The following is a 52,276-nucleotide window of genomic DNA, read 5'->3' as shown; positions in this document are numbered from 1 at the left end:
TTGCAAAGATTGGAAAGATACCCAAGGCTGAAAAGTTAGAGTTGGTTAATACTGATGTATGGGGATTATCTCTAGTTCCATCTCTTGCAGGCTTACTATATTATGTCACCTTCATCGATGATTCTACAAGGAAGGGGTTACCTTCAGAAAATGGAAGGACATGGTGGAAAATGAGATTGGTTTGAAAGTCAAGCGGTTGAGGTCTGATAATGGAGGAGAGTACAGAAATAGTAGATTCAAAGAATTTTGCACAAACAATGGGATCAAGATGGAGACAACAGTTCCGATGACACCGCAGCAGAATGGCGTAGCAGAGCGCATGAATAGAACTCTGAATGAACGTACCAGAAGTATGAGGATATATGTCGGCTTGCCTAAATTGCTATGGACTGAAGCTATCAACACTGCAGCTTACCTGATCAACCGTGAGCCCTCAGTTCCCTTGGATGGTGGAATACCAAAGGAAGTTTGGAGCAGAAAAGAAATAAACCTTTCACACTTAAGAGTCTTTGGTTGTATTTCTTATGTACACATAAATTCTGCAGAAAGAAGTAAACTTGATGCCAGGTCCAACAAATGTGTCTTTGTTGGTTATGGTGGTGATGAGTTCGGTTACCGTTTTTGGGACTATGAAAATCGAAAGATCATCAGAAGCAGAGAAGTCATTTTTAATGAGAATGTGATGTACAAAGATAGGTCAACCATAGAATCAAGTAGCTCCAATACCGAAGCTTAAACAAAGGAATTTACTGAGTTTGAGGAGATTTCTGGAAATGATGTTTAGATCAGTCCTGAAGCAGTTCAAGAAGAACCATGCACACCAGAACTAAGATGTTCCTCCATAATTCCTAAACCAACCTAGTGTTATTCGCCTTCTTTGCACTACTTGTTGCTGACTGACAATTGTGAACCAGAGTACTATGATGAAGCAATGCAGGTAAAGGATTCAGTCAAGTGGGAGTCTTCCATGAAAGATGAGATGGACTCGATTATGTCAAATTAGACGTATGAATATGCTGAATTACCACCATGCAAGAAAGAGTTTCATAACAAGTGGGCTTACATGATCAAAGAAGAGCACGATGGGAGCAAATGCTACAAATCAAGATCGGTTGTCAAAGGTTTTCAACAAAAATAAGGTATTGACTACAATGAAATTTTCTATCTAATCGTGAAGCTATCTAAATCATACTGGTGTTGAAAATTGTAGCTGTAGAGAATCTACATCTTGAGCAGTTAGATGTAAATACAGCTTTTCTTCATGGTGATTTGGAGGAAGTAATCTATATGACGAAGCCATACGGCTTCATAAAGGCAGACAAGAAAAACCTGGTATGCAGGTTGAAGAAGAGCTTGTATGGTTTAAAACAAGCTCCTAGACAGTGGTACAAGAAGTTCGATAGCTTCATGGGTAGAAATGGTTTTACCAGATGCCAAGCAGATCATTGTTACTACATCAAGAAGTTCGACAACAACTTCATTATTTTATTGTTGTACGTTGATGACATGCTCGTTGCAAGCTCAAACATGCAAGAGATTATAAACTTGCAAGATCTGGGCATTGCAAAGCAGATTCTTGGGATGGGGATTAAGAGAGACACAAAGTCGGGGACTTTAATGTTATCACAGGCTGAGTACATCAACAAAGTACTCTTCAGGTTCAACATGCAAGATGTTAAACCAGTAAGTACACCTTTAGGTGTTCATTTTAGACTCTCCAAAGAACAGTCACCAAAGACGGAGGAAGAATATAATATCCCAAAATCGGGGCTAGTGGCTAAAATTAAAACTTTGAAGTCTGATTTTGAAAGATTTAAAAGTTCAGGGATTAAATTGGAATATTTAGTGGATGTTAGTTGGTAATTATTAAAGGAAATAAAGGGTAAAATAGTCATTTGACCAGAAAGATTTTTATCTTTCTTTTGAGGCTATAAAACACGTGGAAAGGGTGAGAAAGAAAAGAAAAGTCTGGAGCTTGGGTTATCTCCTTCCTCTTCTCTTCCCGTAAGCTCCATGGCAAAGGTAAGTTTAATTTTAGTTAGTTAATTCTTGAGTTTTAAGCTTAGTTTTGATTCTTGGGGTGCTAAGAAAGATTATTTAGAGATTAAAGTATGTTGAAACTTCAAAATGGATGAGTTAGAGAGGATTAAATATGAAGAGTTTTTAAGTGAATTATTGAAATAAAAGGAGTTAATAGATTTTGAAGTTGAATTTGACTTGTCAATGGTTAAATTAAGGAATATGAAGTGTTAAAGTGGATTTAGAACATGTTGAAAATTGAGTACGATTCTTGAATTTCATAAAGAAATGAATCATAAAATGGGATTGGAACTTAGTGAGGCCAATGTGAGTGCATATTAGATAGTTTATTATGTTTAATGGAAATAAAACTTGTGACAAGTCTATTTCCTATAGTAAAATGCATGAATTCATTAATATGAGCATATGTTTGATATGTTACATGTGTGTCATTGATTGTTGCATATGTTAATGATATGTGTGAATACATGTTTATATGATACATGTTAAGTGTCCATGATATATATACACATGATAATATGATATAAGTTAAATTATGTAATATGATACATAACTATAAGATAAGTAAAGGAATGTATATATGATAGAGATTATGTATGAGATATATGAGAAGAGGTAGATGTGATTAGGTGAAAAAGAATACAAACATATATTAAGCCATGTTATATGTGATAAATGAATGATATGAAAAGTGACATGAACTACGTGAAAAGAAGATACATGATTACATGTAAATGTGAAAGAAGTTATGAGCTTATATGAACATGTGATATGAATGTGTATATATGATACAAGTTATGCGACATAAGCTACGTGATATGTGACAGTGAACTACGTATTTATATGAATATGTGAAATGATATAATGCTAATGCCCATGTTATGTGTAAAAAGAGCTAAAGGTATAGTTGGCATACCAAGAGTCGAGGGATTATCAATGGTCCTTCGGGACATAGTGGTCCTTTGGGACATATACAATGGTCCTTCGAGACATATACAGTGGTCCTTCGGGACTTAGTGGTCCTACGGGACAAATTCTATGTGCCCCTAGTGGGAATTATAAGAGTTGTGGTGACAGCATAGTGCACAACCTCAATGTACTCGCATATCTATAGTTCTCACATATGTATATGGGCTAACAAAGAGATAACAATAAATATATATATATTACATGTAAAGTATATGCTTTTGTAATATGAATTGCATTATATGATTATATGATGATGTGTGTATTGCTTGGTTAAATGAATCATATGTGGCTTAAAGGAATAGACATACGAGTATATGATTATAAGACATAAATGATAAGAATATGGATAGTGGAATAAGGTTAGTAATAGAAATAGTGTGAGATATGTATATGTGTATATTACATTGTATGTAATGTTATATTGTTTTGGTGTGACATCATGAGATAATGTGTTCCTGCATGTTTAAATAATTAGAGTTCTTTTATAAATTTAATGTCTCACTAAGTCATAGACTTAGTGTGTGATTATTTCACACGTAGGTTACAGAAGCGAGAAGAGAAGCTAAGAAAAGCAAGACATGTCAGCATTCCCTTACAAAGTTTCAGATAAGAAAATAGATGATTTAAATGTATTTGGTTATTTTGAATATAGTTGACATGTACTAATGGATTGAGTTGAATATGCTTTGAATGGTTTGTAAAACAATTTGATAGTATTTATTACTGTAAAGTAATTATTTTCTCAAATGAGGAAATTAAGATTTTAGTGGATTTGTAAAGAACAGAGTTTTGAAAGGTCAATGTGACACCTCGGGCTCGGATCCGGGTCGGATATAGGTTGAGGGTGTTACAAAAAACGTGCACACATGGTGAATGTGTCGTATGCCTCAGCAATTGGAAGTCTGATGTATGCCATGGTTTGTACTAGACCAGATATTGCTCATGCAGTGGGAGTTGTTAGCAAGTACATGAATAATCCGGGCAAGGTACACTGGGAAGCAGTCAAATGGATCCTCAGATATCTGCGGAGTACTACAAACAAAACACTTTGCTTCAAAGGTAGATATACGATACTGATAGGCTATATAGATGCTGACTTAGCCGGAAATGTTGACATCAGAAGAAACACTACATGGTATGTCTATACTCTAGTAGGTACTACAGTGAGTTGGGTTTCTCAACTACTGAAGATAGTTGCTCTCTCCACAACTGAAGCAGAATATGTCGCTATTACGGAAGCTAGCAAGGAGATGGTTGGCTCCAAAGTTTATTGGAGAATTAGGCAAGAAACAAGAAAACAATGTCTTGTATTGCGACAATCAAAGTGCTATCCATCTAGCAAAGAATCTATTTTTTTTCATTCCAGGACGAAGCATATACAACTGTGATATCATTTTATTCGGTCTCTTCTGGAAGATGGGATTTTGAAACTTGAAAAGATTAGTGGAGCTCAAAATCTGGTAGACATGTTAACAAAGACGGTGACTACGGAAAAACTAAAGTTGTGTTTAGCTTCAGTTGGCATGCTAGAGTAACAAGACCAGAAATGTTGTTGCATCGATCGAGGTGTGAAGATAGATTAAAATCAGTCTTCAAGTGGGAGATTGTTGAAAGTCAATTAAGGGGTGTATTGAATTCGGTGGATTGGGCACCGAATTCGGTGCATTTAATTTTTGTTGAAAATGATAATAGAGAAATTGTATTTTAGTCCCTGTACTTTTAGGGTATTTACAAGATTAATCCTTAAGCTTCAACTATAAATATCTTAACCCATTTAGCTTCAAAATCATCCCAAATCATTTCTTTTTCCCAATACTAAAGAGTTTAGAGAGTTTTCTTGTGAGTTGTGAGTGTTTTGTAAATACCTGTAAATTTTCTCTCTTTATTAAAAGATCTGTAGCAGTCTAAAAACGTTAACATAATTGGCCGAACTCCGTTATCAATTTCGGGTATTATTTTTCCCTTTTATTTTGCATTCTCATTAATCTGGTTATAGAGAAATTACTCGTTTAATGCCCAACACAAACAACCAATCTGAACGGTGGACCACAATAGAATGGCGAGTCGACCAACAATCCAGTTTCAAGCCCATCGGACGGTGGACTATGGATATCGAACGATGAAGAAATCAAAAAGTCCAACATCTATTTGGGGAGATTGAGACGTTTCACAATGAAACAGAGGTTAAAATTGAGTTTAGGTGGTCGAAAATGTGTGGTTTGGAAAGTTTGGGCTTCATCGGCCTACGAATGCGACTGTTGGCGACTAAACGAATCAAAACTAATAATTTATGTACTAAACACATAGTTTACCCTTAAAAACCCAGTGCTTTACTTGGGTTTTATTTCTACCAGCGCAGTCAACTTATTAACGGCGTCTTTTAAGGCTTAACTCTCAAAGTTAGCAAGCGAGAAAGAAAGTGCCCGCGCGTGCATTTTTGGGAGCTTCTATTTTCAGTTTTCTCGTAAGAAAATAATTAATTAATTATTGGTTGATAACAAATTAATTAGTAATTAAAATTAATGTTTAAAATTTTAATATATTACTATTAAATTGTTATACTAATTATTTCATTATGTTATTCAAAGCTCATAATATTTAGATATGTATTACGTACAAACTTATAATCGGAGACAAAAATTTAAAAAAGGTATTATTGAATTAATAAATTGTATGGGATCAAAATGAATTTTACTATTATTTTTATTTAAAATTTTATTAAATTTTAGAAGGACTAAATCATAAATGTATCATGTTCCAGAGGGCCAAAGTATAATTTCGCCGTTATTAATTAAAAAATTTACATATTTTAAAAGGATAGAAAAATATGCAAAGGTGCATATACTATTTAAAATTTAATTCATGTACTTTATTTTAATTTAAAGATTAAGTTCATATACTATTTTTTATTTTAAAAAATTAATACCTCCCTTTAACTTCTATTAAATTTAACATTATGAGTTGGCCTGCCAACTTAAAGAAGGTAAAATACTTTTTCATCCCTTATGTTTAAAGATTTTGTCAATTTAATCTTTAAAGAAAAAATTAAAATTTAGAACCATACAATTTCAAATTGTCCATATTTATGCTATTATAACTTTTAAGGTTAAATTGACTAAAGTTATAAACGAAAATAAACAAAAAATTATTTTAATTTTAATTTTTTAATAATCTAGAGTAAATACAATATAAATTATTTTAATTTTTATTATTGTTTTTTAATAATATAGAGTGATTTCAATATAACATCCATTCAAAATTTTCTCAATTTATTAACAACACACAATCTTACAGACACAATTACTTGAATTCAAGTTATCTAAGGAGAATAACATTTCCTTTTACCACCAAGACTACTCAATGAGTTCAATTTATTATTATTATTATTAGATTAACAATTAACTATAAAAAATTATAAAGAGATGGAGACTTTTAAATAAAAATAAAAAAAAACCCGAAATTACAAAATTAAAGTAAAAAGATAAAATTTTAAATTTTATTACAATATAAAAATTTGACATATTTAATAGTTTTTAAATTCATGTTCTCAAATATGGAACCTTTAGATCTGAAAACAACAATCATGTGAAAGTATAGAATGAATGATGATTTCAAAATCCATACACTTCCTCTTGATCATAGTTGGGCCAAACTAGACATTGAAATGATTGAAGAAAACATGGTTGGGGCATACAAATTACAGAGAATGTCCCAAGAAAAGATACTACTATTCAAACTCACACTTCATTACTAATAATCTCACTGAAAATTGTATTTTACCTTGATTTTTTTTTTTTTTTTACAAATAGTTAACGTATTTACTTACCAATACCATGTTACATATGCCCAAAAAAGGGCTAAAGTAATGCTCAGCCAAAGAATCTTACCTTCCTCTTATACCGGGAGGTTCAGAAATTTAAACATCTTTCCGCATTGTTAATCCAATCCAAGAACAAGCTTGATGAAGATAAATCATATGCAGAGCCACTTGGAATAAGAAATAATGGGGAAAACAGAGGTGCAAGTGGGAGAAGAGAACCAGAGGGACGATCTCGAACTGGCGTCTCAATTGTCGAATGAGTTTGAAGGGATTTCACTGGCATTGAAACCTGGTTGAAGCAAGCAACAATCCAAAATCAGGGATGGAGCCAAAGGGCGGAAGACAGGTACCTAAAACATTTTATCCCGCCCCCCAACACATTCTTTATTTTGCTCTTTATTCGGATTCTTAATTTTACCTAAAGCATCCATGTCCAATATCTGTCTGACACATTCAACTATGAGCTATGATCCTCTAGATATATCTTAAACATAAAACTTGAGCATAACCATGTCGGTTACGTAATCATCTCTGACAGCCAAATTTAGATGACATAGAACAGACCTACATGTACATGCATTTGAAGTGGGGACACTTGAATTATTTTACTCGGTTGTGAGGGTCAAACATGAGTATATGTTCAATTTTTCCAAGATTTTCACGTATTTGGAGAACACTTAGAAGGATCAGATCCCAATATGAATGTCCAGATATGTGTTGGATAGGAGTACTTCAAGAAAATTGAAAAGTCAACAAATCAAGAAGAAAAACTTCTGAATAATCGATGTTTGGAGTGATTTATTACGGAATATTCAACAAAACACAGACAATATTCAAAGAATAGAAACACCAAATTAAATCAATTTATATTGCAATGAGATTGAGAACTGGGCATTAACTTTATTACTTTAAAACTATAATTGACAAGAAAAAAAGTAAATTCATTACATATCAGTCTGTATTGCTCATTAAATTTGTTTTCATGTCATGAATGATAGATGATGTACTTGCATATGATGTAATGCAAGGATTCAAATGGACTGAGTTCTTGTTTCATCAGTATTGCTGGCATGCTTTCACAAACTATTGCATAAAAATTGCTGATTTTTAGTTTCCAACTTCTCACGCATACTTCATTCAAAATACAATAAGCTAAATATAAATTTAAGTGCATAATTGATCTATTGGTTGTTACCTTTCATTCTCCTGTCCATTGTATTAATTCACTACGGTTTACTAATATCTTTGGGACTTGTTCCTCAGCTTCGGTATCATTAACAACACCCCGGCATCTTGGAAAACCACAGTAGCATGCCAAACGCTCGTCAATGGAAAAGAACCTTCAAGACAGAAGTCAGTGACGATTGTGGAACATAATTAATGAAAAAACTGATGCATAGGATTAGAGGAGAACCTATAATCATATGTCAGCTCCTCCCATCGTTTAATATCTCTCTTTGCAAAAATGATAATGTGCTCATCACCATGAACACTAATAACTCTCGAGTAGCAATTGGGCTGCACAAAGGGCAAAAGAGAAAAATCATTAACATCTTTTCTATGCATTTTGTTCAATAGAAACTGATAAGAGTTACAATGCCACATAAGCATTTTTAGAAGTATTTCTGCCTGGTCAACACAAACTACAATTCGTATCATACTAGAATAACTTGATTACATCAAAGGAACTTTTATACTCCCCCTGTCACGTTGTCTTTGACCCTATTCACTTCAGATAATCTCAAATTTATTCCATGTCCAAGATGCAAACAACATGCTTCTTCATTAACTATCTAAAGAAAACATTTTCATTCATTACCATCTCATAAATACACCATTTAGTGGACTCCTAATGACCATGTGAAGGTAAAAGTGGAATAAATTTAAACATGCATGACAAGAATAATAACTAAAAAGAACTACAGAAATATCAGATGTAGCCAGACAAATTGAGACAGAAGGGTATGAAGCAAATTAAATCACAAAGTTAGGGTTGAAACTTTTTCATCTTGTACCATTTCACACACTCATCTTTACCCATGCAAGTGGAAAAATGGAAAGAAAACAAAAATCTATGGCAAGAATTCTGATGCAAACATCTTATGAAGCCAAATGATTAGAAACAGAAGGGCACAAAGCATTCTATATCACCAAAAGCAAGGGTGAAAAGTACTTACTTCACATGAGTGATTGATTAGATGTGCTACGCTTCCTGCTCTAGTGGCATCAATCACTCTTTCATTATCAATTCGAAACAAATAGGTGCCAGCACCCTGAGAGATAAATTACTTAGCATCTTTCAAACTTTGATAATGAGCTCTCTAAGATTGCCCATAGGACAATAATCCAGACATGCAAATGTATGAGATAATGAAGAACGTACCACTAATGAGTTGTAAATGAAATGTTCCCTCCTATCAGCTATGGAAGGTCTAACAAGTTCGCCAGTATATTCAATCATCTACAGAGAATAAGCGTTACATTTCATGTACTCTAGAAAAAGGTCCAGAGAATCCTACAACGTATTAAAGCACATTAATTTACCATGTCTCCTGCCCTATGTGGATGCTTTGCAAAGATTCCAAACCCGTGAATTCCTGATTTCCCTACAGACAAATGCAATTCCAATTACCCAAGAAAAACTAGGACAAAAATGAATGCCACACAACAAAAAGGAACAAGTGACTATTTTAAACTTCCAGATTATTCTTTAAAGAGGAAAAACTAAACTACTAGCCATAGATTGCAGTGATTATGTCATTAAGCAGAATAAAATACTACACTAGTAAACATATACTCAAAAGCGTTGGAATGATCCTTCAAGGGTGGCACCCAATAGGTTTGGGGTTTGAATAGATCTACAATCACTGATTTTACTCACAAGGCAGCCTCCTTTTTACCTAAAAAGGGATGTTATTTGATTTCAATTTGTCAAGAATATCTAAATTAAATATTAGAATTGTTAACTAGATATTTTATTCTGTTAGTTATTAGATAGGATCAGTTTTAATTAGATAGAATCACTTTTTATTCTGTTAGTTATTAGATAGGATCAGTTTTAATTAGATAGAATCAGTTTTATTCTGTTGCTAATTTTATGTATCCTTTTATGTAAAGTTGTTACATTGTAAATTCTATTTAAGTCAGCCATATTCGACAGAAATAAAATATGAGTTATTCGGAACAAGTTTTTCCGACTTTATGGTATCAGAGCCAAAATGGCCAAACCCTATGATGATCCTCTGGTATCGACTCTATGAGTTCTACTCGCTCACCCTCAATCACCCTAAACACTGAATCCTTCCAAAACATATTCATCACTTCTCACAAGTTGAATGGAAATAATTTCTTACAGTGATCACAATCTGTAAAACAATTTATTCGTGGCCGTGGAAAATTCGGCTATCTCTTAGGTACCACTACGAAACCTGCCGAAGAAGATGAAGAATCTGAAAGATGGGAGGCAGAAAACTCGATGATTATGTCTTGGCTCATAAATTCCATGGACCCGAGTATAGGGAGAACTTATCTCTTCCTACCTACTGCTCATGACATTTGGAATGTTGTGAACGAGACCTATTCTGATCTCGGGAACGCAGGACAATGGTTTGAGCTAAAAACTCGGTTATGGAGGCTAAAACAAGGAGAAAAAACTGTCACTCAATACTACACCGACCTCAATACCTTGTGGCAAGAGGTTGACATGTTCAGCTACTACAAATGGAGTTATGCTAAGGACAGGGCTCTATTCCAGAAGATGGTGGAAAAAGAATGCGTCTTCGAATTCCTTGGCGGCCTTAACAAGGAATTGGATGAAGTCAGAAGGCGCATTCTTGGTCGTGAACCACTACCAAGCACAAGAGAAGTCTTCTCCGAAGTCAGACGAGAAGAGAGCCGACGGACAGTCATGCTTGGAGGCCACTCACCAAATCCCACAGAGTCTTCTGCCTTGTTCTCAGGTCAGCCACCACGTTGCAACGATCGTCGGAACGACAGAGATTGGCCAATCTGCGAGCAATGCAACAAGCCGGGACACACTAAAGCCAAGTGTTGGAAGCTACACGGGAAGACAGCCGAGAATTTTTCAGCCAATCGGAATTCTCGTAATGTAAAGAGATTCCATGCCTCATCTGAAGATGCTTCTGAAGAGCCGAAACCTGCCTCAGAACCGTCTGCCTTCAGCAAGAACAACTAGAGCAATTGTATCAACTAATGAGTTCCCATTCCATATCTAACACTCCTAACCCATCATCTTATATTGCCTCTTCATCATTAGCCCAAAAAGGTACATATCCTACAGCTTTCATAGTCGGTTCTAAATCAAACCCTTGGATCATAGATTCAGGGGCAACAGATCACATGACCGGTAGTTCCTCCATATTCTCATCTTATTTTCCTTTATCTGGTAATCTGAAAGTAAAAATTGTTGATGGTTCTCTAACCTCTATAGCTGGAAAAGGCTTTATCATTATTTTTTTGATAGAAGTTGGAGGTCTCATTAAAAACTCCCTTTGTATTCGTTCACATACTAAGAAGTATGTTAACGAACATTGGAAGGAAGAAAAGAGTACCTCAAAGTTTATTAATAAAAATACCCAATACAAAAGGTTACACATAATATCCTCCTATGGTGATATACACCATTACAACCACCATCTTAACCTCATATAACCTCAACCAAAGTCACAGTCGAATCACCTTGTTACTAATTACACCTCCAACAATAGGATTTAAACAACGCAACATAACATACAAAATTAAAGCAACACCTACAATCATATAAACTAAATCAAACCACAAATAGAAATACGAGATCTAATGAGATTCGTCTTCTTCAGGAGCCCAAGAGTTCGGCTTGAATGAAGACTCTATCTCATGCACCATGATCTTGAAGGAGTTGTCACCAACTTTCAATTCCAACGTGGCATCAATTCTCGCACCAGCCTTTGCGAGGACTTGAATTTTTTCCCGGTCAAAGGATGATGTGACTGACAGCTTTCATCGATTGCTAGTAACTGACCCCAACTATCAACAATGATCTTGAAAGTATCCCAATTCCATGCGTGAAACGGAACACCCTCGCATACTAGCCATACTCGGCGACACTCCAATATCAAACTCTCTGACCAAGCTTCCACTATGGAGAACCACTCTGCGAGAGTCTCTGATTAATCGTTCTTCACACTTCTCAATGAAGCAGTCTTCGAAAATCATTAATACCGCATTTCCAGCAGCTCTCATTAAGGAGGTCCTACATGATTAACTCAAAATGAGTTCCTTTATCAGAGGAAGGGCAATCTCATCTATGTTAATCGTATTATTCATGATTGCAAATGCATTGCTACAATAACATTTGTTGGATTTGAATTTCAAGACCCTTGTTTGGGGAAGATGATTGGCAATGCTAAGGAGGTTGATGGACTCTATCACTTGGTCACGGAAAATCCTTCAGATAAACAAGTTCAGAAACCAAGATGCTTTACTACCTTGTCTTGTGAGAATGAAATAATGTTGTGGCATTATAGGTTAGGCCATCCTAGTTTTAATTACTTGAAATATTTGTTTCCAAATCTTTTCAAAAAAAAAGGCAGTTTTTCTTTTCAGTGTGAAGTTTGTGAATTGGCAAAACATCATAGATCTATTTATCCATCTTTAAAGTATATGCCATCAAAACCTTTTTCTCTTGTGCATAGTGATATTTGGGGTCCTTAACGAGTAAAAACAGCCTCAGGATCTAGATGGTTCATCACATTCATTGATGATCACACTAGAGTCACGTGGATTTATTTACTAAAAGAAAAATCCAAGGCAACAAGTGTTTTCAAAAATTTTCACTCACTGATCTATACTCAGTTTCAAGCAAATATTCAAGTTCTTAGAACCGATAATGGCCGAGAATATTTTAATGCAATCTTAGGTGATTTTTTGAAACAAAAAAGAATTATTCATCATAGTTCTTGCGTTGATACTCCCCAACAAAATGGAGTTCCTGAAAGAAAAAATAGGCATTTATTAGAGGTGGCTAGGCTTTATTGTTTGCTATGAATGTTCCTAATCGTTTTTGGAATGAAGCACTCTTAACGTCTTATTTGATAAATCGAATGCCTACAAGAGTTCTTAATTATATCACTCCTTTGCAAGCTCTAAAGAATATGTTTCCTGAAAATAGATCTTTCACTGATTTATCACCTAAAATTTTTTATTGCATTGCTTTTGTTCATATACACGGCCAAAATAGAGGAAAACTTGATCCCCGAGCACATAAATGCATATTTCTAGGTTTTTCACCAACACAAAAAGGGTATAAATGCTTTGATCCTAAATCTGGGAAGTATTATGTGAGTATGGATGTCACGTTTTTTGAAAAACAACCTTTTTTTTGACAAAAACTCTCTTTCGGGGGAGAATGATTCTGAAATGAGTTTTTGGGAACAAACATCCTTGCCAAAATTGGTTGTAAATAGCTCAGTGGAACCAATTCATATTTCTGTAACTAATCCTAGGATTTCACAACCTATAAATTCACAATCTCGTGAGACTCAGGTAGAAACCAACTTGGAACCACCTACTGAACTTCGTGTTTATTCTAGAAGGATGACTCGACCAAGTAATGTTTCATTGGCCCCCAAGGTATGCCAACCATCGGACTCGACTATGGTCTAAGGTACGACTTCTCTTTCTTCTCCAAATTTAGAGCCTTCTACAGAATTCTTTGAACCCATAGCCTTGCGCAAAAGTGTCAGATCATGTACCACAAAACATCCAATATCCAATTTCATGTCTTATCATAAACTCTCTCCAGATTTCAAAGCTTTTTCCACCAGGATTATGGATGATGAACTACCTAAGTCGATACATGAAGCTCTAGAGGTTCCGAGATGGAGAGGCAGTTTTTGAGGAGTTAAAGGCCCTGAAGAAGAATGACACGTGGGATCTAACTCCTTTACCTGAGGGGAAACGATCTGTAGGCAGCAAGTGGGTGTTCACCATCAAATACCATGCAGATAGCTCGATCGAGAGATACAAAGCAAGACTCATGGCACGAGGCTTCACTCAGACATACGGCCTTGACTACGAGGAAACCTTCGCTCCTGTGGCCAAACTAAACACCGTACGTGTCCTACTCTCACTAGCCGCCAATCTGCATTGGACTCTCAGACAGTTTGATGTGAAGAATGCGTTCCTAAACGGTGAGCTAGTGAAAGAGGTGTTTATGGAAGTTCCTCCAGGCTTTGATGAATTGAAGGATAGCAGGGTCTGCAAGCTAAAGAAATCCATTTATGGATTGAAACAATCTCCGAGAGCCTGGTTCGAGATATTCACGAGAGCTGTGAAACAACATGGTTACACTCGGGCCCAGTCCATCATACTATGTTCTACAAACACAATAATGGTAAAATTGCTATTTTAATTGTGTATGTAGATGACATTGTTATGACAGGAGATGACACAGTAGAGTTGGAGTCGCTGAAGAACTTATCTAACCAGTTTGAAGTCAAGGATCTAGGACAACTCAAATATTTCCTTGGAATGGAGGTGGCTAGATCCTCAAAAGGTATAATTATCTCGCAAAGGAAATATGTCCTCAATATCTTGAAAGAGACCGGATTACTCGGATGTAAACCAGTGGCGACTCCTATTGATCCGAATCAAAAACTCGAAAAAGAAGATGGTGCTGAGCCTGTGGACAAGAATCGGTATCAGAAGCTGGTGGGGAAACTGATTTATTTGGCTCATACGAGACCATATATTGCATTTGATGTGAGCTTGGTTAGTCAGTTTATGCATTGTCCCTCAGAAAAACACTCCAAGGTTGTTTACCGGATTCTTCATTACTTGAAAGGGAGTCCAAGAAAAGGAATCATGTTTTCAATGAATGAAAGTCGAAGAGTGGAGATCTTCACTGATGCTGATTGGGGCGGAAGTTCTACAGACAAAAGATCTACCACCGGTTATTGCTCCTTTGTCTGGGGCAACTTAGTTACTTGGAGGAGCAAGAAACAACCAGTTGTCTCTAGAAGCAGTGAGGAGGCCGAGTTCAGAGCCATGGCGCAAGGAGTATGTGAGCCGTTATGGCTTAGGAGAATCTTGGAGGAGCTGAAGGTTGAAGGAGATAAACCGATGAAGTTGTATTGCGACAACAAATCGGCAATCAGTATTGCTCAGAATCCTGTACAGCATGACAGGACCAAACATGTCGAAATAGATCGACATTGCATCAAGGAGAGGCTGGAAAATGGCGATATCTGCATACCGTTTATTCCATCATCAGAGCAGCTTGCCGATGTTCTCACCAAGGGACTGTTTTCTACGATGTTCGAAGGATTTCTGTCCAAGCTGGGAATGATTGATATCTATTCTCCAGCTTGAAGGGGGGTGTCGAGAATATCTAAATTAAATATTAGGATTGTTAACTAGATATTTTATTCTGTTAGTTATTAGATAGGATCAGTTTTAATTAGATAGAATCAATTTTTATTCTGTTAGTTATTAGATAGAATCAGTTTTAATTAGATAGAATCAGTTTTATTCTGTCGCTAATTTTATGCATCCTTTTATGAAAAGTTGTTACATTGTAAACTCTATTTAAGTCAAATCATATTCGGCAGAAATAAAATATGATTTATTCGGAACAAGTTTTTCCGACTTTTCAATTCAATGGGACAACCTCTATCCCCTACCAAGCCTTTTTACTTACGTCTTCTTTACACGGAATAGCTTATATGCACTTCAAAATTTTCCCAACCTGGACAACATTTGTAGCCCAAATTAATTATATATTTCAACCTGTAATAGGTCCCATGAGAAAAGGCCCGGAAGAAATCATTGAATCCAACCGTGCAGTGCATTTACCGCAAGTTTCTATTGGTAACATCACAGATCATAATTCTAGGACATAAAGAATGTTGACTACCATTTTCCTATCACTATCAGCAATTTTTCAGAACACATTGAATAATAATAAAGTTTTACCAGCCCTGCTTCCTTAATACTGAGGAAGTTTTACGCCCCCCCCCCACACATGCACACACAAAAAATGAAAAAGAAAAATAGTAATCACTAACCAAATGCCAGTCTTTTTCGAATGGTTTGCCTCGTGTAATCATACTTCTCAGCCACAGAGAGGATGTTGTTAGGAGCATCTAGCTGGGGAGCTTTAAGCTTGTTAAGACTAAAAGAGAATTTGATACCATTGACTCTATTGTTAGGCACTGTGGTGCCTGACATTGCATGTTGGCAGAAGCCACCAACCAAGTAGGGTTGGTTCTCTACAAACAAGCGCTTTAGGGATGCAGCGGCAAGGGCTTCAGGTTCTTTTCGGCCTCTTCTTCCAAAATGGCTGTAAGGCTCTGCACCAAACAAAAATTTGGCTTATAGTATCCAGCCTTGGTCTAACAGTAAATTAAAACCACACTGAAGCCAAAATTGCTTCTCTATATAGGATGGGTAGGATAACCTTAAATTGAATGCAATTTACCATTTCTTTAGCCAATTGAGAGAAGGAAGGTAACTTCATAGGAGTAAAAATCCCATACGCAAGGAATTATGCAATCAAGAGTGGGATTCAACATTGGTGGGATTATGAATAAGCTAAAAACATCTCACTCGTACATGAACCAGAAGAAAGATAAAATAAAGGCAATTTACTCACCATCCTGCTCAAATCTATAAGCGATCTAAAAACTGCTAGCTAGCTTAGCCAATAATACGCCTTCATATTTTGTAGATCTAAGACACCGCACCAAGCGCCCTTAAAAAAGGAGAAACTTAAATAGCCACCCATAAAGCTATCATATAAAGAAACCATGAGCCAAATTCAGATGTACACAATTTGAAATAATATTACTATAAACACCATATGCATTACTTAAAATAAATTATTAAATTGAATGAGGTTGAAATAATCCACCAAAATTTTTAAAAAAAATGCTAAGACATAGAAAGCAAGAGACATCAAAGGAATCAAACTGCAAGGTAACGAGAATACCAAAAGTACAATCAATGAAGATAATGCAACAAGCAATAGCATACCGGTCCGAGCACAACCAGATGGATTAAGAGGTGGAGTGTAATCCGAACATTGACGTATTATTCTACCAACTTGTTCATCGGATGCTTCTATTTGATCATTAGATGGTTGCCTATGCTTCTTGCAAAAGGAAAGTAGACGAATACATTGATCTTCATCATCTTCATCTACTGAGAGGAGAAACAGTCTCTCCTCATCCTCAAGCTAAGAAACAATAATAAGGCAAATTGGAAGTATATGAACCACGTTCTCCATGAGTTACAAACACAATGATTACAATTACTCAAAACAACGGAAAAATATAACTGCAAAGAATTCCCTAAAGTAATTTCACAATAGACTGATATTACCTCAACACAGAGACCAGCAACACGTGCACAAAGTGGATGATATGCTATCCGACACATAGGATTTGAACACTGAATAATAAGCATTGTATGAAACAAATATAAGCACTGAAAGCACGAGGAAAGTTATGTATAGTAGAACACAAATTAAAAATGATTATTTTGACATACTGTTAAGGTTAAAACAAACATCAAGCTTAACCAAAATGTCCATTGATGCAGGAATTCTACATTCTACATTTTCTTGGACTCAACTATGGGTGTCAGGCATTGGACTCAACCATGAGTGATATCTGTTTCTTACCTAACCATCTTATACTAAAAGACCAACAAACATGCTTTAAAGGACCTAAACAAAAGATGTTGTGCATGGACTTGAAAGACATTCACCGAGAATGATATATTTCGGACACGTTGATCTGCTTACCCAATATGACTAATACAAATCAAGCCCATTTTTCAAGTTCCGGATTTTATGGTTGTTTTCAGGGGAACAAATTGGAAAAGATAGATTCATTCAGCATTAACATATAAAACTTCTATGGTACCCATAGCTTTAAAAAGTCTAAATTAGTGAGTACTTGCTATTTCCATTTTAAGCCAAAAGAATAGAAACAATCTTTACAAAATCCTTGAAGCCCAAAGCTTAATAAAGCGTGCTAGGGCAAATGTGTAATAAGAATAGCCTCACACCAGAAGGTTAAAGGAAAAATCCTTGTTTCTCACTGCACTTTAGTGTCTTCACAACACTAGTCATTAGGGGTAGTTTTCTATTTGTTAAGAAGTCAAGCAACATAGACAAAATGTAAACATGCTCAAACACATAAAAGGTCATTTTCTTTTTCTATCGGGAGTTGGATTCTAGATAACCATGACACTCTTAAAATTAACCACAGCAGAACTGAAACAACATATACTAAAAGTTCTCGTATCAATAAGCACCCTAAATGAACATCAGAAATTCCAATAGACATCAATATCACATAGAAACTAACATAATGTAGATGGGTAAGTTTCAACAAGAAACTACAGCAAAAAAACATTAAACAACAATGTGTCATAAGCTTACTTGAATACAAGCTCCATAAGATACACCACAGATGCTACATAGCAGCTTCCACCGGTCCTGTAATATGGAACGAAATGATCAGAGAGAAAAGAAAACTTACATTATTTAAAAGTCTGATTTGCATGGAAATCAAGGGTATATGGAATTTAGCTTTGAACTGAGGTCCAAGATCCACACCAGACAACATCAAAAAGCACTAAATAAGTCGTGTGAACAAATATATATTCAAAATTACAGTAAGAGAGGTACCTTGCTGATTCTATTTAGCCCATCAATGGGTTCCATTCTCTTGACATCAGATAGACATGTTTCTGGAACATAAATGTTTAGTCAGTACATTACGTATAAAATGTAAAGACAAGAAGAAAATGTAAATTACAAGGACACAGACCAGGTATCCATATGGCACAAGCCAGATGAGCCCAACGGCCATCAGTCGTAGGCTTCATTGCACCCCCTATAAGAGATTGATTCACAGATTCAGTGATGCATAACTCTTGGCTCTGAACAAGAACTTAAGAAAGCCAAATACCTATAACAGGGCAAAGGCAGCAAGGTGGAGGGGACTCGGGTGCCCCAGGGCGGCATAAGTTGCACAACCATAGAATACCATCAACAGGCTCAAGTTCACCATAGCATCTAGCATGCACCTGGACGATCATTAATTAAGATGGAGCAACTAGAAATTTCAAAAGACAAATGTGCACCCTCATGCATTAATCACGTAGGAGAATATTAATACAATGTTGTCAAGGCATGTGCTTGATTCTTGCTTCTTGCACCTTAGCACAGCACTAGACAACAAAAGCACCTCAGGTCCTTCAGGGGCGAAGCCCATTTGATCAGGAGCACTTTTCTGTAAAGTGATAGCATAACAAAAGCATGCCTAATTGAAGTTATCTTTAATTTCTTTGATCTTTCACTTTTTTCATTTGATATACCTTTTACTGGTAAGACGGGAATAGTATTAAATTCTCTGCTTCTCAAAAATTGAGCATTCAACAACAGAAATGGACCATAAGGAAAGCATATATATTGACCAGTAAAAAATTTGTATATTTCGTAAATAAAGTAGACCAGACAATTGCTTGACTGTGCTTTTCTTGCCAATGAAAGCATAGACCTTTGGAGGAAACAAGGGAGGAAAGGTGTGGTTTTTAAAGTTGATTTTCGTAGAGCATATGATTCGGTTGAATGGCCGATTCTCTTGAGACTATTGAATGTCATGGGTTTTGGACAAAAGTGGATTTCATGGATTGAACAATGTGTTTCTTCAACCTAAATTTCTATTTTAGTTAATGGATCTCCAACAGAAGAATTTCATATGGGTAAAGGGTTAGTCAAGGCTGTAGTCTATCCCCTTTGTTGTTTAATATAGTTGGGTTACTCTTACATTTAATGTTGATTAAGGCTGCTGATCTTGGTCTTTTTGAAGGGTTCAAAATTAGCAGGTCAAATAATCCTTTTCACTTGACTCATTTATAATTTGCAGATGATTTAATCTTATTCTGCAGAGATTCTCCTACTCATATTCTAAATATTAGGAAAGTGTTGAGGGTGATCAGTCTTATGTTAGGGTTTCATTTAAATTTGTCTAAGAGTAATTTTTTTTTATAGGAAAAGGAGGTCTCATTAAAAGCCTCCCTCATAGTTGCTTTTAAGAAGAGGCAACTAGCGAAAGGAGGAAAAGAGTACCTCAGTAGATTAATAAACCAAGATTACATAAGACTAAAGATTACAAATAAACACCCTAAATAAAATACCAAACATAACCACTAAAACACTAAAGACAATCAACCTATCCCCTCCTTAGCTAACTTTTCTGCCTCCCAATTACAAGCCTTAGGAACTAGCCTAACCATAATGTCCCTAGCAGAAATTAAATTCCCAATTTCCCCAATCAAAGAACTGAAAAACGAAGGGGCAGCAAAAGGCCTCAAAATCCAATCCACTACCGTTTTACAATCACTCTCAAGTATTAGTCTTCCCTTTAGCACCCATTCCGAATCAGCAAACAAATCAATGCCTTCTTTAATAGCTTTCAACTCAGCAAAAAAAGGAGGACTTGGTCCCACAGCCTTAGAAAAAGCGATCAAAGTAGAGCCAATCGAATCTTTCAACAATCCTCCAATTCCACCCTTCAAGCCATCACCTCTAACCGCCCCATCCACATTGAATTTGTAAAATTCAAGTGGAGGTGGAAACCAACAAGATCCTTCTTCTTTTTAGGAGAATTAAGTGCACTCTTGTGTGTAAGCCGAGGATCCCCTATTAATAAATCGACCTGGATATTAGCCTTAGGAAATTTAGCTAAAAACCATTTGGCAAGCCTAAATCTGCAAATGAAGAACAGAGTATGACTGTCAAAGTTTGAATTTTCAAACACCACTAAATTCCTAACCTTCCAAAGCGACCACATAACCACTCCCGGTATAAAATTCCAGATAGAAGAAGGCCTTATAAAAGACCAAGAGCAAAGTAAAGACAAGGGATCTCTTGACAGAACTGTAGAAACCTCCCATAACCTGTTGAACCTATTCCACAGCTCCCAAGCAACAGGACAAAATAAAGAGATGATGAATTGTTTCTTCTTCGTTTGACATAGAGGACATAGTAAATCTACAAGAGGAACACCTATTTTCTTCAACTCCACTCTAACAGCTAGTTTTAGATGAGATAGTTTCCATAGAAATGTTTCAACCTTTGGAGGAGCCAATCCAAACCATACCCATTTGTTCCACTGAAAATTCCCTCCAGAACTGCGTATAAGTGTTGATCTACAAGCCTTAACTGAGAACAAACCATCTCCATTTCCTGAAAAAGTCAGGAAATCATCAACTGAATCCATCAAAACAATATTATCAATCAATTTCATTTGAGAGATCTATTAATCCAATTCCCAGTCGCATAAATTCCTCTCTTAATCGAATGTTCCAAACCCAACAACTGTTTTCATAACTACCGAAGTCTGCAACTGATCTTGATTTATTAGTCGATAAAGCATAAATCCTAGGGAATTGTTCTTTTAAAGTAGAATTATTCACCCAAACGTCATTCCAGAATGCAATTGATTTACCATTCTCCACTTGAATCTTCGAATTATACCTCAAACAGTCCCCAATATCATCCTTTTTCGCATAGTTGTTCAAAATTCCTCTCCAAATCCATGAATCATGAGGGTTTGCAGCCTTAGTAATTGATAGGGTTAAATTACTGATATTATACTTGCAACATACCATCTTCTTCCATTGAGAGTGTTTTTCATTTGCAAACTTCCAACCCATTTCCCAAGTAACACTCTATTAACCATAGACAAATCCATAACTCCCAAGCCACCCTCCTCATAAGGTTGACAAACCGATTTCCAATTTACCCAATGAATCCGTTTCTTTATAGGACCATCCCCCAAAGGAAATTAGCCATCAAAGAATTTAGCTTATGATTAATCTTTGAAGGAATTTTGAATATAGAGGAAAAAAATCGACAAGGATGACAAAACTGCCTTCACCAACACTAATCTCCCTGCAATCGATAATGAAGTAGCTTTCCAACCTGCTAATTTGTTGTTAAACTTTTGAATTACTGATTCCCACAACAATTCTGAATTTCTGTTTGAACCAATGGGTAACCCAAGGTAAGTCATAGGAAAAGCCCCCACACCACAACCTGCAATAGAAGCCCAATCCTATAGAATCTCCTCATCTAAATTAACACCAAACAACTTACTCTTGGATAAGTTAAGATGGAGTCCTGACATTAAACTGAAAACCCTCAAAACTCTCCTTATATTAAGAATCTGAGTAGGAGAATCCCTGCAGAATAGTATTAAATCGTCTGCGAATTGCAAGTGAGTCAAATGGAACATATTATCGTCCCTACCAACACTGAACCCTTCAAACAAAGCACAATCAGCAGCCTGGTCAACATTAAATTCAGTAATTCCTCAACTATATTAAACAGCAGAGGAGACAAATTGCATCCTTGTCTCAACCCTTTGCCCATCTTAAATTCCTTAGTTGGAGAACCATTGACTAGGACAGAAATAGAGGCAAATGAAATGCAAAAATCAATCCAAGAAATCCACCAATCTCCAAATCCCATAATTTTCAGTAATCTCAACAAAATCGGCCATTCCACCGAGTCATAAGCTCTTCGAAAATCAACCTTGAAAACAACACTTTTCCTTCCTTTTTTCCTCCAAAAATCAATAGCTTCATTGGATAAAAAGGCACAGTTAAGCAACTGCCTTCCAGGAATAAATGCGAACTGTGTGGGACTTACAATATCCTTAATAACAGAAACAAGCCTTATAGCTAGGACTTTGGAAATTATTTTGTAGAGACTGCCAACTAGGCTGATCGGTCTGTTGTCCTCGATTCCTTCAGGATTTCAGATCTTGGGGATCAAAGTAATAAATGCATGATTAACCCCATGCTCCCAAGTCCTTCCATTGTAAAAATCTTCAACAAATTTCATAATAAAAGGCTTCAAGATTGGCCATAATTTCTTAAAGAAACCCATGGTATTAATGTGGAAGAGAACATCTTAAAAGAATGGGCGTGTGAAGCAGGATGTGGGGTGGGATCTTTTCCTATGACGTATCTCGGTTTACCACTTGGTGCAAAGAAAAATTCAGATTTTCTATGGGAGCCAGTAATCCAAAAGTTTAACAACATATTAGCAGGATGGAAAGCTTCTTCATTGTCGATGGCTGGAAGATTGGTGTTGGTGAAATCGATGCTATCCTCATTGCCTATTTTTTACCTATCTATTTTCAAAATTCCGTTCAAGGTATGTCAAAAGTTGAACTCATTTTTTTTTATAGGAAATAGGCCCCGTTAAAAACCCCCTTCTTAGTTATTGTGTTGAAAAAGCACAATAACCAAAGGCAAGGGAAAAGGGTGCCCATAGTTTATTACCAAACATAGGAAATACAACCAGACCGACACACACAAACAAAACCGACTTACACCACCCCTGAAACCCCAAACTCACCAAGCCACAACCTCAGCACTCACTAACCTATTCCAAATTTAGCTAAACAGTCAGCTTCCCATTAATACATCTGCTAATATGCCTAAGAGAAACACTAAACTGCAACACTGTCTTCTGAATTTCTTTGATCAAGTCAACATAGAGAACCGGGCACAAATCTGGGTTGTTGATCCATTTTAGAGCAAGAAAAGAATCACTTTCCAAGATTAAAAAACCTTTATCCCTCCAAACTGAATCAAAAAATAACTCTAACCCTGCTTTGATCGCAAAAATCTCTGCCTGAATCGGAGGGCACGGACCTGTTGCTCTCGAAAAGGAAGCCAGCTACATATTATCAACATCCTTTAGGATTCCTCCTATACCACTTCTTCTCCAATCAAAAGTTGAACTCATTGATGGCCAAATTTCTTTGGGGAGAAGGTCCAATAAAAAAACATATACATTGGGTAAATTGGAAAACGGTGTGTCAACCATATGAAGAGGGAGTCTTGGATCTAAGCTTGGTAAATAGTGTTGCTTGGGAAATGGGTTTGGAAATTCACTAATGAAAAAGAGTCTCAATGGAAAAAGTTTCTTTGCTGCAAAAGTAATGTAAGTAACTTGACTCTATCTATATGCAATGTTGCCTCTACTCAAGACTCATGGATCTGGAGAGGTATTCTGAAAAATTATGTGAAAAAAGATGAAATAGGGAACTGTTTGAGATCTAATTCGAAGATCCAAGTGGGTAATGGTAGATCAATTGCATTCTGGAATGATGTTTGGGTTAATGATTCGATGTTAAAAAGTCAATTCCCCAGATTTTTGCTTTATCTACTATCAAATGGGGGAAAGTGGCAGATTTCGGTAGCTTCGAAAATAATGGTTGGGTTTGGAATATTCAGTTAAGGAGGAATCTATGCGATTAGGAATTAGATCAATGGGTTGCCTTAATGTCTTTGATTGAGAATATAGTTCTGGATGATTCAGTGGATGACTTTCTTGCTTGGTCAGGGAAGGGTGATGGTCTGTTCTCAGTCAAGTCTAGCCGATTAACGCTATCTACCAAAACGGGAGGTAGTTTCGAGTGGAATAAGTGGGTTTGGTATGGTCTGGCCCCTTCTAGAGTTGAAGCATTTCTCTGGCAGATCTCTCATCAGAAATTGGCAGTTAGAGTGGAGTTAAAGAAAAGAGGAGTTCCCTTGGAAGATGTGCTTTGTCCTTTATGCCAGAAGCATGAAGAAACAATTCAACACCTTTTCATCTCATGCTCAGTTGCAAGGGAGTTGTGGAATAGATTCCTAAGGTGTTGGGATATTTCTTTAGTTTTGCCTTAAGACCCCTCTTCCCTGCTCTCTTCATGGTCTTTTCTAAGGCCTTATTCCTCTATTTGGAATTTTATCTCGGGAGTTATTTTCTAGTCATTATGGAAGGCTAGGAATTTGGTTGTGTTTGAAAATTGGAAGTTTGACAGTTCTTCTTTGTTCTTTATTTCCATATTTAGGCTGGCTAAATGATTTTTAGCTAAATAACCTCAGGTTACTATTCAGGTAGATTTACTAGGAGGGGATCCCTCGCTTGCAGACAAGATTCGTATTAAATCTTCTAAGGGAAAGAAGATTAAATGTTGGCTTCCACCACCACCTGATTTTTTTAAATTCAATGTCGATAGGGCGGTTAGAAGTGATGGATTGCAAGGTGAAATTGGAGGAATTTTGAAAGACTAATTGCTATACTTTAGCCACATTCTCTATTGTGTTGGGTCAGGTCCTCCTACTTTGGCTGAATTGAAAGCCATTAAAAAGGAATTGTTGTTTTCCTTTTTTCTGAATGGGCTTTGAAGGGAAGACTAATCATAGAGACGATTCTAAAACTACAGTGGACTGGATTTTGATACCATTCTCTGCTCCTACGTTTTTCAGTTCTATGGTCGAGGAAATTGGAGCACTAGTTTCTGCTAGGGAGATTATTGTCAGATTAATTCCTAGGAACTGTAATTGGGAGGCTGATAAGTTAGCTAAGGAGGGTATTGGTTGAATGTGTAGAGGTTTTTGTTGTAATGCTTGGTGTTTTATTTCGGGTAGTTTATTGTGTAAATGTACTCTTATGTATTTATAGTTTATCTATAAATTGAGGTACTCTTTTCCTCCTTCCGCTAGTTGCCTCTTCATAAGAGCCAACTATAATGGTGGTTTTTAATGAGGCCTCCTATTTCTATCAACAAAAAAAAGTAAACCAATCTCTAGCGTTTATTATATACCTAAAGCTTTTTGGATGTATGCATGTATGCATGTATGCATGTATGCATGTATGCATGTATGTATGTATGTATGTCCAAAAATATTTCACTTTATCACTCAAGTTAGCGCTTTCTTTGCACCTTGTTCCTGAGGCAATATACGGCTTCTAGGCCTAAAGTGTGCCCTTGACAACATTGGATTAATAAAGAATAAGCAATCAATTTCGATTGACAATTGAAATCACATACGTCCAAAAATATTTCACTTTATCACTCAAGTTAGCGCTTTCTTTGCGCCTTGTGCCTGAGGCAATATACGGATTCTAGTGCCTAAAGTGTGCCCTTGACAACATTGGATTAAAAAAGAATAAGCAATCAATTTCGACTGACAATTGATAGCATTCAATTTTACAGATGAAAAGTTGATGAATATCCAGTTGTCTGATCAATGATAACATAAATGGCATGTTATTCATATGAAACATGTAAAAGAGCATTACCATCATTCTGCATTTGTCACACTGGAGAAATAGATTGTTCTCATACTCCTAAAAGCAAAGCAACATCAGTCAGGTAACAAAGTCAAGAATCAAAATCATAAGAGGACAACAAGATTCAACCGATAACAAGGGTAAAGGTGCAGAAACAGAAACTTAGAAAAGCATGATCAAACTAGGCTTAGCGTCTCTGAAAGAGAGAGAAACAAAACAAAATACTGGTAAAGGATGTTAAAAAGAGAATAGAATAGATAAATAAATAAATAAGAACAAAAGAAAAATCAAAGAGTGACCAGGTAAATTGAGCCAGCACTTTTGTGTTATCATGTTTTCTATAATGAGTACTTTGACAGCAATTAGTTCCTATATATGCCAAAAAGAATTTCCAGGAATAATTTTAACAATAAATGGTTTTTCATGGCCGGTGCTATTAGGTGTCGCATCTTATGTCACTCTTGTTCTGATGTGGTTTGTTTAAAAACTTATTTAGATATTAGCAATCTTTTTCTATATAAAACTGATAGGTATCTTCTCACTTTCAAATTCCCATCATAAAATTAGAATTTGATAACAATATGGATTGTTTCACTGATTCACATTTACATATTTAAAGGGGAAAAAACTATATGCGCATATAATGAAAGTCAATATCCATTTGTTTATGGTTCCGAAGGAATATGACATGATCCACATTCACAAAATTGTCCAAGAACACTGACTCAAAGCATCCAATCTAAAACCCGACCACTGAGGGACAACGTAGAACAATTATTAGCATGTAAAACACCTTATATAGAAAGAAGATAGTGACAGTATCAGAACATATTAAATTGCTGTTTACCTCGTCCATGTGGCAGACACTACACTTATCTAGGTCTTTCCAGTCAACGCGAACAGGTCTATAACCAGCAGGCAGGTCTCGAAACCTTCCAGAGGCTAACTTGGATGCAGAGAACTTTAAAGAAAGTCTGGATTTTGACAACCCCTGTCAGTATGATAGGAACTCATTATAACCTACAAAAATAATAGAATCATGCAAGTACAGGTCTCAACACTTGCAGTCATATAACCAACAAAGAGAATAAATATCATAAGATGTCCTATTAAAACCAAAGCCATTACAAAAGCAGTTTGAAAGTTCTTGCAGATTGGGAAGTTAAAACACAAAAATCCTGCCTTAAATAAATATAGCATATATAGACCCTGACTCTGTTATTAGTTCAACAATTAAACGTCATCCATAAAGATAATAAATTCCTGCTTGGACCACTCAGCCGGTCATTTAGGCAGCAGGGCATAATAGAAGTAATAATTATCATATATAAGATTTCAGCCTCAAGTCAATAAGTCTAGCAAAATGGAACTATCAAGTTTTTTCTTTAAAAAAAATTCAAAGTTAAAGAATGAAAAGCACAAAATGGTGAGCATAAGTGAACATTTAATTATAAGGACGAATTTGAGGGTAACCATATATTGGTTTATGGAATTTGTTTAATAAAAACAGTGTACAAGATAATTGAGATTGATCCATAACAAAGTACTGAATAATAAGATTGAATTTTGTATACCACTAAGTGCAACCCTATGAAGTACAGACACTTCTGGCAGGGAAGAGTCCAAGTGTCGGACACATGTCCATCCCGGATATAGCAACACAGAAAAATACATGTCAGACACACAAGGACACGTCAAAAAATTACACTCCATCAAAACATGTTTAGGAGATGGCTTAACATGTTCAGACACACAAATAAGATTTATATTATTTTGCTTTTTCCTTCTAAAATACAAAACTAACAATTAGTAATTTATCCAATGATTTTTTTTTTTGAAGTTAATATATTTAAATTCAAAAGCTATTTGCATGTAAATGTTTAATTGATAAGTATTAGTTTTACACTTTTTATTGGCACCTGCTGCCTTATTCATGTCATTTTTTTTAATTCTCGTATACAGTGTCAGACCTGTATGATGTGTGTCCGTGCTTCCTAGGTGCAACTTCAAATCTAAGGAAAAATGAAGATACTACTGTACCTGTATTAATTTTATAACTTCAGGGTTGGAGAAACCAAACATATCAGAGCCAGATTCAAAGAATCTTCCTTTTGAAGCATTGGAATCAGAAGAATCATTATGCATCTTTCTTATCCTTCTATATATCTTATTCCAGCAAGCTGATGGGTCTGGTCCTTCAAACTGATACAAATACTCAATATAGATTAGGTGCTACACTCAATAATTTTGACAGTAAGAACCAATTTAAACAAAAGCAGTGATAGTAATATGAATTGCCAGTCCAGTAAGGAATATATGCAAACTATGAATCCAATAACTGATGAAAAATCTATTGTGGATAAAGATTAAGAATCAAGAAACCAAAAAAGGAATGCAATCATACTTCTACAATTTCCTAATATATATGTATTTAGATATTTCAATTACTACTTCATCCATTCTGATAACTGACACAACAAGCTCCAAGGTATTGGAATACCTGAGCAGCAGCGATATTCTCCCATCATACAAAACAAAACTCCTGAAACCTTTACAAACACCAAAGATTTGAATATTCTAGTGGAATCTATTACAGGAAATACATTTTTCCAACTGGTAATAAACTTTGTTTGACGTTTGGGTTCTGGGTTAAGTTAGCTTTAACGACCATTCACTTTCTTCTCATCATTTATTTATTTAATTTTTTACTCATCTAAACTACAAGTTTGCCAAAGACCTAGAACTCCCTTATATCCCCATATTCCCTGTAATGAGAGATAAGACCAATACCAGGAAGGAAGAACATATTTGAGCAATGAGCATCCTGAATCATGTGATATTCCCCATGATGAACACACAATGATAAAGTAAAGATGATGATCAAAGAAAAACGGCCTTAATATCACAAGATTAGCAACAAAATTCAAATTTATATCCAAATATTCTCTTCTTAGAACCTGAAGGAGTCCTTAACAAGTTTTATTAAGTTAATGGGCTTCATGTGGTTATTTGAAATCCTAACCACTCTTAAATGTTACTCCAGATTACAACACCAAACAAGAGATAACTCTAGTATCTCCTAGGCCTCACACACGTGAAAGTTCTAAGGAAGCATGGACAGCCTAAACCAAGAACAGATGGTGTACAATGACATCTAATTATTTTATTTGGATCTAACAGAACGTGGAAAACCATATTATTAGCAAGCCCAAAAACAGTGAAGTGATGCATCATGAACAAAATTAGACAACTGGAATGAGAAACTCATGAGAAAGTGCAAAATGTGCCATGATTAGCAAATGCACAAAACAAGGAGGCAGCATAATACAGTAACTTTAAAATCATTTCATCATGTTAAACAACTAACCTTCTCTCCATCACACGCCACTCTAAATAGAGGATGATTCTTTGACTGAGGATCTCTCAGCACTTCCATCCTATACAAGGTACAAATACTTGGATCTAACAGACACGGGAAAATCAAATGTCACGTGTTGCCAATAAAATAGGATAAGCACAAGAAATTGAAAAAATAAAATAGAAAGTATTATGCATAAAGTAAAAGACAAAATGCCTTGCCTTTTACTGAAATAGATTCCCTAACAACAGTGTACCCTTCAGGCCAGATTATCCCATCATCTTGGAAATATTCCGAGTCCTTGACAATTTTTCCTGTAACAATAGTCCCACAATCTATGAGTAATAATTAAACTTTCAATCTTTTAGAAAACGGTACTTGATAATCGGAAGTAAATCAAATCACCAGAAACTTCAACCCAGCTACATATCATTCTAACTGGACTGGCACTAACTCTAGAAAGAGTTTGGCCATCAGCAATTTACTAACTACTTCCACTAGCATAATTTCCAGCTTACCTCTGAAGCACACATACACCAAGCATCTGCTTTAACAGTACTTGACAATTTGCCAAAAGAAAAATCAAAATCCAAGAGGCAAAAGAGAATTGAAAAGTTGTGAATAGCCAAATATGCCTAACCATCTATGCATCAGATGCAAAATTGTATGACATCTCAACTTATACAAATAAAGCAATTCAAGGCCACCAGAAATTACCGAGGCTAATTATTTGCAAGTCTCCTATAACATAAGAAGAACCTCTAGGTCCACTAAGAGTTATCTGAATCCCCTGATTTTTTTTCATGTGATCTTCAATGGAATCTATATTTTCTTTATCTTCACAACTTGCATCACCTTCATCCTCGGTCCTTCCATTTTGTAGTTGTAACATTCTTCTTGGAAGCTTCTGTTCACACAAATAGCTGTTTGGAACAAAAGATAGAAGCACATGACTGTTAACTCTTGCACAAAATTGCAAGAGTGTAAAAAAACATGGTATTATACGTATCATTGTCATAGTTAAGGGAACTGTACAACTACAAAGACAGGAGGAGTTACATCAAAGAAGAATACAAAATTGATTCGGTAGCACCAAACTTAAGTAATACCAAAAGCATAAATGCCCATAAATCATTTAAACAAGATGTAATCACCTAAGAAAGTTGGAGAATAACAAATAGGTTAACAATCCCCACGGCTACATGCAAAAGCATAAAAGTCAAGAATGGGAAGCAAGGATGAGTAAGAGGCATATTGAATAACCTCAGAAGAACATTGTTTTCAATTCATTCACAATGTTAGTCCGAACTATGCTTTACATCGAAACAATTGATAGACATGTGTATTCCATTGGAATAAGAACGATGGATATATGCGAAGAGGGAAAACTTTCTTTATCACATTATTTTTCATAACTTGAACTAAATGAACCTTAGCAACTAAAAATAACTTACAATTTTGCTTCCTCCAAACCCATAGTAAAACGAGGTTTCTTGCACTTCCGGTGAAGTGATGAGAGAAGCCCTTTGAGAAAAGAGACCACCTGTTTCAATTTTATTCTGACAATTACAAAAGGAACTGATGAAATCAGCCCTCAAGATATAGAAGTCTAGCATCCATGTAAAACAAGAACCTTATTTCTCACAACATTAAAATACACACCTTGCAAAATCATGGGTGCCAAAAAATTGAACTGGAACTGATCTTCCACCAGAAATCTTACTCAAACCTTTACGATCACCAATAAGTGATTCATCTACCACAATTGCTGGCCACATTGCATGACCTGCAGCAATAACTCAAAAGATAATCTCATTGAAATATACATAAATATTGATAACTTACTTGAAAGAAAAATCATTCATCATTAAATGCATCAAGATATATTTATAGCACTAGACCCCGGAGACATACAAAGAGCACTTGTCAAATTCTGATAAACCTTGCAAGACCATTGTAGAAAAATTGAACAATTATTATTCTTCAACAAATGCAAAAGCTTCAACAACAAATGATAAAATTCATAGGTACACACAAAATCAACTTCTAAGAAAAACTATGTAACCATCAGAGACTAAGAAGGAAGGAGTCCTCAAAAATATTTCCCAACTTCCAGGTTCATCTCAAACAAATTACTCCAAAGTGTATCATAGCCAATAATCAATGACAGATTGACAACCCTTGACATATCATGTCATGACAGTAAAACACTTTCTATAGTAAGTTGTAATTGTCTCCGATTAACATAATAGGAATCAGATGAATTTAGTACAAACCAGTAAGTTTTGCCCATATAACATCCCCAGGTTCAAGTTCTTGACAATCATCTTGACTGGCAGCCAATGCAACCATCTCATCATAGTCATAGCAACCATTGTTTGTACTATCAACATTGAATCTCAGGTTCAGGCGCTCCATCTCTTCATGAGAAACATGAAACTTCAGTTTCTCATTAGAAAGCATCAAATCCTCCGTATCTCCATCTTCATATTCAACCTGCATTTGAACTTTTCAAATAATGAAGAAACCAGCCCATGAAATAAAGTATATTTTTACACTATTAAATGCCAAAACAATTTCTATAATCATAGAGTAAAATAGTATATATATATATATACACACAATGGCCATACATGATGTCTGTTAGTCTCCGAATTGTACCCAACAACTCGACCTGAATACCAATCAGCATCCAATGGCCAAAAAACCTGTAATCAAAAAAGATTTGAGTCAAGATGTATGAAAGTTCAATGTCTAGAAGTAGCAACTTCAAAGAGCCATTAAAATGCTTTCCTTGCATTGCAATCCAACGAATGCTTTTGGATCAACACCGTCAAAACTCAACCTAATCAATTTACAACATTTTCCAGTTAATATAACCAAAATATATAGACAATAATCTGTAGTTAAAAATGAGAAAGGAGGAAAATTCAAACAAACGCCTTCTGCATCAAGATTGCAGCCATTTAAACCCAATTTACCAAGACTCCTTTCAGCTATTTACTTTGACTTCAAATCCAGAAAATAATTTCATAAAGCAAAATCGATTGATTATAGATAAACCCCACACACATAGAAACCACGCCAATTCCAAACAAATTTCATACATATGTTTGCATTGCACCCCAAATGCCTTTTTTATATCTCCTATAGAAACAAGATTCAGTAGCAAATATTTAATCTAAATCAGCAATACATTAAATTAAGCCATCCTCGATATTTACTAAAAGCATATAAAAAACGAAATAAATTTAAAAAAGAACACTGACCTGACCCATCTCTTAGCAGTAGCGGAAACAATGAAACCCCGCAGAGAATTCAGAGTAGAAATATGATTCATTTTCTTAACAGAATTACTTTTCACGTTATTATTAACACTGCCATTATTTCTACAATCCCTCAAACGCGAGCGATCTGGCTGGCACAAAACACTCGGGTCAGCCCCCAAATTGGCCAACTCATTACTCCTAACCCTCCTCTTTTTCCTCAAAGTCTCATCAATTTCACCTTTGGCCACTGTCTTTTCGCCCTCTTCTTGGAGCAAAGGGTCGTAGGAGTCGCATTGGCAAGGGCGTTTATGGCGACGAGAGTAGACGTGCAGGACGGGGGGATTGTGGGGTTTGAGGAGGTGACCGTTGCCGACGATGAGTTTACGAGCTTTGATCTTCTTGGACATGACGTTGGATGAGTTAGTGGCGCTCACGCATAGAGAAGCGGCGGAGTAGACGCGGTCCAAGGAAACGTAGCGAATCGGAGTCTCGGCTTCTTCCTCGTCTCCTTTCTTGGGAAATGCCATGGATGGAAGGAGCTGTTGAGAGTTGGAAATGAGGGGTTCGGGGGGCAGAGGAAGAAGAATCAGAGCTTTTAGGGTTTTAAATGGGGATTTGGGGAATTTGGAGGGAGAAAAAATACTGGCTTCCTTTTTTCTATATTTGTTTGGCCCCAAAATTCTCGCTTTCCCGCCGAGCAAGTACAAGGCCAAGGGCACCTCTTCTATGTGTGAAATAATATGCAGAGTAAAAATATAAGGGTAAAGTACCTATATAGTCCCCCAACTATAGGGAACTTCTTTTACATCCTCTAACTCTGAAACATTACAACATAATCACCCCAATTAACCAAACTGATGTCACGGTTAATAAATTGAATAATAGTAATTGTAGTTTTTAAATTTTACACTTTATTTTACTTTAATCCTAATTTTAAACATTAACCTACAAAATTTCAATATTCTATCAATTTTTTAAAATTTCTTTTATCATTTTTTTGTAATTTTATCTCCATTTCTTATTGTTAGCTATGAAATCCCATTTGGTTTTGATCTGTTGTTCATTAAATTCAAAATCATGGTGAAAGCATATGGATTTCCCTTAAAAAATGGAATTTCTTTTTTCGTGAATGAATTAAAATATTTATAAATTTAAAGAAAAAAATTGTAAATTTTGGAACAGAGAAGCGTAAGTGGTCATATCTGGGAAGAGAAACAAAAGAAAATTCAAAGAAATGCTTCAAACCCTAAGAATTTATAAGTTTTGGAGTATGGACTAAAATGGAACAACTTCCAAATTCAGTGAGCAAATTTAGAAGTTGAAATGTTTCGAAAACTTGCTTGATATTCTAGGTAGGGCTATAAACGAGTAAAGTCCAGTTTGAGTATTGTGAAACTCGACTCAACTTAAAAAGTTTAAAGTTGAATTCGACCATAACAAGTTGAACTCAAAACATTCTCAATACTTATATTGCATTTAAAAAAACAACACATAAATGTTAATATTATTAATAATTTAATTTCAAAATTTTAAAAACTTAATATATTATCTTTTCAAGATATTCGATAGTTTTTCGAGTCCTATATCAAATAGCTCGTTTCGGCTCATTAAGAACACGAATCGAGTTCGAGCTCGAATTGAGTGTTGGTCGAACTTTCGACTAAATCAAACTCGAATAACTCGTAATTTGTGTCATATCATTCACAATCCTAATCATATTTAGGGCCCTAATACTCTACAATATCAATTGCACATAGAATGTTTCAAAACAGAGAGATACTAACAGCACTTCACAGCTACAATTACAAATGCCCCATAACATCTGTGCAAAGGCAGGCAATGTTTAGTACAATCCCAAAACGTGTCCAAAAAATGAGTGATGCAACTCTACCAAATTGTTCATTTCTCAATCTGTAACCTATTCTTTATACGGCATTCCGATCGTCCAAGGGCCGGCTGAACTCAGTTTCTGGTATCTAGGAAATTATTACTCATTCCCTAAAGCATTTTATGTGAATTTCTAGAGCTAGTGAAATAGTATCATTCCCCCTATCCCTATATATATGTAACATCAGAAAAAAGGCTTTTGCCTCATCCATTTTGTTGCAGACCATTTCTCTCCAGATAAAACTTCACATCCGCCGTGTATGCTATTTGGATCCGACTGTCCGTCTAGCCCCTAAAAGAAGCAAGCAATACAAACAACAAAGATAACAAAATCAGCTAAATCCTTCTAAATCTGGGCAGTACGTAAGAACGATACCTTTAGAGCTGAAACCAAATATATATATTAACACAATTCTCAATTCAATCTCAGAATGGCTAAGTTTATTGATAACATATTGAGACAAGATAGCGTTAAGTGTCGAGAAGTTAAACTGAAAAACATGAAACCTCAAGTGATATACTGTAAATTACTGATAGATCACAAGTTCAGGCACCACAGGTTTTACAATTAGCCAAATAGTAGATGAGCAAAGAAAAGTTCAATGCATACAGGCAGCAAACAGACATTTTGAATTTAGAAATAAGAGTAGGGAAAGGAACCATGCTCCAGAAAAGCACTGCATCTCCTTTGATTGGTTTTACAGACATCCCCTTCACAGTCTTCCCGCCACAGTTACAATCACCCGTACCAGCCTGAGATTTTAAATAACATGTTTGATAAACCAATGCAATGAAAGGTATTTTTGAAGAGAAGTTGACAAAGAAAAACAATCTACAGAACTTTAACAAAGAGGATTGAATTCAAGATCATACTAAATATTGGGTACAAGCAATTATAGACAATGAGAAATCATATGCAAGGCAAAGTATAAGGTTCGATTTATAAAATGGGCAAGCATCTTGAAGAAAATCCAAAGAGAATTGAAGTAGCTAAAGAGAAGAAACATATGAAAGACTAAATGATACACCTCTCTGGTAAGATTAACATCTAAATATTACAAGTTGAGAGATTAAATATGAGCTGCCACTAGAGAATCACCAGAGAAGTCGGGCAAATTTAATACTCGTCTCCGTTATTTTCAAAATGATCCATTAGCCAAATCAGATTAGAGTGTAATCAAACTGAAAAAGCATGTCGTCCAGTTGCAGTGTAAAATAGATTGTTTCAAATGTCGATATTTCTTTTCATTCATTATTCTAGACCCTACTTCCTCATTACTTGCCCAATCACTTTCCGTAAAGAGAACATTCTTCAATCAATAATATTAAAAGATGAGTGCGTGATAAAACCTTTTCATATGGAGTAATAGATTATAGTTGGAAGAAAAACCAATATTGTGCGGAGACAAGGAAAGAAATGAAGAATGACAGTCAGTTTGAATCCGGTCTTGTCACTGCACTATTACATCTTCATAATTGTCCAACTCCATGCCTTCCTCTGGAAAAACTGGGTTCTGTTTTTCTTTCATTGCTTTCGAGTAACTCATCCTCACTTCCAAAAACCATTTTTTCCATCATACACTAATTAAAACCCTAATTCTCATCCATCAAAGCTAATAAACTTTATTTGTAACTTTAAAACTTAAAAATCCCAGTTTCCAATGCTTACCCTTGACACCCATAGACAGATTTCAGAAACTTCTGTGCCAAATGCATCTACCAAATCATTTATGCAAGTCAAGAGAAGTGCCAAATGCATCTACCATATGTCATTTTACATGCAGTACAAGCACCATCTACTTAATATGATTAATCAAGCATCGACTTTTTTTCTTCTTTTTCTAAATAAAAAAAAAATTAGTTACCATAGGGAAATATGTTTCTCCCCCTTCAACACCATCACTTAGATACATCAGCATAGTTGCTATTCTTTGACCACCGCGCTTCAAGTTAAACTGCAATAAATAATGGTTGCAAAGAAATAGATCAAGATATCTCCATATAATAAGAACGGACATATCTGATAACCAATAAATTCACCATGTCAACTTAGGGAAAGGCGGATAACTTACAGTATCAGAAAAGTAATCATGGTGGGGCTTGTAAAACTGATCCTTTTCATACCTGTGCTGCACTAAATGTTAGCCTTGATAAAGAACATATTAGGTCTTTTTCTTTTGATAAATATTAAACAGATATTAAGGTCAGACACCCACCTTAAAACTTGGATAAGCTCCCCATTTTCAGCTGGTATTTGAGAAAAGATAGAAATCCGCTTTTCAATTGCCTTGAGTTCAAAGAAAAAGAAATGGAGGGAAGAAGCACTCAGTTCCTCTGGGTAAATGAAAACAATTGCAATGCTAGAACGGAAACATAATGCAGAAGAAAATTCATCCCAAGCTGCTTTAAACAGAAGAGCATCAGCGAGCAGTTTTAGAAATTATCCCTTAGCCCATCAAAGGAATTTGCAGAGCTAAGTAACAAGGAAATCATATAAGCCATGGCGGGGGATGTAGTGAACAATTAAGTCAAATAACCAGGGTATGCTCTCTCTACTAATTACCAGTCTGGTGGGCACAGGGTTTTAGACTTTAGATTAATGTGATCAGTTCATGGCATGTATCAGAAGTTGGTTTCTCCGCTATGGTCTCTCCTACAGGTGAGATTAGTCATGATGTCATTTTCATTAAATATGCAATTCTAGCAACACCTTCCTTCGACATTCCCATCAAACCAGCTATAATATGTATATGTATTGTTTTTTTTTTTTTTTTGATAGAAATTGGATAGGCCTCGTTAAAAACCCCCTTCTTGACCTCCATGTTACAACAATAACATGAAGGGCATGGGAAGGAGGAAAAGAGTGCCTAAAAATTCATTAATACCAGAATAATACATATCCATCCTAAGAAGTTCTGTTACAACATAAAACTTAAAAACCAAACACAGAACATAAAAACCAGCTCAATAATTGTGCAACCTAGCCAATAATCTAATATTCATCCTATTCCTTCTTTAGCTAGTTTATCCGCTTCACAATTAGCAGCTCTCAAAATATGCCTAACAATTACCCCTCTACTCTCCACTAATGCAGCAATGTCTTTCACCAACGGCTGGAACATAGGAGTACATACACTCGGATTTTTAATCCATTTCAGTGCATTAAGGGAATCTGATTCCAATATGACCCTTGGAAATGAAACCAAAGATTTCTCCTCAATATACATCATCCCTCTTTTTATAGCTAATAGCTCTGAAAGAATAGGAGGACCCCCCCAATCCTTTTGGAAAACGAACCCTGCTACAACCCTTGAGCATCCCTTAATAATCCACCAATGCCTCCTTTATCCCACTCCTTAGACATCGCACCATTAACATTTAATTTAACGTAACCCAAGGGAGGAGCAGTCCAACACGAGGAAGAAATAGAATCCTTCTTCATTCTTACCCCCAAATCAGCTATTTTAATATCACCCACTAGAGAATCAAAATTTATCTGCACATCATTGAATCTCGCGACAAACCATGATGCAATTCTAAAACGAACAAGGAAGAACAATAACGGGCCATCCACCTTTCCTTTCCCAAAAATAATATCATTTCTACACTTCCAAACCGTCTTAAGCACCGCCCTAGGGATGAACTTCCAAATGGTGGATTTCGGGATTAAATCATTCCAAACGATTATGAAATCCAACAAAGTCTGAGGTGGCACAAAAGATACATTCCAAGATGACAAGAATCTATACCACAGGCCGCTGACAACCTCACAACGAACAAATAGGTGAGAAACCGACTCCACACACTTACCACACAAAGGACATAACGAGTCTTCAATCCCTGAAACTCCTCACTTTATCAATTCCTCTCTAACTGCCACTCTCTGATGAGCAGCCTGCCAAACAAAAGTTTCGACTCGAGGAGGAGCAACCCCTGTCCATACAATATTGTCCCAAATACCATCATCTTCCTCATTACCAGCCCAATCAAAATAGCACTTCACACAAGATTTAGCTGAAAAACAACCCTCCCCATTCCCTGTCCAGACCCAACAGTCATCTTGCAAAGATGATAGGGAGGTAGAATTCAACAAGGACATAAGTTGCATCCACTGTTCAACCTCCCAGTCCACCAAATTCCTCCTTAATTTTATGTCCCAGAAGCACCCTGAAGAAGAATTTTCCATGAATTCTACAACTTTGCCCCCTTTATTCAGTGATAGAACAAAGATCCTTGGGAACCTAACTTTTAAAGGGAACGAACCCAACCAAGAATCATGCCAAAATTGCACTGTCTCTCCATTCCCCATCTTCAAACACAAATTCTTCCTTATACAGTCCCCAAAATCATCATTAGAAAAGAAATTATTAATTATTCCTTTCTAAATCCAAGATGCCCGATTAGACAAAGAATTCGTAATTAAGCATGTATTAAAGTCTAAATTATACACGCAACACACAACTTTTTTCCACCACAAATTCTTCTCTGATGCAAATTTCCATACCTATTTACCCAAAAGAGCTCCATTTAGAAGTGCCAAATTCGGAATTCCCAAACCCCCCCACCTCTTCGGCTTGCATACTAACTTCCAATTCAGCCAATGAATATTCCTCTTATCTGCCGAACCGCCCCAAAGGAAGGCTGCCATTATAGAATTCAATCTCTTAACCACACCAATTGGAATTCTAAAAAGGGAGAGAAAATAAGTCGGAAGAGAGCACAAAACTGACTTCACTAAAACTGCCCTACCAGCTAGAGATAAGGAATTAGCCTTCCAACCAGCCAATTTAGAATAAAATCTATGGACTATTGGTTCCCACAATACTGCAGAATTCCTCTTAGATCCCAAGGGTAATCCTAAATATTCTGTTGGAAAAAGTCCCACTGTGCAGCCAATTTCCACTGCCCAACTTGCTAACTCATCCGGATCCACGTTAATACCGAAGATTTTACTCTTAGATAAATTCAATTGCAAACCTGTCATCAATTCAAAAATTAACAGCACCCTTCTGACATTCTTCAAGTCTCGAACAGTAGCCTTGCTAAAGATAATGAGGTCATCCACAAATTGCAAATGTGATAGCATAAACAACCTCTCTTGATTTCCTAACTCAAAGCCCGAAAACAGCCCTATCTCCACTGCTTTAGCCAACATCAAATGAAGAAACTCTCCAACCAAATTAAACAACATTGGAGATAATGAACAGCCTTGTCGGAGACCTCTTGCTGTTTTAAATTTTTCTGTCGGTGACCCATTAACGAGAACTGAAATTGTGGCTGTTGAAACGCATTGATTAATCCACGAAGACCACTTATCCCCAAACCCTATTTTGCACATTATTTTCATCAATATAGCCCAATCCACAGAATCATAAGCTCTTTTAAAATCTACTTTAAATACGACCCCCTTCAACCCCTTTTTCCTCCAATAATCGATACCCTCATTTGCAATAAACGAGCAATCCATAATCTGTCTTCCCGGTATAAACGCAAATTGCGAAGAGCTAATAATTTCATTTATACAAAGGCTTAACCTTCTAGCTAGAACCTTAGAAAGAATTTTATATAATCCTCCAACAAGGCTAATTGGCCTAAAATCTTGTAGCTCCTCCGGATTCACCCTCTTTGGAATGAGAGAGATAAAAGAATGGTTTACCTCCGAGTCCCATACCTTCCCTCGATGAAATTCTCTAAAAAACAGCACCAAGTCTTCTTTCAAATTTCCCCAAAACTTCTTGAAAAACCCTAAATTCAGACCATCTGGGCCTGGTGCTTTATTGTTGTCCGAATGCGCAATTGCTTCCCAAATTTCTTCTTCAGAAAATGTATTTTCAAGAGCCCTGTTTTGATCTAATGAAAGTTTTAAAAACTCCAAATCCAATTCCTCCACAACAAAGGTATCGTTTTGGTTGAACACCCCTTGGAAACAATCCTTCACTGATTAATAGATGCATTGTGCATCAGCAAAATCTAAACGATCAAAACATCTAGGATGGGAATCAAAATCACTCTATTCGCTTCATGGGTTACCCTTATTTGAGAACGGACTGATGATATAGACATTTATGTTAGAGAAAAGTAACCTGAAAGCTAACCTGTACCATTGGATACTTTCTCTCTGTTGGACTAAGGAACATACCAGAGCTCGTCCTGACATTACTCTTAATTCCCTGAAAAACAGCAGTTGCATTGAGATCAATTCTTGCTAAGAAAAATAAGGTCCTAAAAACTAAAAGTTATAGGCCAGATGTAGGGTGTGTGTGTGTGTATATATATATATTGTGATAAAAATTACGATCATAACTGACTTAATTCAGTATCATTACTCAGAACATTAAAAACTTAAAAAACAACAACATAAGAAGTGGACGAGTATTTTTAAAATTTGGGTAATGTACACTTAAATGCATGACGCAGCTAAAGAAGGTAAACCAATTCACCTAATTGCCACACTTAAAGTTTTTTTTTATAGGAATGGAAGTCCTCATTAAAAACCCCCTTCTTGATTAAGGAGCTTGATAATAAGCTCCTTAATCAGCGGAAGGAGGAAAAGAGTGCCTTGAATTTTATTAATAATGAAAAGTAACATAAGATACAACCATTACACCAAAAACAGTACATAAAACTTAAAAACACCCCCTGCCATAAAAATCCTTCACAGTACATAAAACTTAAAAACACCCCCTGCCATAAAAGCCTTCACAGTAGACCAGAAAACCACCATTGACTCCTAACTATCAACCTATCCCACTCTTAGCTAGATTGTCTGCCTCCCCATTGCATGCTCTTGGAATCAACCTCACTGAATGTACCTTACCAGAGATGAGAGTCGAAATCTGATAAACTATAGACGATAAGAAAACATGAGACAAACCCGGGGCCTGAATCCATTTCACTGCAGACTTACAATCACTCTCAACAATCAACCTACCAATAGATTCCCAGCGTGATGACAACAATATTTCAATGCCTCTTTTAATAGCCTTCAACTCAACAAGTGGAGGAGTTCCTTGACCAACATTCTCTGAAAAAGTCAAGAGGGTGCAACAATTCCAATCTCTTAAAATACCTCCAATCCCACCACCCATGCCATCTCGCCTAACAGCACCATCAAAATTCATCTTAAGAGAATCTACTGGGGGGGGGCATCCATCGAATTACATGACATTCTTTGGGTTTTGATACAGAAAACCCATCTGCAAGACATGGATTACCAATCAGCACATCATCCTGTATCGATATCTTAGGGAACTTGGCTAGGAACCATTTAGAGAGCCTGAATCTGACAATGAAGAACAAAGACAACCTGTCAAGAGAAGATCCTTCAAAAACCATTGCATTCCTAACTTTCCAAATCGACCAAAAAATGACTCCCAGAATGAACTTCCAAATCACCGAGTTCTCCCTCAACTCACCCCAAGAGCACAAAAGAGAAGGAGGGTCTTTGGGTATAACGAATGATAAGTCCCAGAAACTAGCTATTTTAATCCATAATTCCCAAACAACGTGACAAGAAATGAATAAATGTTGCACTGATTCCTCCTGTTTCTTACAAAAGGGACACAGAATATCATCCCCTAGAGATAATCCTCTCTTAACCAACTCAGATTTAACTGCCATTTTCTGATGAGCAAGCTGCCACAGGAAAGCTTCCACTCTAGGTGGAGCAAATCCCATCCAAACCCCTTTACACCACGACACACTGCCCCCAAACACATTACCAAAAGTATTTCTGCAATATTTAACTGAAAACAGTCCATCCCCACTTGCAGACCAAGATAGGAAATCTTCCACCACCTCTGACAGTTGAATATCCTTCAGCTTAAACATCAAATCCATCCACTGATTCAATTCCCAATCACACAAATTCCTTCTTGTTTCAACATTCCACACCCAACCACTCGGTTCCAAGCTACCAAAATCTACCACCTTCTCCCCTTTAAAAGGGGAAAGCACGAAAATTCTAGGAAACAAAATTTTTAGAGGAACATCATCTGCCCATACATCATTCCAAAAAGAAATAGATTTTCCATTTCCCACTTGCAACTTCACATTTGATCTAAAACAAACCCCTTCCGAATCATTCTTCAAAAAATTATTTGCAATCCCTCTCCAAATCCAAGAAGATTGAGGAGAAGTAACCTCCCTAATAGACATTGTATTGCAACTAACCTTGTGTTTGCTACACAACACACCTTTCCATAGGGAATTTTTATCATTGGCAAATTTCCACACCCACTTACCCAGTAGAGCCCGATTAGTGAGGTTCAAATCTAGTACACCTAGACCACCACAGTTCAATGGCTTACAAACCGTACTCCAATTCACCCAGTGAATCTTCCTCTTTTCCTCCTTATCGCCCCATAGAAAATTAGCTAATAAGGAATTTAACTTCTTGCCAATTTTGCAAGGCATTTTAAACAACGATAAGAAAAAAATTGGTAAGGACGTTAATACCGATTTCAATAATATTGTCCTTCCAGCCAAGGACAAACAGGAAGCTTTCCACCCAGCAAGTTTGGAGCTGAAATTCTTAAAAACAGGATCCCATAAAGCCTCTGAATTTTTCTTAGCACCCAGGGGAAGACCCAAATAGTCTGTTGGAAAAGTACCAACTGTACAGCCCATTTGTACTGCCCAATCTGTTAATACATCATGCTCCATATTAACTCCAAACAGCTTACTCTTCACCAAATTTAGATGCAAACATGCCATAATAATAAAAATCCTCAACACCATTTTAACATTCTTGATCTGAGTTAGAGAGGCTTGACAAAAAATGATTAAATCATCGGCGAACTGCAAATGAGACAACCTAGCAGAATTTTCAGACTTCCCAATAACAAAACCTTCGAACAAACCCCTGTCGACTACTTTAGAAAGCATCAAGTGGAGCATCTCACCTACTATGTTAAACAGGAGTGGAGAGAGACTACAGCCTTGTCTTAAACCTTTGGCCATAAGAAACTCTTCCGAAGGAGACCCATTAACGAGTATCGATATGGAGGCTGTTGAAAGGCACTGAGAAATCCACAAGGACCATCTATTCCCAAAACCCATCTCTGCCATTGCTCTAAATAAAATTGGCCATTCCACAGAATTGTAAGCTCTACGAAAATCAAGCTTTAGAACAACCCCTTGCAACCCTTGTTTTCTCCAATAATCTATCCCTTCATTCGCAATAAAAGCACAATCCAATAGTTGTCTCCCCGGTACAAAAGCAATCTGGGACTGACTGATTATATCCCCAACACAACAACTCAATCTCTTAGATAAAACTTTAGAGAGGATCTTGTATAGACTGCCTACAAGGCTAATAGGTCTAAAGTCCTCCACACTGTCCGGATTAATCTTCTTCGGAATAAGTGTGATAAACGCATGATTCACCCCATGTTCCCATTTCCTGCCCAAGTAAAAATCCTGAAAAAACTTCATAACATGCTCCTTTAAACTAGGCCAACACTTCTTGAAAAAACCCATGGTGAAGCCATCCGGACCTGGTGCTTTAGAACTATCCGATATGGCTATCGCTTGCCATACTTCCTGTTCTAAGAACTGCTCCTCTAGTTTCTTAGACTGGTCCCCTGTCAGCTTTGCAAAATCCAGAGATAAATCTTCTACTTCCATCGTTGACTTGCAATTGTAGGCTCTCTTAAAATACTCCGCAATATGCAACTTGATCATTTTCGGATCTGAGACCACATAGCCATTAAAGTTCAAACTTGTGATTTCATTTCTTTTACTTCTGTTAATTGCAGACAAATGAAAAAATTTTGTATTTCTGTCCCCATCCTTAATCCATCTCGCCCTTGATTTTTGAAACCATATGCTTTCTTCAATCCTACAAAGATTCGATTTTAACTGCATCAACTGATCCCACTCCTGTTGAGAAAGAACACCGCTTTGTGCCTTAAATTCAATATCATTGATTTTCAATTCCAACTCTGAAAGAGTCAGAAATCCCATAGAACTTTCTGTCTGACCAGTTTATGATTGACTTCTTTGTTTCTTGTAAAAAACTGAAGATACCCCTTCTCTTCTTACCCTTCCTCAAATTATCTAAGGACGATTTAACGACATCCTCAAATCCTTCCTCCTCTAAGAGATAATTAAAAAATCTGAACGGTTTAGGGCCCCAATCAACAGATTTTTCCTCCAATAATACAGGGTTGTATAAGATAAGGACCTCGGTAATAGTTTGCACAATATTTGGAAAACACAACAGAAAACTCCTAGAAATTAAGAACCTATCAAGTCTGACCCATGTAGAAGTTTCTCTGTTATTACACCAAGTAAACCTTCCCCCTACCATTGGGAGATCAATTAAGTTCGTTTGATTCAGAAAATTTCTTAGGATGTCAATGGATAGCCAGTTTTGAGACTTTCCCAACTTCTCAGCCGGATCAAGATACACATTTAAATCACCCCCAATGCAGCTGCCACAGTTTGAGCAGCAACAAAATCCAACAGCTCCTGAAAAATTCCTCTTCAAAATCAATGGAAGGACCATAAACATTAATAATCACACACTCTTCACTTGCATTCTTAAACTTCCCAAAAACTACTATAAATCTGCCACTTAAGTGGCTATTGGAAACTTCGAAATCCTTATCATTCCACAAAACCAAAAGTCCACCTGCAGATCCCACTGCTGGAACGGAAGTACCTCCATTAAGAAACCTTCTCCGAACCTTCTCCTAAGAGCCTGAGAACAAATTTCTAGCTTTGTTTCTTGAATGAGAAGAATGCACGGCTTGTGCTTCTTGACCAAATTTGCAATTGCTCTTGATTTTTCTTTTTTACCCATACCCCTGACATGCCATGAAATGATCTTAATCTTCATCATAAAAACAGGTATAAAACCAAAGCCTCAAATCCAATAAGTAGACTGAAACCTATTCCCCCAGTTCTATCTCTTCCCTATTTTTAACCAAGTCCTCCTCAAGGTTAATATTTTTTTCCAAAAATACCTTCTTCCCCTCTTTGAATGAAATCCCTAGAATTTTACTAACTTCCCATGTAGCCAAAGCCTCCTCCAAAAATATCGGGAAATTTGAAGAAGTCATAGTAGGAATACTAGCCACATCCAGAGCTTCCCTAGTCAATAGCCTTCTCCTTCTTCTATTCTCCTTCCTTGCCACTGGGCCACACTGACTCCCTGTACCAACCTCTTCTACACTCGAGACTGCTGCAAATTGTCTACTGCAGACTTGTTACTTGTACCACCTTCCACCTCAGCCCAGTGGGTCTTCCCTCCAAAATATTGGGAAGAGATTGGTTACTTGAAATAGGCTGAATGATATTCTTGTTAAGGTCCATCAACTCCAAAGATTGCACTGCCCCATCTTCTCTGTTCGGGTTAAACCAGACCTTTCTTTCTCTAGATCTTCTATACACTCTAGAAATAGGACCACTACTCCACCTTCCAATCGATGCATTTCTAATATACATACTTCTAGACAAATGATCCAAAGGACTCCAGCTCCTTAAACCATTTACAAAAGACTCCTTATGGTTACTACCCGTGTGTATTGACCTTCCTTCCCTTACCACCTTTCCTTCCTCCGCACTACTGACTTCTTTAACCAGAACTTCTACTTCCTCTAACATATCTTTATTTGACTTTTCTGGATTACCTCTCGACTGAGACTATAATTTGTCCATGGCCCCACCAGGTATCGAAATTGAATTGTGATCAGATGAAACAGTAACCAAATTCTACACAATTGGTTCAACCAAACCAGATTGTTGTTGCTCTCCTAATGCCTCCACCCGAGACTCTTTATGTTTACCATAGCCCAATTTATTTAGGTCAATATAGTTTGTGCTTAATTTTCCTTTATGATGAAGTAATAAGAAAGAGGGCCCTTCGTCTTTATGCACCCTTAGGGAACATTTGGTTCAAGGTTTGTAAGATTAACAGTTCTGATGAGGAAAACTACCTTGAACTAGTAATATGATATTATCAACATAAATTTTTTTCCTATATTTTCAAAGTTAACCTTCACTGTCAGCATAGTGTAATTACTTTTTTCATCCTTATTTATGTTTACAGACAATTTAGTTGAATTAAGAGCTAGTCTGCTAGACAGTATCCACTCATTAACTTCCAGCAAACATTTAAAAGTAGATACTTTACATATCGACATTTTTTTAAAAAACAAGGTTACATGCATAAATAAGCATGTTTAGGTAATATGACCTCAATAAAATATGAAACCTGGTATGAGATTTATAATAGAGAAGAATATTTTCTATTAGCAAGAAATTAACACAGCAAAACAATTTTACACCATTAGCAAGTAATTCAAGGAAAACAAAAGTTTTCAAATGTACCTTCCCGGTTGTTGCATCTACCACAGTGGAAACTTGAAGTCGAGGGCGGGCAATGGCTCTAAGGTAGTCACATTCCTACAGAGTACAAAACAGTAGAATATAAAGCTCTTCTGCATTGAATTAAACATGAAAGCATTTCCAAACTGCTAAACTTAGGCCAATGTGGTTGTTTTAGAATATTTTCAGCATCATTAAGTGGCTGATGGATGAAGGGTGGCAGAGCACATATATTCAAAAGGAGCTAACCCTCTAGCCTTGGGAACAGAAAGTTTTACTTCCCTTGGAAAATTTCTTTTACGGCCTCAAAATATGTTTCCACCTAACACTCAATCATTATGAGTTTATTCTTTTCTTTTTCTTGCTACATAACTAAATATATGTAACTATTTAAGTGTCAAAACATCATCTTTCACTTCTACCATATTGTAGAGAGAGAACTTTTAAAAGAGAATTTTCAGCAGAATTGCTCTTACCATTGTGTGATACAATCCACCATCTCATAAGGAATCCTAGGTTTACAGCTTATGAATATTTTCTTCTTCAATTATTTAATTGTCCACAATTTCTTAAAAATTTAAATCTTAAAGCAGCCAAAATTCCTTAATCACATAGATGTCATTCTATATCAGCTAGTCATTACATGTATCAGATTCACAAAGTGATAATTTCTAGTATTACAATGAGCTCTCAATCATTGATGGCGTACATACCTCGTTGCTGAGGAAACTATGGAGTACAATAATCCGAGGTGCCCAGCTAATTATTTCAGGTTTGACCTACATCATCAGAAACAATACCGAGTCAAAAAATTTGTTTTCCTTATGAAATCTCTGGACCAATTTTACACAAGTAGAAAACCATTTACCAAATCCGAATAAAGAATAAATAATTCATTTCCAATTATGGTTAGGTCCATACTCTGCCTGCCTCTAATGTGCATAGAAAGGCTCTCCTTTTTCTCTCCTTTATATCACAATTTGCTCAATATACTCCATGTTAAATTATGAAAGAGCCACTCGAGACGCTATTATATAAACAGTGAGACTTCCCCATCTCCTTTCCCCCATCAATCCCCTCCAAGTTCTGGTATATTAATTTATCAAATATAATTTTGCAGCAAATAAAACTCCAGTTATAAGATAGGCAACTAGAATGTGTAATTGTCTATGATAAAGCGGTGCAAGTCTTAAGTATGATCTATGTTCTGCAAATGGCTTAGAGCTGCAGAGCATAAAAGTTTTGTTGAGATTGAGCTTAGGCTGGAACACCAAGTCCATGGGGCTTCGGCTTGTATGAGAGGGCTTATTAGAGGATAGATTAAAACATATTCCTTTCCTAAAATTGGGGAAAGGAACTTAACAAACATTAATCTTGATTTTTTAATAGCATTAATGAATATAGAAGATAAGCTACTGTTAGATTAAGAAAAATGAAGAAAATAAAACAAAGATTATTACATGCAAACTTAGAATATTTTAAAACAGGACAATGTAAAGTCCATTGCACTAGTCGTTAAGGGAAATATTCCAATATAAACTTTCTATATTCCTTTTTCCCTGGAAAATTTTAAAAGATTATTTTATCATAAAATTCAGGCTCATGGCTATCCCTGAACTTCAAAAATGAAAGGGGAAAAAAGAGGGAAAAAGTACAAGAAACATACAAATCCAAGACGCAAAATTTCTGCTTCTTTGTCACCGTGCCAATGATTCATACCTGAAAGTAAAAAACATGCGAAGAGACAAAATACACAATGACCTTGCAGTAAAAATTACATCTTGGCTAAAATCAGATATTCTTTAACCAAAGTTCAATTATTTAAACAAATTTCAAATTTTCAATTTCTTTATTGTTCCAAAACCAATAAGAACCATACCAACCTCTTGGCAACTTAAGATATCCATCACTCTGACTTCTATGCAATTTTGTAGATGGAAATTCATCACCTATTAAATATGTGAGATAAATTTTCAAAAGAAATTGTCATTGAACATTTTCCAAAGGTTATTGTAAGTAACTGTACATAAATACTTCAATAATGCATAAACAACTGTTAAAAGAAAGGGTAAAATACATAAATGGTCCCTTGACTATAGGATATTGCTTTGTTAAGTCTCCGAACTATTAAAAGTTACAAAATGGCCCCTCGACTATAGGGAGTTGCTTTGTTGAGTCTCTCGACTATTAAAAGTTAGAAAATGATCACCCAAGTATTCATTATGTTCCAAACTCAGCCTTTTCCGTTAAAACATTAACGGCAATCTGAGTTGGACGTTAACATGTTGACTAAGATATGATAAAATCTGATCTCATAATCTCAAACGACTATCATATCTCAGTCAGCATGTTAACGTTCAGCTCAGACGATCGTTAATTTTTTAATGAAAAAGACGAATTTGGAACATAATGAATAGTCGAATGACCATTTTGTAACTTTTAATAGTCGGAGACTCAACAAAGCAATATCCTATAATCAGGGACCATTTGTGTACTTTACCCTAAAAATAAAAGCTTCATAATTTGCAAGTATAAGTTCTCCCAATTCCAGAATATCTCATATCTTTTCAAGATGGCATTTTGCGAGGATGAGTTCTCCATGTTCATGAAGATTTCATATCTTTTAAATACCAAGCAAAAGCAAATCTTAGAATTTCTAAGTTAAGCATACAAGGAAGAAAATTTGATTTTTGATGACATCAGGCATTTTAGGTGGTAAAGGAAAGTTAAAACAACTTAAATCCCAAACTAAGATTGTTGAAGAGGTCAGCTCTACTCATTAAACCTATAAGGAAATATATGAAATCTAAAATTATTTATGTTGAACATTTCATAGATATAAAGAAAGCATAACATTGACACTTCATTTTCCTCAAATCCAGATTCTTGCATAATAACAAAGAGGAGAATCAAGTAATTAGAGAAACCAACATACAGAAGGTGAATAATGCTAAAAGATAAAATGATGAGAAGTATACCGTAAGAATCTTCTAATCCGCGTATGAATGCTAGCTGAAACAAAGCCCCTGCATTTCCCAATATCATTAACGCTTGAAATAACAACGAATCTATGCATCCAAACAATTGAAAAATTCAATCCATGCCAAGAAAAACAGCCAAGAAAAACAAAACCCCATTTACATCTATCGAATCAACTAAATCTCCCTTGTGTAATGCATATTTCAAGGAAGAAAAGAAAACCCATTATTTTAAAACAATAAAAAAAAGGGGAAAGTAGCCAACATCGATGAAGCATAAAAGAACAAGAAACACCCACCAAGGTATTCGAAGTCGAATGAAAAGACATACCGATTATCATTCCAACAGTTACAAACGTTAATAATCCGAAAACAATCTTCATCGCAGGGGCCATGGCCTACGGGAGTTGGCGTCCCCTAAACTATGTTAGCTTTACTTCGATTTGAGTAGAAAGCAAATTAAGAGGGGGGGAACCCCGACAAGAACAATTCGCTTTCAACTCCCCTTGTATTTTTCTTCCTCCCTGTCGTCTGTGTGATCTTCAATTTTGAATTACTTGGTTTCTGCTTGGATCTACGTTCCTCCACTTTCACCTTGCTAGTTTATATGTTGCCGTACTGTCTAATTTCTCTATCCTATTCTTTTTCTGGATGTAATAGTAACTATACAAAATAAAATAATTATTCAAACAAAAAAATTAATATTATATTTTATATACTTTAATAAAAAGAAGCCGATGGCTATAAATGAGTCGAGTTCGAGTATTGCTAAGTTCGACTCAATTTGAAAAGTATAAATTTGAGCTCGACTCAACTCAAAAAATCCTAGCTTAAAATTGTCAAATTCGACTCGAAATTGAAATAAAAAATTAAAGTTCGACTAGAAAGCTCGTAAGTTTAAAATTTTTAAGTTCACCTCGAGTCAAAATATTCTCAAGCTTAGCTCAATTGAAATTCAAACTAAAGCTCGAATCTGAACGATAGGTACATGAAAGTGTTATGTTATATTTTAAAAAATAGCACAGGTAAATGTTAATATTATTAATAATTTAATTAAAAAACTAAAATTTTAATTTTTTTCAAGTTGCTCGTGAACTTTTTGAGTTGAATTTGAACTCAAGTCGAGTCCATTTGATTCGACAACCAATCAAACTTTAACCAATCCAATTTTGAATAGTTCGTGATATATTTTATCTCATTTACAGTATTAGTTGTTATACACTTACAATTGTTCAGCTTCAACCAAAATTATTGGCAATAAAGTCGATGTGCTGTTCTTAGATTCTTGAGATGTTAAAGTGGTCGACGTTTTCAGAGTAAGAAGTAGATAATGTGTTGGCTTTGTTAGTGAGGAACAAATCCTTTACCCTCCATTTTTGTGAGGAATCACCTATAAAGGTTCTTACTCTTTTGCATGAGGATGTTGGGGGAGTGACATTGCTGCTAGTAGGATTGTAAATAAGACGAGATAGATCATGAATTATTCGAGATTGATTCAATTAAAGCTTGATAAATACTCAATTTGACCGTATTCGATTCGCCTCGAGTTCTTAGCGAGTCGAAACGAGCTACTTGATACTCGACTTAAAAAGCTCACAAGCAACTTGATAAAATAATATATTAAGATTTTATTATTAAAAAAATTAAATTATTAATAATATTAATATTTATGTGTTTAATTAAAATATATATAGTATAAGGTTTTATGTATTTAAGGTTCAAGTTCGAGTTTGAGCTTCAATCAAGTTAACTTTAAGATTTTTTATTCGAGCTTCAATTAATGATTTCGAGTTCAAGCCGAGCATGAAAATTTAGGCTCACGAGTTTTCAATTCAAGTTGAACTCAGCAATGTCAACACACCTTTTCGTCCTACTAGGATTCAAACTCCTAAAAATAGGATAGAATTTTAGAATTCAAACTCCTAAAAATAGGATAAAGTTCTACTATGATTCAAACTCCCAAAGATAGGATCCATAAGCATTATAAATAGCCATTGTAACTCACTATTATAACACAAGAGATATACGAAATACCAAGCAAAAAATTACAAGCAACTCGTAGTCATTTTTCGAAGCATTTATATTTTGAAAGGTAAAGTTCATACTTTCGCATGTTATTTTTCCTTACCCTTGCTGTGCTTTGATTCGAAAGAAAATCGAGAGAAGTGTTTTTGGCCAATGAACGGGGGCGTTTTCGAGATATATTTTTGTAGATCTAGCCCCCGAGGCTTGTATTTTTTTGAAAAACTATTAGGATTTTTATAAACGGGTCGTGTGGATCCGTGTGTTTTGCCTCTACAGTGGGTTAATGCCCATTTCGATCCCCCTGATTTTAAATACACGCAGATTCGTTTTTTCTTCAATTGACTTTTAATTTCGACCCCTAATTCATTTTTTGTTTTAATTTAACCCTTATTATTTATATGTATATATATATATATAATTATATTTTATTTATTTATTATAATTCTC

The 52,276-nt window shown here is 35.9% G+C and overlaps 2 protein-coding genes across 2 annotated transcripts; both read right to left on the bottom strand.

Annotated features, from left to right (window-relative positions):
• Positions 1-6,860: 6,860 nt before the first annotated feature.
• LOC120197252 (histone-lysine N-methyltransferase ATX2-like) lies at positions 6,861-33,294 on the bottom strand. The gene is made up of 25 exons (XM_039198849.1): positions 32,607-33,294; positions 32,131-32,182; positions 31,971-32,045; positions 31,614-31,833; positions 31,000-31,123; positions 30,792-30,896; positions 30,055-30,260; positions 29,559-29,651; positions 29,347-29,441; positions 28,020-28,181; positions 26,827-26,970; positions 25,989-26,036; positions 18,808-18,925; positions 18,667-18,732; positions 18,525-18,586; positions 18,276-18,332; positions 17,210-17,278; positions 16,862-17,063; positions 15,895-16,179; positions 9,374-9,435; positions 9,213-9,290; positions 9,007-9,102; positions 8,244-8,347; positions 8,025-8,169; positions 6,861-7,118 (listed from the first exon to the last, which is right to left on the bottom strand). The coding sequence occupies exons 1-24, from the start codon at positions 33,131-33,133 to the stop codon at positions 8,028-8,030; spliced, it is 3,192 nt and encodes a 1,063-aa protein (XP_039054780.1). The 5' UTR covers positions 33,134-33,294; the 3' UTR covers positions 6,861-7,118; positions 8,025-8,027.
• Positions 33,295-34,402: 1,108 nt separating this feature from the next.
• On the bottom strand, positions 34,403-50,381 carry LOC120197242 (prolyl 4-hydroxylase 1-like). Its single transcript, XM_039198841.1, has 12 exons — positions 50,136-50,381; positions 49,805-49,852; positions 48,710-48,775; positions 48,493-48,545; positions 47,540-47,605; positions 46,830-46,904; positions 40,589-40,663; positions 36,710-36,780; positions 36,566-36,617; positions 36,359-36,448; positions 35,154-35,246; positions 34,403-34,785 (listed from the first exon to the last, which is right to left on the bottom strand). The coding sequence occupies exons 1-12, from the start codon at positions 50,197-50,199 to the stop codon at positions 34,678-34,680; spliced, it is 861 nt and encodes a 286-aa protein (XP_039054772.1). The 5' UTR covers positions 50,200-50,381; the 3' UTR covers positions 34,403-34,677.
• Positions 50,382-52,276: the final 1,895 nt, after the last annotated feature.

The sequence above is a fragment of the Hibiscus syriacus genome, unplaced genomic scaffold (assembly GCF_006381635.1).
Source record: "Hibiscus syriacus cultivar Baekdansim isolate YM2019G1 unplaced genomic scaffold, ASM638163v2 tig00004777_pilon, whole genome shotgun sequence".
In the NCBI taxonomy this organism is placed as follows: Eukaryota; Viridiplantae; Streptophyta; class Magnoliopsida; order Malvales; family Malvaceae; genus Hibiscus; species Hibiscus syriacus.
This window is presented reverse-complemented; position numbering and strand designations above follow the sequence as displayed.

Bases quoted from the DNA above. Each gene is read 5' to 3' on its own strand.
- LOC120197242 (XM_039198841.1), bottom strand. From the start codon at position 50,199: ATGGCCCCTGCGATGAAGATTGTTTTCGGATTATTAACGTTTGTAACT. The intron at 48,546-48,709 runs GTTGGTATGGTT...TTTTACTTTCAG, and splicing joins ATATCTTAAGTTGCCAAGAG to GTATGAATCATTGGCACGGT. The intron at 40,664-46,829 runs GTACATTTGAAA...GCTGTTTTTCAG, and splicing joins TAGATGCAACAACCGGGAAG to GGAATTAAGAGTAATGTCAG.
- LOC120197252 (XM_039198849.1), bottom strand. From the start codon at position 33,133: ATGGCATTTCCCAAGAAAGGAGACGAGGAAGAAGCCGAGACTCCGATT. The intron at 26,971-28,019 runs GTACAGTAGTAT...TCATACTGACAG, and splicing joins AAGTTATAAAATTAATACAG to GGGTTGTCAAAATCCAGACT. The intron at 26,037-26,826 runs GTAAACAGCAAT...CTTTGCTTTTAG, and splicing joins GTGTCTGCCACATGGACGAG to GAGTATGAGAACAATCTATT.